This window comes from Geotrypetes seraphini, chromosome 15, assembly GCF_902459505.1.
Source record: "Geotrypetes seraphini chromosome 15, aGeoSer1.1, whole genome shotgun sequence".
NCBI classification, from domain to species: domain Eukaryota; kingdom Metazoa; phylum Chordata; class Amphibia; order Gymnophiona; family Dermophiidae; genus Geotrypetes; species Geotrypetes seraphini.
In genome coordinates this window covers 57,386,277-57,458,365 of record NC_047098.1, presented here as the reverse complement: position 1 = coordinate 57,458,365, position 72,089 = coordinate 57,386,277, and positions in this window count along the sequence as shown.

Here is a 72,089-nt window from a genome sequence, read left to right as displayed (position 1 = left end):
TGAACTAGAAGCCTTCTCTCTGACATTGCAACGGCTTCCAGATGAGGCGAAAGACGCGCGCGAGGAGCTGCTGCCCACAGCTTTGTGCAATGCAGCACTCAGGAAGCCATCCCAAAGATGCCGCGTTGATCGCACTGTGGACCGGCCCGAAGATAACATCAGGTGACAGGCCAGAAGGCAAGGCACGGCATGGAGGGAGAGAGACAACAACGGTAGGGGGAATGCTTTTATTTTTTTTATTGATTTACATCTGCTGTCTGTTCAGGAAGAAATGCATTTGTTTCTTTTCCTCTGGGGTTGTACTGCTTACAGAGTCTTGCATCTTAGGTTTTGTTGGTAAATATTAGTACTTTTCGTTTTTGGTCATGCATTTGCATGGGGTTATCTGTTTTCTGGTAGGAATGAATGTTGGAAAGCATACAGTGTGCTTTGTGTATTTTAATTTTGTGGTTAACCATTATGTGTTGTTAATACGATGACATTGTGTGTGTGTGTATGAAAAATGAATGGAAAAAATGCAGTTACAATTAGTACTATTATGGGGGCAGGGTCTGAGGCGGAGATTGGGTGGATATGGACACGACTTAGTCCAGTGTTCTTCATCTGCCGGTCCACGGACTGGTACCGGTCCACAAAATAATTATTTTATTTCTGCCAGTCCATAGCTGTCAAAAGGTTGAGGAACACTGGTTTAGATTGTAAGCTCTTTCGAGCAGGGACTGTCTTCTTTGTGATTCTATAGTATACAGCACTGCATATGTCTGGTAGTAGTAGTAGTAGTGACAAAGCCAGACACATTTCTTCCAGCCTTCCAACCAGCAAAGTAAACCTCAGCTAGTTTACATTAATGTGTAAACCTACTTGCAATAATATGCAAGCTGGAATACTTAATAATAAATGTGAACCAAATCAAGCCTGCAAATCAGAGCCAAACCCAGAAATTAGATTTCAATCTAAATTAGGTTAATACTGACACTGAAGACAAACTAAAATCTAAGACTATTCCAGTCAGAACTGGAGGTGAGGTATTGCTGATTCCAGCTTCTCTACCCATAAATTACTAATGTGGTTACATTTCTTCAGTCAGAAGTTTTGAAAGACATTTATTTTGCTTTTACGATCAGAGCATACAAGGATGTGGATTTGGATGTATGAGCAATAAATTCAGTACAATGAGTTTTTGATATGATTTTTGAAGTGACATGAAGATAACAGTAGACATTCTTTCTTTCTTTAAAGCAGCTGTCATGTGCTCCATGAGACATAGATTTCAAGGAAATGCTTCTGCTGCTGCAAAAAAAAGTTCAATATTAATTTCCTTCTGCTGGTTTTGCAAATAGTGATGGTCTAATATCCTTCTCCTGGTAGACTGATACCATTTATAGGATCAACTAACTGATTACCCGGCGTTGCCCAGATATTTATTTATCCCAATCATCTGTCATTTTCAATAATTTTTACATATTACCCCCTTCCCACCCCTACAGTATTTTTTCCCAGATAGTAAGTCATATGTACACCAAGTTTGGTTGAAATCGCTACATGCGTTCCAGAGTTATGCTGGAACATCATCTCAGCAAGGCCGAAAACTATGGGTTAGACACTAATATCTGTCATTTTCAATCATTTTTACATGTCACCCCTTACCACCCCCACAGTATTTTTCCCAGAGAGTAAGTCAAATGTATACCAAGTTTGGTTGAAATCTCTCCATGTGTTTCAGAGTTATGCTTGAAAACCATCACAGCGAGGGGTTGACAGTAATATCTGTCACCCCCTTCCCACCCCTACAGTGTTAAGAACATAAGCATCGCCTCTGCTTCAGTCAGACCATAGGTCCATCATGCCCAGCAGTCCATTCCCGCGGTGGCCCCCCAGGTCGATGACCTGTAAGTGATCTATTACTCTAAAGCATTTGTACTGTATAGTACCCCTCTAATTGTACCCTTCAATCCCCTTTTCTTTCAGAAATTTGTCCAGTCCCATTTTGAAAACCAAAATCGTGCTCTGCTTTACGACCTCCTCCGGAAGTGCGTTCCAGGTGTCCACCACCCTCTGAGTGAAGAAGAACTTTCTGGCATTTTTTCTGAATCTGTCTCCCTTCAATTTTTCTGAATGCCCTCTAGTTTTTGTTGCCCCTGCCAGTCTGAAGAATCTGTCCCTCTCTACCTTCTCTATACCCTTCATGATCTTGTAAGTTTCTATCATATCCCCTCTAAGCCTCCGCTTCTCCAGGGAAAAGAGCCCCAGCCTGTCCAGTCTCTCAGCATACGAAAGGTTCTCCATGCCCTTCATCATTTTTGTTGCTCTTCTCTGGACCCTCTCAAGTACCGCCATATCCTTCTTAAGGTACGGCGACCAGTATTGAACGCAGTACTCCAGATGCGGTCGCACCATTGCCCTATACAGTGGGAGGATAACCTCCTTGCTTCTGGTAGCGATACCTTTCTTGATAATGCCCAACATTCTGTTCACCTTTTTCGAGGCCGCAGCAAATTGTGCCGCCGGTTTCATTGTTTTATCCACCATAACCCCCAAGTCTCTTTCTGGGTTGCCTTCCCCTATAATATTCCCCCCATCGTGTAATTGTACATCGGGTTTCCTTTTCCCATGTGCATAACTTTACATTTCTCCACATTGAAGCTCATCTGCCATTTAATTGCCCACTCACTGTTCGTTCAGGTCCCTTTGGAGTTCTCTACATTCCTCAACTGTACTAACCTTACCGGAGAGTTTTGTGTCGTCCACAAATTTTATAATTTCGCACTTTGTCCCTGCTTCCAGGTCATTAATAAACTAAACTAAACCTTAAGTTTATATACCGCATCATCCCCACGGAAGTAGAGCTCGGCACGGTTTACAAAAACTTAAAATGAGAAAGGGTAGGAAAAGGTTTACATAGGTTTATAAATCGAGTGGGAAAAGAAATTACATGTTAGAGAAGAGCCAGGTTTTTAGTTGCTTGCGGAATAAATGGATGGAGCTCAGGTTCCGCAGCGGGATAGTGAGGTCATTCCAGAGACCTGTGATTTTGAAAAGAAGTGATTTTCCTAGTTTACCTGCATGGAGAATATCATGAAGGGAGGGAAAGGATAATTTTAATTTGTGGGCGGTCCTGGTGGAGTAGGGGTACGAGGAGTTAAAAGAAAGTGGGATTAGGGAAGGAAGGATGCCGTGAATAATCTTAAAAGCCAGGCAAGAGCATTTGAATTGGACTCTGGAGATCACTGGGAGCCAGTGAAGATTGGCCAGGAGTGGGGAGACGTGGTCAGATTTACGTTTTGCAAAAATCAGCTTGGCTGCCGTGTTCTGAATAAGCTGGAGTCTTTGGAGGCTTTTTTTTGTTAAGCAAAGGTAAATGGCATTACAATAGTCAAGTTTGGAGAGGATGATGGATTGGACAAGGATGGCAAAATGATGAGGTCCCTGCAGGACACCACTCGTGACCTCTTTCCAGTCAGAATAGTGACCTTTCACTCCTACTCTCTGTTTCCTGTTTGCCAGCCAGTTTCTGATCCATCTGTGTATGTCCCCTTCCACTCCGTGGTTCCATAGTTTCCTTAGTAAGCGCTCGTGAGGCACCTTATCGAAGGTTTTTTGGAAGTACAGGTACACAACGTCTATGGTGTCACCTTTGTCTAATTTTTTTTTGCTTATCCCCTCAAAGAAGTATAGTAGGTTTGTCTGGCATGATCTACCATATAGTAAGTCATATGTATACCAAGGGGCTCATAAAAAAAAAAGTTCAAAATGTGGCCTAAATCGATACTTGGATGATCAAAAAGCCAGATCGTCCAAGTACCGATAATCAAAGCTGGTTTTAGATGTATTTAAACCCAGCTTAGGCCTTTCTCCATGGACAAGCAGTCTAAGTCAGCCACACTTTGGTGACATCATCTAACGTTCCCAATTCGGAATTGCTCTCCCAGAGCTCAGGTGAGGCTTTTGGGAGCCTCATCTGAGCATGTAGCCCTATATATACCTGCAGGTAGCCCTATATATACCTGTTCTGGCCTTCTTTAATCCAGTTTAGTTCATCTGCCCTTCCCAATGGCCGGATCACAAAAATGCTCTCCAAAATCAACAAAAGAAAACTAACAAAAAGAAAAAAGAATGAGAAGAAGAATGCAGAAAAACGGGGTTTTAAAAAAATGCCGGACTGCAAGAAAAGATGAGCTCCATGGACCTACACGAGCTGTAAGTCTGTCGCCTTATGGCTGCTTACCCCAGTGCCCCAGGATCTCCCTGAGGGCCCGCAAAAACCGACCGCACACCCTGCAGAAGCCGGCAGAAGACACGAGTAAAAAAAAAATCAAAAATCGGAAGAAGTGGGAAACCATGCTACCAGCAGCAACCTCCCCCTGCTGGGACCAAACAGTACCAGAATGCACAGAATGGATGAGGCCCTCCTCGGGGAAAAAAGATCCACAACCCCAGCAACTCAGGTTTACCTGCAGCCCAGCAAATGCCGAGCAGACTTCTCCTAACACTGACCGTCACGGCACAGGCTCCCCCAACATCCAATCAGCTGATCGAGCCGACATCAGGGGTACACAGGATGCTGGGCAACAGCTGAGGGTCTCCTATCCCCTCTGCTGGCCACCTCTGAAGCACCACGGCAAGCCTACGCCAAAGTTGCATGGCGCCATGCTGCCTGAAGCCCGAATGGAACTCCTGCCTCGACCTCATCACAGGATGATGTCAGCGCGATGGGTTCCGCCCCTTAAAGGCACAGCACCAAAAAACTAGTATAGCACAGCAAGCAGCCTGCAGCTACCCCATCATAACCTCAAATTCTCTTAAAGAGCCAGGATGCCAGATCTCACAAAGGACATCATAGCCAGAGATCTACATCCAACAAAGAAGAAAGCGATACCGGGCAACATCACCCTCCTCCTCCTCTTCATCGTCATCAGCCTCGCTAGTATAGCGAAGCCGTGGAGGATCAACGGATCACGGGGCCAGGAGCAGGGGCAAACCTCGACAATCGGAGGATCACATGCATCCGACGTAGCTCCCAATATCTAGCTGCACTAAAAACTACTGAACACGGACAACTGTTTGACCTCTTCAACAAGTTCATCTCACAGCAGTGATGAAGAACAGCCCAGCGCTGAAAGCAGAATAAATACTGTAGCCACTGATAGAACAGGGGCGGGGGGGGGGGGGGCAGAGGCAGCCGCATCATGCTCACCTGCTACAGACGGCTACACTTCAGACCACAGTGAGTGTTACCAGCATAGTTATGCTTCAACAAGGAGCAGCTCATACACATCAGCACCCCTGGAGACCCCAGACACAGAGCCTGTATCTAACCCAATCAGACACGACTGTGGAAGACCTCACCTATTCAAAGCTCTTCCAGAAGGTAGCTACCATGTTAGCACTCACTCCCATACAGGAGCCAGAGGTAACAAACGAAGCACTGGAACTGCTAAAATCCCTAAATGTGCCAAAGCCACAGCAGCGCTACCGTGACAAGATCTAAAAACCCCCACTGTCAGGCCCTGCTGTGTCCAGGAGATTAGACCAAAAATCCAGATCAGTGAGGCACCAGGCTTTGACAAACCACAGCCCCCTCACCAATCCATCGTAGTAGAATCTGCCCTCAAGAAAGCTAAGAGCAACCGCCCTCATGCCAATGACCCTCCGGGCAAGAAACACAGGACCCTGGGCACCACTTCCAAAAAAAGGTCTACCATGGCTCCATGCTAAATGCAAGAATTGACACTCACCTGTTCCACCTTATCCTGTACAATGATGCCTTCGGAGGCAAGCAGAGGAAACCCTAGACATGCTACACCCAGAAGGGAAAAGCCTGCATAGCCCCCATACAACAGGATATGGAAGAGTGCGGAAAACATATGATAAAAGCAATCATTGATACATTTGAAACATCTGCCCGCACTGCTGGAGTGGCCATAACAACCAGATGCTTGGCATGGCTATGGGAAGACACCCATGAACACATTGCAGATGCACCTTGCTCAGGGGGAAAACTTATTTGGAGACAAAGATAAGCAGTAGACACAATGAAAGAACATTGGGGACATGATAGAAACCTTCAAAATCCTTAAGGGCATAGAGAGAGTAAATAAGGACAGATTCTTCAAACTGAGGGGAGCCACAAGCACTAGGGGTCACTCGGAGAAATTGAAAGGGGACAAGTTTAGAACAAATGCTAGAAAATTCTTTTTTACGCAGAGGGTGGTGGACACATGGAACGCGCTTCCGGAGGAAGTGATAGGCCAGAACTCTGTACAGGGGTTCAAGAAGGGTTTGGATAGGTTCCTGGAGGATAAAGGGATAGAGGGGTACAGATAGAACTTGAGGTAGGTTATAAAAGTGGTCAGAAACCACTTCACAGGTCGCAGACCTGATGGGCCGCCGCGGGAGCGGACCGCTGGGCGAGATGGACCTCGGTCTGACCCAGTGGAGGCAACTTCTTATGTTCTTATGTTCTTAACTCTCCAGACCCTCTCCTCAGATGTAAAAGCCCCAGCATCAAGACGGCATAGCACCAACCAGTATCGTCGACACAATAACGCTATAAGGCGATATGACAACCATACAAGATGGCCGTCCCACTGACAAAGCACAACCCTACAGCGCCACTTACCAGCATAGGCAGCGCTAGAGGGCGCGAAAACAACAAAAGCCAACTACTTCCACCACCGCTAAAGCTGATCCTAGTTTTTGACTCCTCAACAATGCCCCCCATCCCAGTCGGGGACCCCCTCACTGTGTTCCATAAAGCCTGGAAAAATATAACTGTGGAAAAATGGGTGCTGCAAATCACAAAAAAGGGATACCGCATCAGATTCCACACAATCCCGCCACCCAACCCACCAAAAGGAAATTCCAGGGAACCACAGCCAGAATACCCAAAAAAACAGGAATAGTTCAGAACACAGCATTCTGCTTGATATTTGGTTTGAAAAAAAGTGACCATGTCAGCCCCTATTACAGACTACTGCACTGGCTGCCAGTCGAAGCATGAATAATATTCAAATTCTCTTGCATATGCATAGTATGGGGACTAGCCCCTACATACTTGTTATTACACTTTGTATTATACAGTCTCACAAGGCAAACCAGAAATTGTAATCTATTCGCATATCCAAACATTACCGGCTGTAAATACAAAACCTTCCTGGATAGAACTTTTATGTACCAAGCAAACAAACAACAACACTGGCTGGACAACTACATAAATGGAGCTAGACTGACCTATGTCACCTTTAGAAAAACCATAAAAACTGTCTTATTCGACAGATATGTCACCTAAGTTTCAACTACACCAAACACTATTTCCAATTCTATTTTCCTAATATGTCCCCCCCTGATAAATTCTAAACAAACTGTATTATGTAATTTTGCCACTCTATCTAAAAGGACCCCTCAGAAATTCTAAACACTGTATATTGTAATTGCTGCATTTTAAGATTCTGTATACTGTAATTTCACTAACTATCTGCATATTGTAACTCGCTGATTGTCCAGCTCTCTTCAATTGTAAACCGCCTAGAAGTCACGCGATTATGGCGGTATAGAAGAATAAAGTTATTATTAATAAAGCTCTAGCCGCGCATGCGCACTCCCACCTGCGTCTCTTGTAGGTAGGAGTGCGCATGCGCGACTAGCTGTGCCAGTGGCTTGCCTACTCTCCACCTTGCGCAGTCTGGAGCCACGCCCGCCCCGTGATTTTTGTATTCGCCCCGCCCCCGTGAAGAAAACCACCTCTGCAGCGACTGTGAAGCGTGCCGGGCACCTGGTAGCGGGGACGGCTGGGCTTACCTCCTCAAAGGGGGGGGGTGGCGCCGCCTCACACTTACCCACGGTTTCCCTTGAGCGAGCGTCTCCTGAAGCTCTTCGTTCCGCGTGGGAATTCCAGGCGCCCCCGAGCAACAGCTGTGTCCAGCGCGAGCCTTTAACCGCCGCGGCCAGCACAGGGGAGGCACGAGCACAGACCCGCCCACCCCAGTGCCGCAAAGGACCTTTCGCCCCTCTGTTCGCGCTGCGTGATGTGATGGACGGCGTGGCTTTCGGGCTCAGGTAACTGGAACGCGAATGGGGGGGATGGTCTCTTGATGCCTGATCCACGGTGGGGCCCTCGGGCTAGGCCAGATATCTTTCAAGGATGCCATTTCTTCTGGGTTGCTGCATTGGCTCTGGCTCAGGGTACGAAGGACTCGGAGATCCGATTGTTGTTGTTTGTTTTTTTTATTACATTAGCAATAATGACAAGTTAAATACACAGGGCTTGCTTTTCCAAGAAAAAAATAAGACCGAAGGCATCAGATCAAAAGGAAAATACATGAATGAAATACAAGTTCTTCAAGCAGACCACAATAAACGTAGGGGAGGAGAATAAAAAAAGATGAGCGGGGGTCTGATTTTTTTTTTTTTGTTCGTATATATTTGTAAACAGTTGTTTTATTGTAAATTACCTTGAAACTATGGTGGAAGACAGTATATTAAATTATCATATCCCACAGAAAACTTAATTGGGGTCTACACAAGGCCAGGCATAAGGTGCTACTCATGGACCCAGCACCTGGAAAGCTGTCACTCCTTGGCTACTACTGTACAGGAAAGTGGAGAGGGGGAGATAAATGCTGCATAGGGGGCAGGAAGAGAGACAGATAGAAAGAAAGATATAATAGTAGGAGGGAGAGAGAACGAAAGAAAAGAAGAAAGACACAATGGCAGGGAGAGAGACAGAAAGAAAGACAGACAGACATATATTCTAGCACCTGTTAATGTAACGGGCTTAAAGACTAGTACTTTAATAAAATATGTTCAATATAAAATCATAACTATTTGAGGCTTGTGCGGATGGGATCAGATGGTTTGTGGGACTGAGCTCGCGGGGATGGGGCGGCGATGGTTTTAAAAAAAATTTCAGTCTTAGTAGTTTGTCAGTTCACAAAATAATTATTTTATTTCCGCCGGTCCATAGGTGTCCCTGTTCTGCCTCCCTGTCTTTCTTTATGTCTCCCCTTTACTTCTCCCCCAGCTCCCAGCACTCCACCCAGACACTCCTTGAACTCCCAGCACCCCAACCCTACATCAACCCCATACCTTCAATGACAATCCAGGTGGAGGGATGCCCACTCCCTCCTGCTGGCAGGCCTGCCTTCATAATGGCAACCTGCCTCCTTCCTGGTGCATTCTGAGTTTGAACCCACAACTTCAGGATGCTGAGGCTGTAGCTTTGACCACTGTTCCACACTCTTCCCATTCTCTTCTTGGCTGGGCTGAGAACCATTGTATTGCCCTTTCTATTGTGATGTCATAATGCCTCATTCCACCAGTGCCTAAGAGCCAACCTCATTGGTGATGTCATAGTGGCTTGGTTTTCCTATACTTGTGCCCATGTACTAGATGCAGTTGCCTCATTGAGGTGAAAAATGTCAAGAAAAGTGTGAAACAACTTGTAAGCTTCATGGCTTCACATCATATCTATTTATTTATTCATTTTTCTCATGCTGTTCTCATGCATTTTTCTTTGTCTGTCCTGGTGGGTTCGCACTCTATCTAATGTACCTGGGGCAATGGGGGATTAGGTGACTTGTCCAGTGTCACAAGGAGCAGCATGGGATTTGGACCCACACTTCAAGGTGTTGAGGCTGCAGCTCTTAACCACTGCACCCTTCTGTTTTAGGAATAAGAATACCTATGAACAGATATATACAATGACATTTGCTACAAGTCAGAAGGCCATACAACAGTAAGAAATCCTGCATTGGCCATTAAACAAAGTGCTTAGCTCTATTGCGAACAACCACTGAGGGGTTTCTTGCAGTGGCTGATGCATGAATTCACACAGCTGTCTAGAGTTCTTAAGTAGACCACACTGTGCCTAAAGCGTGCAGGAATGGAGATCATTGGTTCTTTCAGACCGCCATTAGGAAATCCAATGCTAACAACTGTTTTCACTGCACTTCTGATTTAAAGATTTTGATAGCCATAGATTCTTTGGCTTTGTCTTTGATGTATTATTGAGCAAGGCATTTGTTATCTTCTAAAAGAGTATGCATATAGCTTAGTGAATCTATTTCTAGGCTGTCTTTCAAGATAGATTGTACAGGAATTGGTTTCAAGGCATCAATTTATCTGATCTGAGAAACCAGGCTTCTGACAAATGCAAAGGCCTCCGAGCTCTGCTATTATCTGCAGGATAAAAATTCTGCTTGGTTTGCTTTGTTTCCATATGTGATAAAAGTGTTATCTAAACCCCATGCCTTGCTAAATAACATACACTTCTAGCAGTTAGAACAGACAGGGCATGTTTAATGTAGTCAAGTGAGGATTAGGGATCTTAAATTGACTGCTACTAAAATGCTGTTCTTTTTGTGCATGCAAAACAAAAAGTAACATTGCAATATTGCATTATAAGAGGTGGGAAAAAGACCCGTGATATAATCAAAGTTTGGATACTGTAAATCCAGTTCTTTAAATTCACACATCTGTAAACTGCTGAAAAGATGAAAAGCCTACAAAGGAAAAAACTTGCTAGAAATAGATGCTCAAGGCCTTACATGGTAATGCTATTATGTCAGGGAATTTAATTCAGTGTCACATTCTTCAGAGGGCTTATAGAACCTGGTTGCACCTCACCTCCAAAATGTTAGCAATAGCACAGGCTAATTGTTATGCTAAAGTGAAATATGTGCAATCAAATCATTCTTGGCAGTGAGGCTTTTTCACTAAATGGGTTACTCAAAGGGTTCAATGAAAACAAACTCAACTTGATTTCAATTGCAAAATATGTCTTATAGTTCGCCCTCTTCTATTGAACTGTGCTAGCAGTTTTTAGCACAGTGAGCCGTGCTGAATGACCTGTGCTGCTCCCAACGCTCGTAGAGTTCCTATGAGAGGCGGGAGCAGCGCGGGCCATTCATCATGGCTCTCTGCGCTACAAACTGCTAGCACAGTTAATAGAAGAGGGGGTAAGTCATTCACCGCCCTCCTAAATCAGTGGAATGTTCCATCTGTTTTTACAAGTCTAGTAAAAAAAAAAAAAATTAAATTAGACTTTAGGTTCCCTTTACAAAACAGTAGTCAAATTGATGGCCAATTGTGCACACCAATTGGAGAAAAATGAACTGTGGAGAATTATGCACTTTGCAGCAAAATGACCCTTTTTTTTAAAATAAAAGAACTTATTAAAAGGAATTGAGAACATTTATGCTTCAGAGAAACAATGGTGGATATAATTGGACAATAATAGACTGGCGGACATTTAAATATGAAACTGGCTGTAACTGGAGATCTTGGGAAATAAAAACATCTCCTTAGTCAATTTACTCCCTCCCCTTTCTGCTGAGCACTACATTCTAAGGCAGGGATGTCAAAGTCCCTCCTCGAGGGCCGGAATTCAGTCGGGTTTTCTGGATTTCCCCAATGAATATGCATTGAAAGCAGTGCATGCAAATAGATCTCATGCAGATTCATTGGGGAAATCCTGAAAACCCGACTGGATTCTGGCCCTCGAGGACCGACTTTGACACCTGTGTTCTAAGGCAACTTGCTCTGCTGAATGGTCACAGTTCTCTCACAATCTCTTCATCATAGTCTCTTAACTACGAGAGGGTGCTAAAAAGTTCTCAGTCCAACCAACCAACTTCCTAAATGCTGAGCGTTCTTTTGCCACTGTAGCTGAAGAGTGTTATCTTATTTTGTGAAGTACCAATTTGCAGAAAGCACAGTTACTTACCGTAACAGGGGTTATCCAGGGACAGCAGGCATATATTCTCACATGTGGGTGACGTCATCTACGGAGCCCCGATGTGGACAGCTTTTCAAGCAAACTTGATTGAAGATTTAAGTTTGCTCTGCTGCACCATGCATGCGTGCCTTCCTGCTCCACTAGAGGGCGCATCCCCTCCTCGTGGTCTCCAATTCACATATCCAGCAAAGAAGCCAACCTCGGGGAGGCGGGTGGGTTGTGAGAATATATGCCTGCTGTCCCTGGATAACACCTGTTACGGTAAGTAACTGTGCTTTATCCCAGGACAAGCAGGCATGATATTCTCACATGTGGGTGACCTCCAAGCTAATGAAAAAAGGGGATGGAGGGAAGTTGGCAATTTAAGCAAACAGATTACGCAAAACCGATTGGCCAAAACGGCCATCGCTTCTGGACAGTTTGTCCAGACAGTAGTGGGAGGTGAAAATATGAACCGAAGACCACGTGGCAGCCTTGCAGATTTCCTCAATGGGCGTGGACCTGAGGAAAGCTACCGAAGCTGCCATCGCTCGGACTTTATGCCCCGTAACTCGACCGTGCAGCGCGAGACCAGCCTGAGCGTAGCAAAAGAAAATACAAGCAGCCAACCAGTTGGACAAGGTGCGCTTGGAAACTGGGTGTCCCAACCGATTGGGGTCTAATGACAAAAACAATTGTGGAACTTTCCGATGAGACTGAGTGCGTTGGAGGTAGAAAGCCAACGCTCTCTTGCAGTCTAGAGTGTGGAGCGCCACCTCTCCCGGATGAGAGTGGGGCTTGGGAAAAAATACAGGCAAGATAATGGTCTGATTGAGATGAAAATCAGAAACCACCTTGGGCAAAAACTTAGGATGGGTGCGGAGAACCACCTTGTCGTGATGGATACAGTGAAAGGTGGGTCCGACACCAGAGCCTGCAGTTCACTCACTCTCCGAGCTGATGTGAGGGCAAGCAGAAAGATCACCTTCTAAGTGAGGAACTTAAGAAGACATTTATCCAGAGGCTCAAACGGAGGTTTCATAAGTTGAGCCAGAACCACATTAAGATCCCAAACCACTGGGGGAGGTTTGAGAGGAGGATGGACATTCAAAAGACCCTTCATGAAGTGGGAAACTAAGGGATGAAGGGAGAGAGACTTGCCATTGAGGGGCTGATGGAAGGCGGTGATCGCACTAAGATGTACACGAATGGAATTGGTCTTCAGGCCAGAATGAGACAAATGAAGTAAATAGTCCAAAACCGAAGACACAGGGACTGACACAGGGTCCTGCCGATGAGAGGAGCACCAGGACGAAAATCTAGTCCACTTCTGAGAATAGCAGAGTCTAGTCGAGGCCTTCCGCGAAGCCTCCAATATCTCCCTGACTGACTGAGACACCGGAAGAGAAGTCAGGGGGAAAGAAACCAAGCAGTCAGATGAAGAGACTGAAGATTGGGATGTAACAGCGAACCCTGACTCTGAGATAGCAGAGAGGGAAACAGAGGCAGAAGCAGAGGATCCCTGACACTGAATTGAAGTAGAAGGGAAAACCAAGGCTGGCGCGGCCACCGAGGAGCAATCAAGATCAGAGTGGCTCGCACCGATTTGAGATGGACCAGCGTCCGCAGAATCGGAGGAAAAGGCGGAAACGCGTACAGAAACCTTCCCTCCCAATCCAGGAGGAAGGCGTGGCAATGTACTATGTAAACAAGCAAGGCGGGACGGGGTCTTGGTCCCTCTGTCAGGAAGCTCTGCGCCTCTGGAAGTGGGCGGTTTCCAACAACATCTTCCTTCAAGCGGTGTACATACAAGGAGAGCGGAATTGTCTGGCGGACAGACTCAGCCGCCTCCTCCAGCCGCACGAGTGGTCTCTGCATTCTCAGGCCTTGCGACAGGTGTTCGACAGGTGGGGAACTCCTCAGATAGATCTGTTCGCTTCCCCCCTCAATCATAAACTGCCTCACTTCTGTTCCCGGATGTACTCCCCGGACCGTCTCTGTATTTTGAATAAGCATGGCAGCCACAGATTCATAGCACATTTTGAGAGTGTGCACCAGCAACAGCACTAGCAATAAAATGTAATGATATACTGTAAGTGGAAAATCTTCGGAAGAGAGAATTAAGCACACTCTCAGCATGATGTCTGGTGTCCCTGAGTAGCTGCAAAGAAACATAATCACTGGAATTAGGAATATTACGTGGTAGAATAATTGGAGTGATTCCAGATGCTAATGTTAAAGACATTAATATTGTTGCCTGGTGCATGATGCTTCATTAACATATCTAATTATCATAAATTTAAGTCTAAGAACCCTGAAATATTGCAAATTTTTTAAAAATGTAATTGGCTGTGAGAAATCTTGGTGTTAATATAGTGGACCACAGCCACAATTAAGCAAACAAAATAAGAAAGCACTTTTACTACAGAAATATTTATCTCAAATATAATTTTTATTTTTTTATGGCTTTAAAAAGTATTCATAAGAACATACGAATTGCCATACTGGAAGAGATTGAAGGTCCATCAAGCCCAGTATCCTGTTTCCAACAGTGGCCAACCCAGGTCCCAAGTACCTGGCAGAAACCCAAAGAGTAGCAACATTCCAAAGCTGAGATTGTGATGTCATAATGCCTCATTCCACCAATGCCTAAGAGCCAACCTCATCTTCATCAGTGATGTCACAAAGGCTTGATTGTCCTATACTTGGCTCACATGAGAACTGCCATACTGTGACAGACCAAAGGTCCATCAAGCCCAGTATCCTGTTTCCAACAGTGGCCAACCCAGGTCCCAAGTACCTGGCAGAAACCCAAAGAGTAGCAACATTCCAGAGCTGAGATTGTGATGTCTTAATGCCTCATTTCACCAGTGCCTAAGAGACAACCTCATCAGTGATGTCACAATGGCTTGATTGTCCTATACTTGGCTCACAAAAGGGCTGCCATACTGGGACAGACCCAAGGTCCATCAAACCCAGTATCCTGTTTCCAACAGTGGCCAACCCAGGTCCCAAGTACCTAGCTAGAACCCATATAAGAAAACAGATTTTTATGCTGTTTCTAGTCCTCAAGTGTTGCATGACAGTTTAGTTTTCAGGAAATGCACAATTTTTCATCAAATATAATTAGCATATGCCAGGTCTAACAATTGGCTTGTTTGGCTTATTTTGGATACTCTGAAACTTATATCACAGACATGGCCTTTGAAGAACCTCAGTGAACAAATTCACATTAAACCCTGTGAAAACACAATAGTGTCAATGATTACCATGGGATTCAAATCATGAAGTCATAATATGAGCGCCTCAATGGAAAAGCTTTTTGGAGACTGACTATACCCCCTGGATCTGGGGAATGGTTTGACATGTCCAGAAAAAAATGATAAATATGATGGAGTACTGAGAAGTTCTCATCCCAACCAACCAACCAACTTCCTAAATTGTGAGCATTGTTTTGCCACTGCAACTGAAAACATGAAAATGTTACAATGCCCTTCTATCACTCTATGGTATGGCCGCACCTTGAATACTGTGTGCAGTTTTGGTGCACTGGTGTTTGATTTTATTTTTTTTTTTTTTTAAAGAAATACAAGCGGAAATAAAGAAGTAAATAAGAAAACAGATAAATGGGGATGGGACATGGACGGGGTAGAGGTGGGGCATGGGCAGAGTGGGGCGGGGCATGGCCAGGGGGGGCTCAGTGTACTTGTGTGCCTAGGGGCCCTCAAAGAATTAATCCTGCCCTGCATATAAGGCATCTTTTACAAAGCTGCGGTAGCGATGCTGCTGCGGTAAATGCACCAAAGCCCATAGGAATTGAAAAGGCTTTAATGCATTTACTTTGACAGCATCACTACCATGGCTTTATAAAAGAGACCCATAGTCTGCAATGACTCTTAGATCCTATTCTTGGGTGGTGGTTCTTATCACAGAACCCAACTTTAGCATGATAATTCCGGATTCTTGGGATACTCATAAAGAGAGTTTTATTACAGGAGCAAATCTGCAAATATTCACATTCAAACTGAGTCAAAGAGATCATAATTCTTGTTGACCACAGAACATTCAAGATCAATGCCATCTAGGGCTTTCATATTCTGCAAAGCATGATCATGCCTAATGTGACCATTTATATTTTTCATCAAAATGGGACATCAGTCCCGCCCCCCAATCCCACCCCCAATTTCTTCCATTCATTTTTCATGTACACATAATATCTTATTAATTCATAATGGTAACCATAAAATTAAAAAAACAAACAAACACAAAGCACACTATATAGAGAGAAAATGTTAATTTTTTTTGGGGGGGGGTTTCAAAGATGTCAAAGCAGATGACTTTAAAATATGCAATGTCACCTCAGTAACTATAGAAAAATAGACAAATATACTACAAAATATAGACAGCAGATATAAATTCTCAAAACTGACACATTTTGATCACTAAATTGAAAATAAAATTATTTTTCCTAACTTTTTCTGTCTGGTGTTTTCATGAGTCTCTGGTTGCGTTTCCTTGTGACTGTGCATCCTTTCTTTCATTTCTTTCTTTCTGCACTCAGGCCCAACAATTGTCCCTTTCTAATCCCTCCCTCCTTCCTTCCTATGTCCTTAGTGCCCCCAGTGCCTCCTTCCTATTTCCTTAGTGCTCCTTCTCATGTCCTTAGTGCCCCCAGTGCCTCCTTCCTATGTCCTTAGTACCCCTTCCCATGTCCTTAGTGCCCCAAGTGCCTCCTTCCTATGTCCTTAGTGCCTCCTTCCTATGTCCTTAGTGCCCCTTCCCATGCCCTTAATGCTCCCAGTGCCTCCTTCCTATGTCCTTGGTGCCCCTTTCCATGTCCTTAGTGCCCTTAATGCCACCTTCCTATGTCCTTAGTAGAGAGTTGCGCGGGGACAGAAATCCCACCCGATCCCACCCATCCCTGCCAAAATTCCACTGTCCCCACCCGTCCCCGCGAGGAATCCCCTCCGTCCCTGTCCATCCCTATAAACTTCAGAAATAGTTATTTCATTTAATTATGCTACTGAATTAAAGGCTCTGGTAGAGACCCATTTACAAATAAGCAAAGGCACTTTATTAATTTGGAAATATTATTTGGAAAGAATACATACTTTGTAAACGGGTTTCTACCTGAGCCTCTAATGTAAATATAAAATAGAAATACTCAGCTGATGAGAGGACCCCGAAGCTTTCAGCTGAGGACTTCCTCTGCAATTGGCCGCAATTCCTGTACCTAGGAAGTGATGTCAGATGAAGAGCTGACGCTGGCGCGACAACAGCTTGAGGGTTGCTGCTCATGTCACAAACGTTAGAGGCATGCTTTTGCCAGAGGTAGGTCAGATGTATCTAATTAATTTTTTTGACTGTATGACAAAAGAATACTGAGTTAGAAGCTTCTCCTGCCCACTTAATTTGCTTTCAATATCGGGGGGGGGGGGAGGAGGGGGGGAAGGGGGTTGGTGTTTCTAATAAATGTGTATTTAAACTTTCAATTCAGTTCCAAACTTCTGATTCTAGTTCCAAACTTTTCTAATCATATAAATATATGAATGCTGGCTATAAAGACTGTTCCCAGTTCATAACTTTTCTAATTACAGTCAAACCTTGGATAGCGAGTAACGTGGTTTACAAGTGTTTTGCAAGATGAGTAAAACATTTTCTTACATTTTAACTTAATAAATGAGCGTTGTCTTGCAGTACGAGCACATAAACGTGCGTCATGTTAAAAACGCACAATATATGCGCGCCACATCACTGATCGCTTCTGAACGTAATACGTGCACCCACAGTTAAAGCGCACACAACATACACACATCTCACGCTGAGCACGGCTGAACATAATAAAACATCATGACCAATTCACCCACAGTGTAGTGACGGTTCGAAACGAGTGAGATCTTGCAATACAAGTACGTACAGTAATGTATTTTCTATTAAAGTTTTTGGGATGTGGAACGAATCATCCGAGTTTTCATTATTTCCTATGGGGAAATTCGCTTTGATTTATGAGTGCTTTGGATTACGAGCATGCTTCTGGAACAAATTATGCTCACAAACCAAGGTACCACTGTATATCAATATTAAATGCAAAAACAGTTGACATGGAGCTTGAAAAACTTAATTTTAGACCCAACGAGGCCACTGTTTCACTTGAAAGCATTCAAGCTGCTTCAGAGTATAAGCCCAACTCCTTTGTTTTCTTGAAAATTTTTCATGCAAGCAGTACATTTTCTATGCAAAAAATCTCCTGGAATTTGCATCTTCTTTATATCATATATATAATTTAAAAACAACTTACCTGTTCCCAGAAACTAGTTTTTTTCACAAGGAGTCAAAGTGAGAATTAAACACAGTTCCCTTCATTCTCAGCCCACTACTCTAACCATTAGGCTACTCATCTGTTCTGAAATAATGATGCAGCGGATCAAGATGATAGACTTAGGAGTAATCTACGGAAATATTTCTTTATGGAAAGGATGGTGGAGACAGGGACTGAAGCTAATAAAGTATGGGATAATTAAAAGGGTCTTCTGAGTAAGAGGATGAGATTTTGAAGCTTAATAGTTGGTATGGATAGGTAGGCTGGATATAGGGTTACCAGACATCCAGATTTCCCTGGACATGTCCTCCTTTTGAGGGCATGTCCGAGGGTCCGAACGGCTTTTCAAAAGCCGGCTCTCTGTCCGGGTTTTGAAAAGCTTCCCCCAAATTGTGTCGGGCAAGAACAAGCAGCAGGGCGGGATTATGGGCAGGACAGGGGCGTAATGGGGTGGGGATGGGCGGGTCTAGGGGTTAGGATTTTATGAATGTAAAATCTGGCAATCCTAGACTGGAGAGGCCATATGGTCTTTATCTGTCATCACTTTCTGCATTTCTGTCTATAACACAATTTGGATAAACTTAAGAGCAAATGAAAAAGCTTTCTTTTAAAGGATGCATTTGATAATTAGAAAGCCTGACTAGGAGTCTCATTTCAATGCCATTCTATAACTTCTCTGTAACACATTGCTCTCTCCCTTCCTATTGTTTTTTTCCATAATTGTCTTATCTACTATCAACAATTTGCATTTCTTTTCCCATTCTTTCCTCTAGTTTTAAATGTTTGTAAGGTTAGTCTTTAATATGTTCTGCAAGGTTTAGTTTTTCGTTTGTTTTGTTACTCCCTAAAATTTTGTAATTTTATTGATGTGTACATCGCTTAGAATTTTGAATAAGCGATTAATCAAATTTATAATAAACTTAAACTTGAACTTTAACTTCATTAATAGGCCATTTCAGGCCTGGTCCTCTTATGCTTGATTTATATTAGGCCCATTTTCATGTCATCTTACCAAATTTTGCAAATAAACTACAATCACCAAAATTAACGAGACTGTTTTCCAAATCATCTTACCCTGCCATTGCCATTGGCCATATACATTCAGGTTTGAACCAAGGTTAATCTTAGTAAAATACCCCAATCTTTCTGAAAGTAGGAGGGAGGCCCAAAACCTAGAAATCATACTTAACATCCATGCTTATCTGAAGTCACTCAGATCAGGCCATTAAATAGAGGCTAATGAGATAAAAGCTGACCTTGTAGGAGGTGGCTTCCTAATTTTTGGTTTAGTCAGCTAAAAAGTGACGCCTTCTGAGCTGCAGTAAGGAGCACCAGCTGTCTTCCGTTTATGTTGCTAATTTATTACAGCCCATTATTATTTATCCTTCTTTGAAACTGCTGCAGTCCTGTTCAACAATAATGTTCTAGGATTTGCTGACAATACCAATTATATTGTTTTCTGTCAGTACCCAAGAGACATTTCTAACTGGAGAATTTACACTGTTATTGAATTAGGAACAACTACACACTTAAAGGAAATCTCAATTAATTAGCAAGTGTTTGTAAGCCACCCCCCCCCCTTTGTTGGGAGTAATTTGTTTACAAGAGTGGCTCAACCTTTTAATTATGGGTGAAATAGGAGGCCACATCCCATTACAGTGATTTTTTTGGTAAGGTACAGGAAGCCATTACATCAAGGCAAAATTGTGTCACTAATTTCATCTTAATGAGCTGCGATGACCCGGCAGGCTGTCGTGTGGCCTTAACCATAAACTCGTGCCCAAGTGTTAAGTGAGAAAGAAACTCCAGCTGTTTCTGGCTGGGTCATTAGCCTTGTAATTAATATCAGCAAGGCAAAGCTATAGATTAAATTGCATCTTTCAGTTGTCTATAAATTGATGACTATCTATATTACTTAAAATAAAGTCTACGTTCTATTTCCATATGCATCTGCAATTGTATCTGGATGACTAACTGAATATTCAGTGAATTTAACTGAATACGTAAGTCCTTCTGCCAAATATAACTTACCGGTAGTTAAATTACCAGGATAAACTTATCTGAATAATTTTAGGTTAGATGTTCACGGTACTGCGCATGACACTATTCAGGATAATACCCCTAGATATTTGGCCCAGAAATTAATGCCCTACACTACGAAATGTAATCTGCCTTCTAGCCATCATTGCAAATCTTGGGGTGCGTTCGAAAGAGGTCTAGAGCATTCTTCACAGCAGTGTCATATTGTGGAATAAAATGTCTCCTGAATTATACCTGCTGGACCATTATGGGTCTCTTCAAAAAGCACAAAAAAATGTGACTTTACTTATTATTCACAATCCAATTCAATAAATAGTATAAGTACTCAATAACCTAAATGAAGGCCAACAGTAGAAAGAAAGGAACAGCTTGCTCACTCTCAAAGACGAAGACTATTAATCTCAAGTGCCCAAAGCCTTCATGTCCTCACTGACGATCACCCCTAGGTCACGTTCTGCTTCAGTTCTTGTTAGGATCTCGCCATTTAGGGTGTAAGTCTTGCATGGATTTTGGCTGCCCAGGTGCATAACTTTGCATTTTTTGGCATTGAAGCTGAGTTGCCAGGACCTAGACCAGCGCTCCAGTAGGAGTAGGTCGTGCATCATGTTGTCGGGCATTGAAACATCATCTATTGTGCATTTGCCCACTACATTACTTAGTTTGGCGTCATCGGCGAATAATGTTATTTTACCCCTAAGCCCTTCTGCCAAGTCCCTTATAAAGATGTTGAATAGGATTGGGCCCAAGACCGAGCCCTGTGGCACTCCACTGATCACCTCCGTCATTTCAGAGGGTGTGCCGTTCACCACAACCCTTTGAAGCCTACCTCCAAGCCAGTTCCCAACCCATTTCGTCAATGTGTCACCTAATCCTATAGAACTCATCTTGCTCAGCAACCTGCGGTGTGGTACGCTATCAAATGCTTTGCTAAAGTTCAGGTACACGATGTCCAGGGACTCCCCAATATCTAGCTTCCCCGTCACCCAGTCAAAGAAGCTGATCAAGTTGGATTGGCACGATCTCCCTTTTGTAAATCCATGTTGACGGGGATCCCGTAGATTCTCCTCATCCAGGATCTTATCCAATTGGTGTTTTATTAGAGTTTCCATTAGTTTGCTTACTATCGATGTTAGACTCACTAGTCTGTAGTTTGCTGTCTCCATCTTGGAGCCTTTCTTGTGGAGTGGAATAACGTTAGCCGTCCTCCAGTCCGACGGAACGCTGTCTTTGCTAAGGGAGAGGTTGAAGAGCTTGGACAGTGGCTCCCCCAGGACATCACACAGCTCCCTTAGCACCCTGGGGTGTAGGTTGTCAGGCCCCATTGCCTTGTTAACCTTGAGCCTTGATAGCTCACTGTAGACACTGCTGGGCGTAAACTCGAAGTTACTGAACGGATCAACTGAGTCAACCCTTGTCTGTAGCTGAGGGCCAAGCCCTGGCGCTTCTCGGGTGAAGACTGAGCTGAAGTATTCATTTAATAGTTGGGCTTTTTCCGAATCCTTTTCCACATAGTCTCCGTCTGGTTTCCTAAGACGTACAATCCCGCCTGAGTTTTTACTTCTGTCACTGATATACCTAAAGAAGGATTTATCTCCCTTCTTGATGTTTTTTGCCAGAGACTCCTCCATGTGAAACTTAGCCTCTCTGACTGCCGTTTTGACGGCTTTTGATTTGGTCAAGTAGTCTGCTCTAGAGACCTGTTTCCCTGATTGTTTGTAAGAGATGAATGCTTTTTTCTTCTCCTTGATAAGGGCCGAGATCTCTGTAGTGAACCACTTCGGCTTATTGTTCCTTCGTTGTTTACTTACTAATTTAACATAGCGGTTTGTCGCTTCCTGTATGGTGGTTTTCAAAGTCGACCACATTTCTTCCACGCTATTGGTTTCTGCTTGTTCTTGTAGCACCTGGTGAACGAAGTCTCCCATTTCTTTGAAGTTTGTGTCCTTGAATTTGAGGATCTTGGTCAGTGTGGTAGATTTAGTGAAACCTTTCCTAAGATTGAACCATACCATGTTGTGGTCACTGGAGGCCAATGTGTCGCCCACCGAGACCTCTGTGACACTTTCTCCATTGGTAAGTAATAGGTCCAGTATTGCCTGATCCCTTGTTGGGTCCAACACCAGTTGCTTGAGACCAGCTCCCTTCATAGGTATTTTCTTTGATGTTAAATAAAGACAATAAAAAATCTGTTTTACTTTTTGGGATCTTGCCAGGTACTTGTGATGTGGATTGGACATTTGTTGGAAACGGGAAATATTGAAAGCAATGAAAGCAAAACCCGGATGTCCAATCCATCCACCTTTTTCTGGAGCCATGTGGTAAGCTTAAGAATACAGATTGATCAGTTGATCACCTTCTAGTTACGCTAAACCAAAATGAATCCTATTCTGAAGCTTTTATTTGCTAATTTGTTCCTAATTTTCCCCCACACCGCTGGCAGCTGATGTTCTCAGCCAGACTACCATGTGGCTAAAGGTTTCATTGTGACTGCTCTCTTTCTGAGCTCTGTATTGTGCTGGCACAGCAGTGCGCTAATGAATCCTTTCCCACTTCTCCTGACACCCTAGAGGGAGGTTACGCTCCGAAAGCCTGTCATGGTGAGATCCACAACGTCTGGTATTGCTTTTCAATTTATTGTCATCTCTGTAGCAACAGAAACATTCAACTTTTCTGTCTGAAACAATAGGTCTCCCTTAAAGGGACATAAGCCTGCTACAGTTCTGGAGCTGTTCCACCTCCAGCTTCCAAGGTCATCTTGATTGGAAAAGGAAATTGTATAAATCTGAAAACCAAGGGTTCCAGTTGTATTACAGTGAACCTACGATTTTGCAGACTGATCAGGGGTAGGGGTGTCCGCTATATGCGAGTGTCCATAAAATCTAAATGCATGCTAAATAGACGCAAAAAAGACACAATAAACTATGACAAAGACAATATATGTTTCAAAAGTATACTTTTATTTATAAACAAATAAAAAAATCAATATCACTGTATTGCAGCACACAATGAGTCAGATTTAGCCATTTATTCTCATATGGGCCGAAAAAAGTTTCGAATGTCACTTGCCTTTTGGAAATGAGAATAATATTGTTGCAACTCAGGTTCTGACGATGAGTCAATAAATGAAACTAAGTCATCTAGATAACGTCTTACTTGACTCAGTTTCATTCTTTTTATTGTAGGCTCTTCTTCATCACTCTCGTCATCAGTCATTTTTTGTTTCATAACTTCTTCAGCTATCTCACTCTCCAACATAATTTGATAACCAGGATCACCCTCGTCTTCTTCCAGCCATTATAGTAGAGCTTCTTCTGTTGTATTATTTTCTCCTGCATTTTTCATTGTGTAAAAATCTTCAATTTCAAATCCATTGAACTGCATTTCGCTCTCGATGTTATTTAGAAGTTTATTCCACCCATTCGCTAATGTTTCACACTTCACCACCTTCCAAGCAGCTGAAAAATTATTTATAGCCGATTAAGATTTTGCAAAGTGTGTTCCCCATCTTCCAACACCACTATAATTTCTTGCAAAAATTTTTTCTTGTATATCCTCTTGGTTGCCAAAATAATTCCCTGATCCATAGACTGGAGAATAGATGTTGTATTTTTTGGAAGAAATATGCATTTAGTTTTCCCATCCTGACCACACAAAATTTTTTCAGATGGATGTGCTGGTGCTTTGATGTTTTCTGCTGGTATGGATAATTTTTCCATTTGGAACATCTTAACTTCTGACACAAAATGTTCAAAAAAACCATGTCATAAAAATACTTGATGTAAACCAAGCTTTTATAGAATTGTAGTAAATTGCGGGTAATTTATTCATGCAATCTTTAGGTTCAAATAATTTTTTATTGATGCAAACAACATCAAATATAACACAAGGACACTCCAAGGTGCAGAGTACAATAATGATGCATCAAATACAATAATATAATAAACATTTACAAATAAAACATAACAGCAAATTAACTCTCCCCCCTTCTACACTACATATGGTTAACAAGGGAGAGAAGGCACCCCAGGCCCTTGACTCTTATGAACTTAGATAATGCTATTCAACCCCCCTCCCCACCAAACCCACTTAATCTATACATGACTATATGTTCGAACCTTTCAATACCCTCTACCTCCCCTCCCCAATCCCCCCCTTCCCCTCCCCTCCCAATGGTACTCTCTACCATACACCATTACAATCTCAGTCCAACTAAATGAGATCCCAATTAGGACACCCATCTTAAGACTGCACTACGGCCTTTGGGATGTAAGACTTGCAAATATGGATCCCAGATTTGCATAAACAACATCTTTCTCTTCCTAGCCCCTCCAGCATCTCTCACTTCCCAGTTGGCCAACTGGTTGGACAACTGGTTCCGCCAATGCCAAAACTTTGGAGGGTCTGGGATCGTCCAATATTGAAGAATACATTTTTTGGCCAATAGACTCATCTTCCTACAGAGCGCCCTATGCCCCCTAGGCAAGTGACCAAAAGCCTCTGGCAAATCCAAACCCTACTGGAGCCTGTTCTAGATGAAACTAATCGGGACAATAGTTTCTCCCCCCCCCCCCCTTTATTCCCATGTCTATAAAGCTGGTATTTTTAATATGCAAGGGATTTATGTGCCCGCTGATGTAGAAGGGAATTGATTGTTACTTGATATTCCATCAACTCCTGTCTATACATGGTGTCACCAGATTGGCCATATTTCCTCCTAGCCTTTACGATGTCCCTCTCCAAATGCAAAATTTCCCTATCCCAAGCTTTTTTAATATGAAAACTATAACTTATAGTGTCCCCCCCTAACACCGGCTTCGCCACTTCCCAGAATAAAATAGGATCCCCTTCCGCGTGAGCACTATGCCGTTTATAATATTTCCACGTGCCCAAAAGTCGTTCTCTGGGTCCCTATACAATGCTATCAGAAACACCCATCACCACTTCCCCTGAGGCCCCCTTCCTTCCTGCCACCTCACTTGTACCCATGCGTGATCAGAAATTGTATAAGGACCTATATCCGCCCGCGCCAGCTGACGAAACACCGGTTCCTTTACCCAAATATAGTCTAAGCGAGATTGTGTACCATGTGCTCAAGACACATGGATATAATCCCTCTCAGAACCATGTAGTACCCTCCATGGGTCTATTAATTCCAGATTTTCACAAAATTTTTGAAGCTCCCTCTCCCCTACCCGACGCAGCGTACCCCCCGGCCCCATACAATCCAAACTAGAATCACGAACAGCATTAAAGCCTCCCCCAACAATTAGTGATACCTGAGCAAAAGGTAACAACAAACGGGTCAATTTTGCATAAAATGTTGGGTCACTTTCATTAGGAGCATAGACACAGCAAAATAAAAAAAACCCGTTGTGCTATCACCCCTCGACAGAGCACATATCGTCCCTCTCCATCCTTAGTCAAAATTTGTAAATTGTCCAGAAGATCCTTGCAAAACAGAATTGCTACTCCCCTGTGTTTTCCTTGTGCAGAAGCCGCCACACATTCCCCCACCCACCATTGCTTTAATTTCGTATGTTCAAGATCAGTCAAATGAGTCTCTTGAAGAAAGGCTACATCCACCTTATGATGCTGTAATTGTTGCAAAATTTTGGAACGTTTAATGGGGGAACTGATCCCCCCCACACATTCCAAGTTACAAAATTAACCAGGATCCATTTCCATTAACCATTCCACATACTCCACCATCAGTACCCATGTATCCCGGCCACCCCAGCACCTTACCAGGCCCCACCAGAACATCAGCTGACCATCCAGTACCAAAGTTAGATAGAGAGTACCATCTTCCCTCTCCCACACCCCTATTCCCAACCTTCCCCCACTACCCAACTTTTCCCCCTTTATTATCTCCCTCCCCCTGAACCAAAGCCAAAACTGTATCTCAAGACCTTCCATACAGATCTCAAGATCTCTGAGAAAGAAGTAATTCCATCACCCCAGCCACCCCAATACACTCCCCTAACACCCCAAGATATACTCCTATTATATGATTTCCGAACAATCACTGGTTCTAATTTATAAGAAACATCAGCATTCACACAAAGTAGGGTGGAGATTCGTTCTTTGCTTAATTTGCTGCCGGACACAGTTCTTTCTGTTTTTGAACATAAGAAGTTGCCTCCGCTGAGTCAGACCAGAGGTCCATCCTGCCCTGCGGTCCGCTCTCGCGGCAGCCCATCATGCCTAATTGCCTGAACAGTGTCCCTGACTAATTTTGTAACTGCCTCTAATCCTCTACCTATTACCTACCTCTACTCCTATCTGTACCCCTCAATCCCTTTGTCCTCCAGGTACCTGTCCAGACCCTCTTTGAAGCCCTGTAGCGTGCTCCTGCTTATCACATCCTCCGGTAGCGCGTTCCATGTATCCACCACCCTCTGAGTGAAAAAGAACTTCCTGGCGTTTGTTCTAAACCTTTCCCCTTTCAATTTCTCTGAGTGCCCCCTTGTACTTGTGTTTCCCCGTAATTTGAAAAATCTGTCCCTGTCTACTCTTTCTATGCCCTTCATGATCTTGAAGGTTTCTATCATGTCTCCTCTAAGTCTCCGCTTTTCCAGGGAGAAAAGCCCCAGCTTCTTCAGTCTGTCAGTATATGAGAGGTCTTCCATACCCTTTATTAGCTTAGTTGCTCTTTTCTGGACTCTCTCAAGTACCGCCATGTCCTTCGGTACTTGGGTATATTCTGACAGTGAACACCAGAACAAACCGGTCTCATCCATATTATAAAGCTGATATTTCAATAAATTTTATCTACTATTAGATTGGATAATTTCTTACAAAATGGTTCAGTCTCTTCTGTTAGTGCACTCAATGCTTCGCTGTAAGTCCATTTGTTCATGATTCCATGTCTCTTGCGAACTCTCCACAAACACCCATCACTAATTTTTATTTCAATGTTCATGTGTTTAGCTAATGTCTTTACTGCAGATTGCAATTCAACTCCCTGCACACACCACAGGAACGTTGCTGAACTTACCATTTTATTAAAGCCTCTTCCAGCGAAGATTCTTGTGCCATTTTAAGATTTTTTTTCTCAGCCAAGTGTTAGAATCCACATCGCAGAGCTCAAATTTGTGTTGGTCTTGCTCTGCTCAACCTGGCACACTAGATCATATATTATTTCATTGTGCTCTGTTACAGCCATTTTGGAATGAAATCTGGTCTACTGTTTGTCAAATATTACCGATTACTGAACCACTTTCTCTTAACATCATAATTTTGGGTGGCCCAGTATTGACCTCAAAATTGAATAAACATGATAATAAACTATTGAGGGCCCTCCTTAGGATAGTGGTAAAACTAATTCTTTCTCACTGGAAGGATTTCACTGCCTTATCTTATGACGAATGGTGGAATACTGTCTCTCTTTATTCCAAATATGAAAAATCTGTAGCTCTGTCCTTGTACTATTTCTTCTTATGATAAGACTTGGAGTAAAGTATTAGAATATTGTGTAAATCAGCATTTATGGTATAGTATGATTGTGTTGATTGTTATTTACATTTAACCTGATATATTATTTGCCTTTTGCGTTTTTGCTCAGTACTCCTTCATACCCATGTACTTACATTTCAATTATTGCAAGAAAGTGTATGTTGTTCTTTGCTCGTTGATTTTTGTTGGTCATAATGGTGAACAACTAGAGGTATGGGGAAGGAAAGAGGGCATGTGGTGAGGGGAGGAGTGAGAAGAGGCAGGTGACAGAGAAGTAGAGGGGTGCTGGTGCCCCCACCATCATGGCGCCTGGGGCAGACTGCCTCTGCCCCCCTTACTAAGTCACTGGGCATTAATGGGGAGACCCTTTCCAATCCCTCCAGTGAAGTGCTACTCAGTAGCAACAGTTTCCCAAGCCCTAAATATGCTTGGTAGGAGCTGTAACTCTCGACATTGATCCTGAAAAAGAAACTAAACATCTATGAACTAGGCACACCCAGGTTCTGTTTCTTTGCCGTTTGCACTTGCATATCACAGCTTTATAAAATGTGGACTTAAACATGTATGCATGATTAGGGTTACCTTTTGAGGACATGTCCAGGAGTCCAAATGGCTTTTCAAAATCTGGCACTTTATCCAGGTTTTGAAAAGATTTGAAGAAATCAGTGTCAGGCAGGAGGACATCCGTGCATGTGTGGATGTCCTCCTGCCCAAGAAGAGCAGGGATGGGGTGGGGCTAGGGTGGGGTTGGGGCATTACAAGGTGGGGATGTGTGGAACTGGGCAGGGCCTGGGGGTAGGTCTAGGAGGTCTGGATTTTCCGATAGGAAAATCTGGCAACCCTATGCAAAATAAAAGCTTGAATGTCAGTTTATACATGTCTCAAATGGGAACAGGCCTTTTAAAATGAGGGCCATTATGGAATGAGTAGCATATGAAGTGTTAATAAACTATAAACTTCAACTATAGATATTTCTTGCACCTAATTACATCTCATCTTGAGCTCAGATTTGCCAAAGCAAGTAATTAAATTTAACAAAATAATCCAAAAATATTCACCAGATCAACATAAAAGGGACAAGAGGAAGAGGGAAATGACAAACATACCAGAAGAGGGAAATGCACTGGGAAAGGCATAGGCATGTGTGGACACCTTTGAAAAGCTAATGAAGGAGTTTACTGCAACTCAGACACAGAAATCACATTAAAGGACAGCCAAATGTTTGGACTAGATTTTCTTCCCATTATGTGGAGAAAATATGTTTTAAAACACATGGAAAACACATTATTTGTGATTACATGGACCTTGAAATGAGAGTGGGCACATAAATCCTGATATGAAGAGCCTAATATTGGATGCTTGCCTTACTGCTTGACTTCAATAACTTATCTCAATAAATCCCCAGCGGACAGCATCTTATGCTCTTCAAGTTCTGAAAAAGATGAGACATGAATACAGGAGGAATTACAGGATAGAGGGGCTTTATTAGGAAAGTGAACAAGCTGAAAATTACAAGGTAATGGAATCTCAGCAGGAGCTGGGTTTTATATACTGCCATTAACTAACTCCAGCAAGGACTGCTGCTGAAGTCTCTTGGGTGTATGAGTACAATGTTTTTTACACTCAGTATCTCTAAGCAGAAAGATGAGGTAATTGCAAAGGGGGGATATCTGCACTATTAGGATATACAATAAGGGATTATGCTTACATCTAGAAACAACACTGATTGTAATAGTACTCAAGTTGTCTATGTTATAGTTTGTCCATGTGATATGATCTATGTAGGGAGAAATAGAAAACAGATACAGATTAGACTCAATGATCATACGTCCCGGGTTATGACCAATTCCATGCAGGCACCAGTTGTAGCACATTGGATAGAGATGAAACATACAGTATGGGATTTAAGATGGCAGGTGACTGATCAGATTAAAGTCAGGTGGGGGCGGAGCTTGGCTGCCTAACGGTATGGACGCATGATTACACAGCTCCTCTCCTACCCTGTATTATCAATCTTTTTTTTTTTTTCAAAATCCTGAGCATATTTCTCACTTGTGTTGGATAATTACATTATTTAAAAGTTTGCTATGGCATCTGGGAGGCAAACTAGGCTGGAAACTGCTTTTGCAGCAGCAGGAATGGCTAAGATGCCTAAGCCGGATTCCCTGACACCGTCGAAGGTGCCCCTCCCGAAAGACTCAGGCTCCCGAAAATTCCAATCAGATAGCAGATTTGTTGGAGCAAATGATGGCAAAGCTGCACACAATAAAAGAAATACTTCAGGACAATACGATGAAGCTTAATTCTGTTCAAACAGAGGTCTCCAGTTTATCTCAGCAATTGGCAGTGTGTAATACGCATACAGAGCAGTTGGAACACCTGTGTCTGGCATTGAAGACATTTTGAATCAGTTGCCACTCAGACCACAAAACTATTGCACGCTTAACCAAAGACTGGGCCAGAACTTCCTCTCCAACGTCAGAATTGACGTCGGGGAGAGGAATGTTGGTCGGCCCGATGCAGGGAAGCAGGGAGAGCTTCGGGCGGCGGCGGCGGCTTTGGGGCCTGTTTCCCGATGGCAGCGGCAGTGGCTTGGGGGAGAGCAGGGAGAAAGAAAGAAAGGGGGCGGGCAGGGAGACAAAAGGAAAGAAGGGAAACAGAAAAAAAGAAAGGGGGCATAAAAAGAGAAAAAAAAGAAAGGGAGGCAGGGAGAAAGAAAGGGCAGGGAGAGAGGAAGAAAAAGTTGGGGGAGGGAATGAGGTCTGGAGGAGAGGAAGCATAAAGGCTGAAAGAAGGGAAGAAAGATTGGATGCACAGTCAGAAGAAGAAATTGCAACCAGAGACTCATGAAATCATCAGACAACAAAGGTAAGAAAAATGATTTTATTTAAATTTAGTGATCAAAATGTGTCTGAATTTATATCTGCTGTCTAAATTTTACACTATGGCCCCTTTTACTAAACCGCAATAGCGTTTTTTAGCGCAGGGAGCCTATGAGCGTCAAGAGCAGCGCTGGGCATTCAGTGCACCTCCCTGCACTAAAAACTGCTATCGTGGTTTAGTAAAAAGGGAGGGGGTATTTGTCTATTTTTGTATGGTTGTTACTGAGGTGACAGTGTCGTGACCTCTGAAAAAACCCCGGAATAAGAATGATAATTAACATTTTCTATGCGTACATTGTGCTTTGTGTTTTTCTTTTAATTTTATTGTTGGTAGATCATTTTGACTTGGTTATTTTTAAAGTAGCTCACAAGCCCAAAAAGTGTGGGCACCCCTGCATTAAAACATTCAAGAGACAGTCCATGCTCGGTTGAATTTACAATCTAATCAAACAGACAAATGGGACAAATAGGAGATTAGGGAGTTTCTCAGGTGAGAGAGTGCTTTTAGTCTGGATTTGAATACTGCCAGGGATGGAGCTTTATGCACTGTTTCAGGCAGTCTGTTCTAGGCGTATGATGCAGCAAGAGAGAAGGAACTTAGTCATAAGAACATAAGAATAACCTTACTGGGTCAGACCAATGGTTCACCTTACCTAGTAGCCTGTGCTCATGGTGGCCAATCCAGGTCACTAGTACCTGGCAAAACCCTCAAAAGTAGCAATATTCCATGCTACCAATCCAGGACATACAGTGGCTTTCTCCCGTGTCTTTCTCAATAACAGACTATGGACTTTTCCTCAAGGAACTTGTCCAAACCTTTTTTTAAACCAGCTATATTAACCGCTCTTACCACAATCTTTGGCAATGCATTCCAGGGCTTAATTATTCTCTGAGAGAAAAATATTTCCTTTCATTGGTTTTAAAGTATTTCCCTGTAACTTCATAGTGTCCCCTAGTCTTTTTAATTTTGGACTGAGAAAAATCGATCCACATGTACCCATTCAACACAACTAAGAATTTTGTAAACTTCAGTCATACCTCCCCTCAGCTGTCTCTTTTCCAAACTAAAGAGCCCTAACCTTTTTAGTCTTTCCTCATAAGAAAGGAGTTCCATCCCCTTTATCATCTTGGTCACTTTTTGAACCTTTTCTAGTTCTGCTGTATCTTTCTTGAGTTAAGGCAACCAGAATTGAAAACAATACTGAGGTCACACCATGGAGCAATACAGAGGCTTTATAACATTCTTATTCTTATTAACAATACCTTTTAAAATAATTTCTTGCATCTTGTTTGCTTTTTTGGACCCCGCAGGTTTCATCCTATTGTCTACAATGATACCCAGATCTTTTTCTTGGGCGCTAACCCCCCAAGGTAAGGTGGACCCTAACATCTGGTTACTGTGATTTGGGCTATTCTTCCTAATGTGCATCACTTTGCATTTGTCTACATTAAATTTCATCTGCCATTTGGACACCCAGTCTTCCAATTTCCTATGCCCTGCCTGCAATTTTTCACAATATGCAAGTATTTTAACAACTTTGAACAGTTTAGTGTCATCTGCAAATTTAATCACCTCACTCGTCATTCCAATTTCCAGATAATTTATAAATCAGTTAAATAGCACTGGTCCGAGTTCAGATCTCTGTGGCACTCCACTATTTACCCTCCTCCACTGAGAAAAATTACCATTTAACCCTACCCGCTGTTTTCTGTCCGATAACCAATTCCTAATCCACAACTGAACATTGCCCATAATTGAACATATCCCAAGACTTTTTAATTTTCTCAGGAGCCTCTCATAAGGAACCTTGCCAAAAGCTTTCTGAAAATCTAGATATACTATGGGCTCCATTTATGAAAGTGCACTAGCGGTAATAGCGCGCACTTAGTGCTCGCTACAATGCCGCATGCGTTAGACACTAACACATCCATAGAGCTGGCATTAGTATTTTCCGTGTAGCATGGGGTTAGTGCATGCGGCAGTGCAGTTCACACTAAAAACGCTAGCACACCTTTGTAAAAGGAGCCCTATTACATTACATTACATTAGGGATTTCTATTCCGCCATTACCTTGCAGTTCAAGGCTGATTACAAATGGATTGTCAGGACATTAGAAGTATTTAGGAAGTAGTTTGTACATTTCTTTGAGTTGCTAAGGACTACATCTGAGCTGTCATGATATTGGAGGTACATATGTAGTAGTTGCAGGTGATGCTTGGGACATTTCTGATTGTGTTAGTTCGGTTTTATGTGTTTTATGAATAGAAGGGTTTTTATTTATTTTTTGAAGGTTTTGTAGTCTGTGATTATGGTCAATAGGTTCTAGAGTTGTGGGTCAAGTTTTGCAGCTCGAGTGGCTAGGAGGTTGTCGTACAGTTTTTTTCTGTTGATGTTTTTGGTTGGAGAGTGTGTGAATGGTGCGTGGGTTCTAGGTCTGGTTGAGGTGGATTGAATAGTCGATTGTTCCAATAGACTGGGCTGTCTCCATTTATTCTACTCCATGCTGATAAAATGATATCCTTTCATCCTAAATTCTAAATCAATATGCTTTTCCTTCCAGCTCAAGCTACAGATTTTCAGTCTTCCCCCTCCCCCTATCCAGTAGCTTTTATAGCCCTCTTCATAACATTACCGTTTTGTCCAACTTTGGCTACATATGTGCATTCTCTCTTAATTTGATTAGCGACAGATGCTATTATCTGAGGAAATCTAAATTGCTTCTTCCTATGCTAATGAACTAATATGCATGTGGGGATTTCAGAACAAGATGGATTTATTAATGAGCTGCTAATTAAAGAGGCACAGTTGCAATGTTCCTGCTCGTTCAGAAAAAAAAAACAGAGGGTCAGGAGAGTGTCAGAAGTGCTGACTCGTTTTCCAAAATATGTGATTTTAAATACCTCTATGGATTATTCAGAGATACCACATTATTTACAATATCAGTGAAGTACTGATCTGTTCTAGTGAATTTTATAACACTGGCTGATAAAAATTTCCTGATGTCTGCTTCTCTTTGAATATAATTCTCTGTATTTTTGTCCAGTTTTCTTTTCTTTTTTTTTCTGCCCTTCTAACGATATTTTCTCCAATTTTTCATGGCATCCCCAGAAAGGGCCACTCAGGTACCTTCACTGATGGCTAGGGGGAGGTCTTCTTTAATATATAACACAGGCTCGAAGTACAATCATAACATTATAAATGCAGCATCATACAGTAATCCAATCCCAAAAGATAAGGGATTGGAACTAGTATATCACCGTTTTGTAGTTGTACAACCACACTCAAAGCAATTTACTTACAGGTATTTCAAGCATGTTCCCTATCTGTCCCGGTGGGCTCATAGTCTATCTAATATACTTGGAGCAATGGAGGATTAGCGGCCGGCTAACAAGGAGCAGCACAAGGTTTGAACCCAGAATCTAAGAATGCTGAAGCTGTACCTCTAATATATAATAATATATATTAACACTTGATACCAAACAATAATACCACACATACAGAGGTATACAAATGGTCTGTCTGACCCCTGTCATAAGCACTCCTCAGAGCGGAGTGGTATCGTGACAAAATCTATGCTCTTGCGTGTCCCCTACCACCAGGGGTATCTTCAGGTCTTTGACTGGGCCTTAGGCTGACCTTGGTGGTCAAAAGAACAAAGCATACAGGCCACACATGTATCACTCCACAAAAAAAACAGTTTTCAATAATAAAGGGGGAAAAAAGAACACTCAAACAGCTTTGTCCCACCTGAGACCATTCATTCTGGTTCAGTAAAGAGACTAGGCTCATATTTCAGAAAAACAAAACTTTTCTCTTGTAGCAGTGGTTTGAGACATGCAGGAGATTTCCACAGCAGGTACATGAAGTCCTATCACATCTTATAACACCAGGCAATTCATGTTCTCCTTAGGCAACTAACAAGACCATTTTCTAAGGCTGCTGAGTGCTTCAGTTATTTCTCAATAGGCAGCACAGCTGAGAGAGAGGTTCTGTAATTACTAGTGCTGTCCGATTCAAGGAAAAAAAATTCGATTCAATTCAGCCTATTGAATTGGTTTTTCAATTCGATTTTCCTTCCCAATTGGGTGTTTTTTGTTTTTTTTTTCCAAACATCCTGGTGGGTTTATTTTATAGCCTCTTCACCCCCTTTGCCTTCTCCTAACCACACTGGCGCTGTGATGTAAACAAAATCAACAAACAAAAAAGACTTTTCCTCTCTCTGTTAAATCCTAGCTCACATTTGTGGTCTAACACCAGCTCTGGCAGGATACACATTTCAAATCTGACAAATTGCAATCACAAAACAGAAAATAAAATTACTTTTCCTACCTTTTGCTGTCTGGTCATTATTCAAATCTTGTTGGTCCAAGGCTCTGGTTGTCTCCTGACAACTTGCTTGCCAGGGTCTTCTTCTTTCTTCTTTATCCTTGCTAACCATCCATCTGCCATCTCTGTCCTCTGGCATCTTTCCTTTTTTTCATCTCCCTCCACAGATCCACCTTTTCTTAACTACCTTTTCATCCAGCATCTCTCCTTCCTTCCCAACCACCCCAGGGTGCACCATCTCTCCCTTTCTTTTCTCAACTACCCTCCTATCCAGTATCTCTACCCCCCCTCCACACCATCCCTTTTGTCCAACTTCTCTCCTTTTCTGTTCCTCCCAGCCATTGAAACCCTCTCCAGCCCATCCTCCCCCAAACTGCCATATACAGACCATGCAAGTCTGCCCAGTACTGGCCTTTTTTCAATATTTAATATTATTTTCTGATTCTAGATCCTCTGTGTTCATCCCACGCTTCTTTGAACATATGGGTTACAGCTGGTTGATGTAGAGTGAGGCAGTTGAGAGGCGTTGTAAACTTGGTTATTAATATAGACATATTTTGGATAGTATTACTGCTTTACAAATATTTGAACAGTTTTATATATGCATGTAAAGGGTGGGAAGGGAAGGAAGGGGGATTTGTTCAGAGATGTTTGGGGGTTGCATAGAAGAAAAACTGTGCACTGGTATGCTAATCTTTGTTTAGAATTTAAAAAAAAAAAAAGAAATACAAGTGGAAATAAAGAAGTAAATAAGAAAACAGATAAATGGGGGCGGGACAGGGGCGGGGCATAGGCAGGGTGAGGGGTGGGACATGGACAGGGTATGGGCGAGTAAGGGTGGGGCATGGGTGGGGCAGGGCCAGGGGGCCCAGCGTACTTGGGTGCCTAGGGGCCCTCGAAGAATTAATCCTGTCCATTTTTTTCTCCTCTTCTCTCGTTTCATTTCCTTCTTATGCCTGTCTCTAACGTATTGATTTTTCCCTTTCAGCTTTCTTAACTTTTTGTTTTCTGCCTCTGTCTACTCAAATCTTGCCTTCTTTCTCACCCTTCTTCTTTTTAAATGTTCAGCTACCTCTCAATTCTCCATCGTCTCTCAGTCTCTAGCTCTCCCATTTCCCATCTCACTCCTTTCCCAGCCTCCTAGTTCCATCACCACATTTCTACCACTGTACTCACTGCTCTCTCACTCATCTTGTCATCTCCATTTTGACCTCATCCACATGGCTCACCACTTTCAGAATCCCCCTCCCTCTCTCCACTTGGCAGGCTATAACTCCCTGTCCCTTTCTTTCCATCTCCTAGCATCATCTTAACCCAGCTCTCTTCCCTACTGCCCTTCCATGGTTCCATCTCTCCTCCTCTATCTCCATGGTCCAATATTTTGCTCCCTCTCTTTTCTGTTTTTCTTCTTCCCTTCCCCCTTGATGCTGAACAATGAAATAGAGAAAAAAAGAGAGATGCTGCATCTCTCTGCCTTCCATTCACAGGCCTAATATTTCTCCCTCCCTCCCATCCCCAGATCCAACTTCTCTCCCTTTATCTTCCCAACTGCCCCCATCCCATCTCTCCCCCTGCCTGCCTGCCTCCCTTCCCCAGGTCCACCATTTCTGTCTTTCTCTTCCCAACAGTTCTCCCTTCAAGTATCTCTTTCCCTCTTCCTCCACACCACTCCAGGTCCAACTTCTCTCTCTTCAGACCATTTCCCATCATCTCTCTCTGTCTACTGTTTCTGGTCCCATAAGCTCTCCTCCATGCCCAATCTGGCACTTCTTTTAATATCCTCCCCCCCTCAAAAAAAAGGTCCAGGAGGCTTCCTCAGCTCAGCATATTCTCCCCCTTCTCTCTGCACCCATGCATCTCTACCTCACTCCTCTCCCACCACCATGTCCAATAATTCTCTCTCTGTCCCTCCTCTCTCTGCCCAACAGTTCTCCTCTATCTTTATCGCCCCAATTGCACCATCTCTTTCCCTCTCTCAGACACCCAAATCTCCCTCACCTCTGCATCTCTTTTCTTCACTCCCTCCATTCTTCCATCTTATGGCTCATGCTCACCTCTGTTTCCTTTCATTCTGTGTCCTAAGTTCATGCCCCTCCCTCCTTCCTTCCATCATTTTTCCTAAATTTGTGCTTCCTACCTCTCAATTCTCATGCTCTTCTCCCTCCCTCCCTTCTGTGCCCCGAGTGTTTATCTTCAGGCCGACTCCCTCCTCATTGCTACTCTTTTTTTTTTTTTTTTTTGCAGAAAGCCATGGGCAGAACCTCCCTCTCAAGTCCCAACACACCGTTCTCCCTCCCTCCCTTCTGTGCTGTGGGTATTTACCGTCTTGCCTGCTCCCGCCTCCATCTTGCTGCAGTGTTTACTCAAAGCTGAAGGCTGCGGCTTCCACAAACCTCCTGCAACTGATCTGGAAGCGTTCCCTCTTACATCGTGACATCAGAGGGAACACTTCCAGGTCAGCTGCAAGAGGCACATAGGATCCACTGCTCACGGCTTTGAGCAAACGCTGCAGCAAGACAGAGGAGGGAGCTAGCAAAACGGTAAACACCCAGGGGCGGCAGAGGAAGACATCACATCACCCTCGAGCGCAAGTTGGGCCGCACAAAATACTTCATAGGACCGCATGCGGCCCGTGGGCTGTGGGTTGGACACCCCTGCTCTACAGTAAAATAAACATAATTCGATTTATAGACCTCATAACCAAAGAGTTCTATGCGATTCACAAAAGATTAATCAAATAAACATAACGGAAATAGAAAAGCAAAAAAATGATTCTAATTACCTAAGAACTTTAAGAAAAGATGAGTCTTTAATTGTCTTCTGAAAATTTGGATGTCATCCATAAATAGATGTTTATGCCAGAGTGTTTTATTTTAAATTGTATTTCCTTTTTATAAGTTTGCAAATAACTCACCAAGTTTAATTTGGACAAGAATAAGTAATGAGCAAATAAAGAGGACCAAAACAAGTAAAGGTAATGCCAAACAGCCTAATATCTAGTCCAATTAAGTCCACCACTAATGAGAGATGCAAGAGAAGAAAACACATGAAAATTTGTCAAAACAATTACAAAGATTGAACAGCCATCCACATGTACAATCTTAGCCCAAAAATAGATGTCCATTATGTTGAGGTATGGGGGGGAGGAGGTCAGTCATAGAAATTATAGTCAGCCTCCAACTAGCAACTAAAATGGATAATTGAGAATGAACAAAAAAGGCAAACTTAATATCCCTAATTATAAATTTACAGGGAAATTTAAGATAGAACAAGCTCCTAATTGCAATGCTGCAGGCTTTAATAAGAGAAATTGTTTGAAAATATCCATAAACATCCTAATAAACCCTGCATAAACATTATCTGGAGCAACCAGTCTCGGTCTACCTTCCAAAGCTAATTGAACTAACAGTGTCCCAGGAGCCAAACCCTCAGAATCTGATTTTTCAAATAGCATCCAAACATCTAAAGTATCCATCACCCAATCACCAAGAATTTCAGTATCAATGTGCACATCATTTTACCAGAAGGCAGATAATAATAAAGATTTGCAAAGGAGGCAATAACTGTTGAGGAACTTTCATAGCTTCCACAAAATACTTAATTAAACAAATCTTTAATATTAAAGTTCAAGTTTCAAGCTTCAATTTTATTTGATATACTACCTAACTATAGAGCCAAAGGTAAATATTGAAGCATGGTGGCAATATTACTGATCCCTGAGGTACATTAAACCATAATTCATTGAGATGAGATAAATCCTAGTTTCATGTTCACCCTCCGATTTTTCTTAACCAGAAATGAAGCAAACCATCGCAACACCTTCCAGTGGAAACTGGAGGTATTGAAATGTTCCAGCAGGGTGTTTTGGTCCATTGTATCAAAAATAGATAAAAGATCAAAGAATAGAACCAAAGGGTCATAACTTTTATCCAGATTCATTTTTAAATCATCAATCAGATCCAGTAATGCTGTCTCAACATGCTAGCCCTCCTGGTTCACTCTTCACACAGGGAAAGATTATAACAAAAGTCAGTCAAAATATGTATGATAACCAAAAATAAGAACTGACTATACTGAAAACTAGTGCACAGAGAGTGAGAAAGATTTATAAAGTATGCTCAGAAAAGTGAAACTCTGAAGAGGGGTTGAAAACCCTCTCTTAGGGTAAGAGTTTACCGTCCAGTCATTGCATAATTGATTCAAAAAATCACTCTCTGAGAACTAGTAAAAATCATAAATACTTGTTGTTGTCTTGATATTTTTAAACTCAGTCCAGGTTCAAAGGTTCTAAAATGTAATATATCTCGCTGGATTTTTGGTACACTTATCTTATGAAGATAAACTTGTTCTAGGGGTCTCGGGTCTCAACGTGGCCCCGTTTCGTGGTCTGCTTCAGGAGACCCAAAAAGCAATCTTTAAACACTGTAAGTTGTAATGCATATCCATGGCAATCTTTAAACCCTGAAATGCATATCCATAAGATGATCGTTTGCAGAAGAAATTCAAATGCTTTTTGGGTCTCCTGAAGCAGACCACGAAACGGGGCCACGTTGAGACCCGAGACCCCTAGAACAAGTTTATCTTCATAAGATAAGTGTACCAAAAATCCAGCGAGATTTATTACATTTTAGAACCTTTGAACCTGGACTGAGTTTAAAAATATCAAGACAACAACAAGTATTTATGATTTTTACTAGTTCTCAGAGAGTGATTTTTTGAATCAATTATGCAATGACTGGACGGTAAACTCTTACCCTAAGAGAGGGTTTTCAACCCCTCTTCAGAGTTTCACTTTTCTGAGCATACTTTATAAATCCTTCTCACTCTCTGTGCACTAGTTTTCAGTATAGTCAGTTCTTATTTTTGGTTAGCCCTCCTGGTTCAGCACTTGCGACTTTGATTATTCATGGTTTTCATCTTGCTGACCCTTCCCCCCCAAATGACATCATCCTGGACTGCTGAGAAAAAAGTTCAGTGCTTTCTGTCAGCGTGGTCAGGTAAATGGGCATACATCGCCTTGATTAGCAATTATATTCTATCTACTTTAGTTTCACTGTTGTTAACATTACTCATCATAGCTTAAAGAACTTGAAATAAATACCGTATCTCTCAAATTTAATTTTTTGTTGATTTTGCAATTTTATACTTTCAATTATGATGTGATGTGAAAAACATTTGCTCCGTTTAGTGTGCCGGAGCTAAAAAAGTTTGAGAGACACTGGTCTAAATGGTCAGTCTGGACCTATGGTTATAAGGTCCCAATGGGAGACAGGCTACATGAGCCCCTAGGCCAGCAGGCTCACTGCAATAACCTAACTGAGTATGATCAGTAGAGAAGGGGGGGAATCCCAGTTTGGTTTCTACAGAGTTGGAGAACTGCCAAGTCAAAAAAATAACTTCTTTAAAAAATGAAAAGGAAAGCATTAGCACATCATTTTAAGAGCAATGTACTGCTCGGGGATCCAAGATGGCCGTGGATGCCTGACTGCTACTGAATGCTCCTGATTACCTCGCAGTCTTTTCTTCATTAAATGACTTGGAAACTTAGGCGGATGCTGAAGAGACATAAGAACATAAGAATTGCCGCTGCTGGGTCAGCAGCGGCATTTCCGGTGCCTATCTTTCACAGAGGTGTGATTGTCTTTAGGGCACCTTCACATGATTGACACGAGATTGGCAGACACTTTTTAGGCGGCTGCCAATATCAGTACCCTATAGAGCAGTGGTCTGAAACCCAAACCCTTTGCAGAGCCACATTTTGGATTTGTAGGTACGTGGAGGGCCTCAGAAAAAAATAGTTAATGTCTTATTAAAGAAACTAGTGTTTCAACCCGTTAGATTAACGGGTGCTAGAATATATGTGCAGACTTAAGATTTAAAACAATTTAATGAAAACTTACCATGAGAAATTTAATATCCATTGTATGGTTTATTTATTATAAGTTGTTCTATTTTTCCTATTTGTTGTTGCATGTTGTGGGCTTAAGAAATTTTCTGATTTCCCATTTTTTTCCGCAGATCTGTTTGACACCTGGAGTTAGTTTTTTATTATTATTATATTATATTTTTATTGTAAACTGCCTAAGTCTACATTGGCTTAGCAGCATATGAAGTTTTAATATACTGTAAACTAGCGTATAAGCACCTATCTTTGGGTGCCATTCACAGAATCCAGCCCACAATGTCTGCTTCTCGGGAAGTTTTAAAAAAAGATATGGAATCATATATTTAACAAGTTAATCATAAGACTCATCTATTATCCATACACTAATATCCACAATGTAGACTTTTTTTAAACCTAACCTAATAAAAGCAAAACACACACAAAAACAATTTCGCTTCATCTGATGATAACCATCTATAGGAAAAAGCTCATTTTATTGCGGTAGAAAGGTTATACAGTAATTGATCCATCATTAACTGAAGATAAAGTAGCCAACAAAGCATGCATTAGTGACTCCATACAGCATCATTAACCTAACTGCATATTAAGAGGACTAAAGATCTATGTAATTATCATTTGCTTTGTTCCAGTCTTCTAAGCACTGGCATTTTAACCAGAAATATGGAAGTCTTCTCTGCTTTCACCGCTGCTCTCTGAGAAAAATACAGTGGCATAATATATCTAATCTAATCTAATCCTTAGGTTTGTACACCGCATCATCTCCACGTTCGTAGAGCTCGACGCGGTTTACAGTAGGAGAAATAGGAAGGAACTACAACAGAGGGTTAGAAGTGTGAAGAAAATTTAGAGGACTTGGGATGCCAAGATATAAGAGTTTCCTTGATTCCTAAGTTGGAGGGAGACTTGCATTTTTTGAGAAAAGCCAGGTTTTCAGATGTTTGCGGTACCAGCAGTTTTTCTAGTCATGACATAAAATATTGCAAGGTATTTTATAGGTATAATATGCATTTGATTTGATCTGAATAGTGCTCAAAATACATTATTCATATTTGTCTTAACAGTGATTTAAATTCAAATATGAATTATCTGGGCCCTGGGGCTCTACTGGGCTAAATCCTACTGAAATAAACAGTTGATCTTTGATGTCATGCTGCTTCTTTTTATGTGTTATTATTGTTCATATTTGATTTTTGTATTCATATTACCCCTGTATTAAAAAATTTACACTGGCTGCTGATTGAACAGAGGATTCGTTACAAAGTCTTATCATTGGTTCATCAAACTTTGTACCTTATGGTGCCCTATTGGTTCTAGTGCCTCTGGGAGATATATAGACCCAGTGAAGCTCTATGATCAGTTAGCACTATGAGGTTAGTATGCCAATCATCTAAGAACATAAATTACGTGTCTACAAGAATGAAAATGTTTATGATTGCTGGGATGTCTTTATGGCATATGTTATCCGGTCAAATAGATTATGTGCGGAATATTACACCTTTACAAAACTGTTTAAGACTAAGCTATTTGTTGACGCTTATTTCTAATATGACATGATATTTTTTCTCTGAAAATGTCTCCCTTTTCCTGAACTTAAGGAAGATGAATACTTGTTGCAAATATTGTAAAGGGTATTTTTTATGCTTTATGTATGATGATTTTGGACTGTCATGCTTTAGCGTGTGTGTATTTTTATGTTTTTATTTATATTATCATGGAAACCGCTGAGATTTTGGGCGGTATAGAATCTTTTTAAATAGTATAATACGAGTTTGCTGTTTGGTACAACTCTAGTTAGAGAATGACAGGGGGACAAATTTGTCCCCTCTCTGTGGGATGTATCTCCATCCCCGCCCCTGTCAGCTCTGTCCTCCTCTGCACAAGCCTCAAATACTTAAATGAACCCTTGAAAACTTAAGTGTTCGCGGCTTGTGCAGAGGAGGACAGAGTTTGCAGGGATGGGGCAGGGACAGAACTCGTGGAATGGGTGTGGAGGTAGATCCTGCAAAGACAGGGACAAATTTGTCCCCATGTCATTCAATCCCTTGCCTTTCTAACCCACAAATCAAAGCAAATTATATTTAGGTAAACTCTGCAGAAGACCACAAAAGCTGAATAATAAAGAGAAAGAACAGAAGTGACCAAATTATGTTGGTAAACCAACTCTGAAAGCACACAAGAAGGAAAAAGGACACCATTAGGACTGAAAGAGTCTTGGAAGAAAATATGCGACTATGATGGTAATGTTAGCTCTCTGCCTATGATTTCCTGTTGCGATTTTTGTGCTTTTTGCTAAAAGGTTATTTAAAATAAATATTTCAGTTCAAAAAGCAAATTCTGGCCTAGACAGAATTTCTGAATGCCAGTGGAAAGGAGAGACTGTGGATTGTGCCACCCACCAACCAAACTTAACACATCCTGTGTAAATCAACCCTCATAGGACAGATCTGGCAAGAAGGGTTACTTTAGTATTTCTGAGATATCAAACTTTGGAGCACTGTCTGAGTGAGCTGATCAGTCAGCTTTCGAATCTCATTGGCTGACAAGCTGAAATATTTGGTATTACTGGGTAGCTCAGCAACGTGACGAGCATCGCACGGAATTTCAGTGGATTCAGCTGCAGCATAAGTTAAAGAAAACGGAAGACATTTCTTACTACACTAGTGTTTAAGCCCGTTAGATTAACGGGTGCTAGAATAGATGTGCAATCTTAATAGTTTAAAAAAAATTACTGAAAACTTAATGTGAGAGCTTTAATATCCATTGTATGGTTGATTTATTAAAAGTTTTTATATTTTTCCTATTTGTTGCATGCCTGTCTCCTTGGGTGCTGTATGTTTCTATTTTTTTTCTTTCTGTCTCCGTAGCCGTTGTCTGTCTGTCTCTTGGCTGCTGTATGATTGTTTGTGGGGTTTTTACTGTATGTCTCCTTGGTCGTTGTCTTTCTGTATGTCTCATTGGCTACTGTATGTTTCTCTGTTTTTTTAATTGGCTACTGTATGTCTGCCTTTTTTTTCCGTCTATCTCCTTGGTTGTTGCTGTCTGTCTGTGTCATTGGCAGCTGTATATCTGTATGTCTTTTTTTACAGTCTAATTCCTTGGCCACTGTATGTTTGTATGCCTTTTTTCCATTATTTATCCTTGGCCACTGTATGTTTTTTTTTTGTTTGTTTTTTTTTACTGTCTCTCTGTCTTTTTAATTGGCTACTGTAAGTGTGCTTTTTTCCCATCTATCTCCTTGGCTGTTTTTTGTCCATCTTTAAAAATTATTGGCACACGTCGCACCTCCATTTTTTCTGTGACAGCCCCTATGATCTGGAATGTTCTTCCTTTATACTTAAAAATGGAAAAAAAACTTAAAAAATTTTAAAAGCAATTTGAAGTGCTTTCTTTTTAAAGATGCTTTTAATTGATCTATTGTATTTTAGAGATTAACCTATTCTTGTTTTTTTTACATTTACTTTCCCAGTCCCATTTGTGTTTACCTTAAATGTTTCTCACATTTTCTATATCAATTGTATTTCCCCCCCTCTCCCTATTTGTGTCCAGGGGCCTGTTGGTCCATATTTACCTAGTTAATAATTGCTGTCAGTCTTGTAGTTTTCATAGAAAAGTATGTTTTAATTGTTATATTTTTGTTTAAATGTTATTTTAAACCTTGTACAACGCTTTGTAGTTTCGAAAAAGCGTTTAATCAAAAAACTGAATAAACAATAAACAATAAGTAAAGGCTGCTTTGTTTACCTCATTGGAATAACTATGAGATGGCATTATATCTTCCAAAACAGACAATATTTGTTTATTGTTAGTATAAAAACTTACAAAATTACAGCAGCAAAGGCATAGCAGAAAAATGTATTGTCAGTTCAGAATATGCAATGGAGAGAAGAACTTGCACCCATATGCTTAGCAGGGGGCTAGCAGTTCCCCGTAGCATAAGTAAGTGAATCTCTCTGGTCCTATCTGTGATGCACATGTTTTTTTATACAGAGCAATTCTTCCTTTGTTCCAAAAAGTCCATCCCCGAATTTTGGTCATGTGACTCCCTATTGGTACATTAAAAAAAATGTATACCTAACTATTCCTCCTCTCAGTCCATGCCTCTCTCACTCCCCCCCCCCCAATGGGATGGGGGCCTTAGAATTCTTGGTGAACTTTCTTCCTCCAGCACTGAGATCCTTATCACTTTGCAGATGCTAATTAGTGGTTTTACAATTCTGTGCATCTTCAGGATGGCGTCCTTGTATGCTGAAAGTTGGCAAAGGTGACCTTTCAACAATCCAGCTGCTTGTTTCCCATAACTCGGTTCAGAGAATGTTTTGGTACCAAGTTCTCTCATCTTGCTACACCCATATCGTCCTGCAGGGATCCTTGCTCATTATAAATGTTTTATGGGCTTTACAGGGTGCCTGGCATATGAAGTCATACAGCACTGATAACAGTTCAGCAGAACCTTGGAGAAATATCCTCCCAGCAGGGAATGGAGACAGGAACTTTGCAGCACAAAGGCCAGCTGGGTTAGCATTTCAAAGGATACATGTGTTCACAGACAGCAAGGTACAGGCTGGGCCTGGCTATGGGAAAATATAGGTCTGTAGTGTCCAGCATACATGAGTGAGGCCAGTATGTCCAGTTGATCCATCTGTATGTCCAGGTTATCCATGTCAGTATATTTTTGTTCTCTGTCTCCTTGCTCACTGTCAGTCTCTTTTTTTGCTGTCTGTCTCCTTAACCATTGTCTGTCTGTCTATCTCCTTGGTCGCTGTGTTTGTTTGTGTTTTTTTGCTGATTGTCTACTTGGTCGCTGTCTGTCTGTCTGTCTCATTGGCTGCTGTATGTCTGCATGTCTTTTTTGCAGTCTAACTCCTTGGCCACTGTATGTCTGTATGTCTTTTTTTTCCTGATTGTTTGTAAGAGATGAATGCTTTTTTCTTCTCCTTGATGAGGTCTGAAATCTCCGCAGAGAACCACTGTGGCTTTTTGTTCCTTTGCCGTTTACTTACTGATTTAACATAGCGGTTTGTTGCTTCTTGCATGGTGGCTTTCAAAGTCGACCACATTTCTTCCACGTTATCGGTTTCTACTTGGCTTTGTAGCGCCTGGTGAACAAAGTATCCCATTTCTTTGAAGTTTGTGTCCTTGAATTTGAGGACCTTGGTCAGTGTGGTAGATTTAGTGAAACCTTTCCTGAGATTGAACCATACCATGTTGTGGTCACTGGAGGCCAATGTGTCGCCCACCGAGACCTCTGTGACACTTTCTCCATTGGTAAGTATCAGGTCAAGTATTGCCTGATCCCTTGTTGGTTCCAACACCAGTTGCCTGAGTCTTGCTCCCTTCATAGAGTTTAATAGTCTCCTGCTGCTGCTGGAAGCAGAGGAAAGCGTGTCCCAATCCACATCAGGCATGTTGAAGTCACCTAACAATACTGTGTCTAAGGTGATATTCTCTATATCTCCGATTAATTCCATATCTAGGTCATCCTGTTTTCTTGGGGGTCTGTATATTACGCCAAGATACAGGCATTTGTCCTTCCCTCTGGCCAAATTTACCCAAAGGGATTTCCCAGTGTAGTGGACATCTGTGATTCTGGTGACCTTATTGTCATCTTTAGTATATAATGCTACACCTCCCCCCATTTTGCCCTCCCTGTCCCGGCGAAGCAAGTTGTAACCCGGTATGACCATGTCCCACCCGTGGGAGTCCGTGAGCCAGGTCTCAGATATCGCCACCACATCCAGGTCGGAATTCCTCATTTCTGTTTCTAATTCCAGGATCTTGTTTCCCAGACTGTGGAACAAGTTTACGTACATAGCCCTCCATGTTGTATGTTTGTTACGTCTCAGTGGGGATGTTCCCACTTGAGCTACTTGGACACCTTTAGCACTATTTGCATGTTTTGTACTTTCCCTAGACCCAGAGTTACAACGTGCACCTATCCCAGACTCCCCAGACCCAGAACTACAGTGTGTTCCTATCCCAGACTCGGAAATGTGTGTACCCTGTGGGGGTATTCCCGCTTGGGCTACTTGAACTCCTTTAGTACAATTTGCAATGTCTGTTCTCTCGCTGGACCCAGAATTACAATGTGTACTCCCTCTAGACCCAGAGTTACAATGTGTACTTCCCCTAGACCCAGAATTACAATGTGTACTCCCCTTAGACCCAGAATTACAATGTGACCCAGAATTATAATGTGAGCCAACCCCAGACTCGAAAGTGTGTATACTCTCCCCTGACCCAGATTGGTGTATACTTACCTTAGTCTCAAAAAAAGTATTGGCAGCTTAGCTCGCCAGGTAGGTTGTTTGTGCCCCTACCCTCCCCCAACTTACCTGGTTTAAAGCCCTGTGTAGTAGGCGGGCTAGACGGTGTCCAAGGACGTTCTTCCCACTTCTGGTCAGGTGTAACCCTTCTGGTCCCTGTAGTCCTTGCAATGGTGCAAGAACCCAAAGTTCATCTCCTTGCACCATCCCTGCAGCCAGTCATTTGCCCTCTGGATGTGATACTCCCTGGCACTGTCCTTGCCCCTTACTAGGAGGATTGAAGAGAAGATCACCTGCGCATCCATCCTCCTCAGCTTCTCACCCAGGGCTCTGAAGTCTTCAAGTATGCTCTCCGGGGTGCTCCTGGCGGTGTCGTTGGTTCCGACGTGGATGAGAATCATGGGGAAGTGGTCACAGGGCTTGATGAGTCTGTCCAGGCAAGCAATTACATCCCGGATCCTGGTCCCTGGCAAACAGCAGACCTCTCTTGATTGTAGGTCTGATCTACAAATTGGACCCTCGGTGCCCCTCAGCAGCGAATCCCCGATGACCACCACTCTGCGCTTCTTAGGGGTGGGCCGATCTGTTGACTCCGGAACTGGAACCGTCTGCTGAACAACTTCCTGTTCCTCGTTGTCAGGACCTTCCTGTAGCAGCTGGTATCTGTTCCTCAGGGTGATTTGTGGTGTCGATGTAGAGCCGCCCTGTATGTGAGAGACAGAGACAGAATAAGGTCTTCTGCGTTTTCCTGTGGAGGAAGTCACCAGCTGCCAGGAATCAGCATCCCCTGCCACTTCCTGTATTCCGACGGTTGGTCTCAAGTTTGCAGGTTTGGATGCGTCATTGGTTTGGCTTTAAACTGAGGAAGAGGGGAAAGCCGACAGTCGATCTGACACATCGGACAAAAGTATCAAGTAAGGATACTTGTAAAAGAAGGCTGGGGACCGAGTGGGAACTTTTGGGAAAAGGACCTAAGGATACAACACAGGGGCCCAGGGCCATGGACATAGAGCAAGGACATTGTAAAAAAGGGATCGGGACTGAGAGGGAACTTTTGGAAAAAGAACCTAAGGACGCAATGCAGGGGACCCGGGCCAAAGATATTGAGCAAGGACACTGTAAAAGAGGGCTCAGGTCTGAGTGGGAACTTTTTGAAAAAGGACCTAAGGGAGAATTGCAAGTGTCTAGTGCACGAACAAAACTGGCAAGCAGCACTAATAGAGAACAACGGAATCCGGAGGGACAACCAAAAACAGGGGAACAGGCTGTGGACGAAACAGACACACCACAGGAGGAGGATGACCGAGACGAGGCTTGGGGTCTGGCAACTCACGAGGGGGCCAGGAGCGCCAAACCACGAGGAAAAAACAGCAAAAAAGGCGAACAAACGGGACTTACTGTGCCTATACACTAATGCTAGGAGCCTAAGGGCTAAAATGGGAGAGCTGGAAATCCTAGCTAGCGAAAAGGGCCTAGACATAATTGGAGTCACAGAAACGTGGTGGACTGATGACAATGAATGGGATGTGGCTTTACCAGGATTCAAACTCTACAGGAGAGATAGGTCACACAAAAAGGGTGGAGGAATAGCGCTATATATAAAAGATTCCATACCTTCAACCAGGATGGAAACAACAGTAAGGGTGGACGACTTGGAATCACTATGGGTTAAGCTACCAGGAGGAACTGGAGCAGACATAAAATTGGGTCTGTACTATCGCCCACCTGGACAAACGGAAGAAATCGACCAGGATCTGGAGGCTGAACTGAGGGAAATACAGGGAATTCCATATGCAGGTCGAGATTGTAAGGTTTTGGTCTAGGCAGATGATATTTTGCTTAATTTGAAGAATCCTGAATCTATCATCCAGCATTTACTGGAATTGATTGATTTGGCAAATTTTCTGGTTACAAAATAAAATTGGAGCAAATCAGAGGTTCTTCCATTGAATGTGCATTGTGTGAAAGATTTATTTGACCCATTCCCATTCCTTTGGAATGAAGAGGGTATAAGATATTTGGGTATCATGATTAAAAAATCATTGAAAGATACAATGACAGTAAATGAAAAATCCTTATTATTGAAAGTCAAAGAGATGTGTAAGCATTGGAATCCGCTACATATTTCTTGGTGGGGGAGAGTCCAAACCATGATTTTGCCTGTGGTTTGTTACCAAATGAGTATGTTGCCAGTTTATTTTCAAAGTTCCTTTTATAAGAAATTAAATGGGATAAATCACATTTTCTAAATTTTTATACGTATCGTCATTTTGAACTCATGGATAATCTACTGGATTGGCTGATATTAGAGAGTCATTTCATGTCCCAATTATGTCTTAACCATATTTTGAGTATCCAGCTGCCTAGAATAAATAAGGACAATAGTATTCTTTTTTCCACCTGGAATACATTAAAATTTATTAATAATTTAACACCTACTCCAATACAACAATCCACGTGTCAATCTCTATGGTTAAACTCCAAGATACAAATCGGCAAGTCTAAAATCCTCTGGCAACATTGGTTGCAGGCAGGCATACGAACTTTAGATGATGTGTTTCAGAATGGGAAAATGGTAAACTTACTATTACAATAATAATAATAATAATAATAACAGTTTATATACCGCAGGACTGTGAAGTTCTATGCGGTTTACAAAAGATTAAAAGATGGTACAAATTGATTGAACTTAACAGAGGTGAGAGAAAGTGGTTAATAGGTCAAGAGAACCGATTGAGGAGAAAGAGTTATACGGATCAGTTGTCAAGATACTTCAGGAACAGATATGTTTTTAGGCGCTTCCTGAATTCCTCATAAGTAGTGGGCGAAAGCAATTGTTCTAGATCTTTACCCCATAATGCTGCCTGATGTGAGAGAAGGTGTTGATGGTGTTATTTGGCATATCAAAGTCTCAAGCTTATAAAAGGTTATGGTTGAAACAGGCTATTCAAAAAGGGTTCCCTGAATGGCGAATTTTTAAAAATCAGTATAGTTTGCTTCCAGACAATTTTAAGGGCACCAGGCCGCCAAGTGGTACAAATTACTATCTGAATATTTGAATGAAAAACCAAAAACAAGCCTAGAAAGCATTTCGAGCATTGAGATAAAGCAGCAGATTTCTGCTACTCAATGGCCACGGATTTGGACTTGGAGGATGGACCCCAGTTCGTTTGCAAAAGTTGGATAGTTCAAAGTCTAATAGATGTTGGCATTGTCATCTTGAAGTAAGTAGGGACCCTAGTTCATTTGCAAAAGTTGGATAGTTCAAAGTCTAATAGATGTTGGCATTGTCATCTTGAAGTAAGTAGGGACACTGGATCATTTGTTGTTTTATTGTCCCTTGATACTCAATTTTTGGAAATCAATATGGGGACAAATTAATATGATACTGGAAACATCAATTCCATTGTCCTACGATGTGATCATATGTGGGACATTGTTGAAAGTTAAAAATCCATTAGACAGATATAAAAGCAGACTTCTTATAATTATGACAGGGGTTGCCATGCAAATGGTCACTAGGAATTTGGAAAACTGGGACAGGGAAACTTTGTGTCAATGTTATAGATATGAAAAATTAATTCAGAAATATTGGGACATAATAAAATATTTAAAGCAACATGGGGTCTATTAACGGAATTTGTTAAATCTGATTAATTGTATAAGCCCTTAATTTCTACTTGACTCTCACACTCATCCAGGGAGGGTGGGAGGTAGGGGGAGGGAAATATATGTTGTATTATTATTTGATTGGATGTAAGTGGTGTTCAATATATTATTGTTTGTAAAATTTTTGCACTTTGTACTCAAATTGAAAATCAATAAAGAATTACAAAAAAAAAAATCAGATGCAGTTTTTGGGTTACCATATTTAGTAACACAAAAACCTGGACTATTTATCCTTTTTCATTGAGAATATTGACCCTTTAAACCTACTCTCTGTTTTCTGTCTTTCAACCAGTTCTTAATCCATAATATGACATTATCTCCCATCTCATGACTCTTTAATTTCCACAGAAGTCTTTCATGCGGTACTTTGTTAAATGCCTTTTGAAAATCTAAATAAAAGGTATCAGTCGACTCACCTTTATTCATATGTTCAATCACCCTTTCAAAGAAATGCAGTAGATTGGTAAGGCTTTTCTCTCATTAACCCATGTTTTGTCATTTTGTTCTTTATAATAGTCTCTACCATTTTGTCCAGCAACAACATCACTCACCGGTATATAATTTCCCAGATCACCTGTGGGAACCCTTTTTAAAAATTGGCGTTGTGTGGGCCACCCTCCAGTCTTCCGGTACTATGTTGGATTTTAGAGAAAAATTAAAAAATTACTAACATTAGTGGGCGCGGCTTAACTGCTGATGAGAGCAGACGTGCGAGTCGTTGCTCTCTCCTTCCGACACTTTTGTAACTTGTTAAAGTAAGGATTTAGGCAGGATTTTTACCCAATTCAGCCTAATTGCTGTTTACTCTCAAGATTACTAATATGGCTTCAAGGAAGCAAACGAAACTGGAATCTGCTTTTGCAGCCAGGGCAGTAGCTAAACGTTCAAAGCAGGACCCAGTGACTCTGTCAAAAGTTCCTCTGCCGGTAGAGCAAAATGAAAATGAAACAGCTGATTCTGTGATGGTAGAATTGAAAAAGATTCAAGAAATACTGATGGAAAACACAGGACAATTATCTTCGATTAAGGCAGAGGTTTTGAATTTATCACAAAAACTGTCACTCTGCTGTTCCCGCACTGATCATCTGGAGGAGAGAATGTCAGCAGTTGAAGATCAAATAAACAAATACACAGCTGACAGAAAAGTGATCTCCCAGCTAATGAAAGATCTGGAGGTGACGGAGAATTATAGTAGACGGAATAATTTCCGTTTGTTAGGTCTTTTGGAAGGAGTGGAGGGAAATAACCTGACTCATTTCCTAACTGAATTACTGCCAAAAATTTTGCCATTGAAATCAGCCTTACCTCTGGAAATAGAGAAGGCATATTGAGTGCCTGCACAAAGATCTGCTAATTATTCAGGTCCAAGGCCAGTCCTTGTTAGACTCCTGAGATTTCAACAAACAACTGACATTTTGTCAGCAGCAAAACAACAAAGATCTCTTAAGTGGCAAGATAGCAAGATTTCTCTATAGAAACATAGAAATAGATGGCAGATAAGGGCCCATGGCCCATCTAGTCTGCCCACCTTAATGTCCCTCCCCTACCTTTGCCCTGTGAATAGATCCCATGTGCCGATCCCATTTGGCCTTAAAATCAGGCACGCTGCTGGTCTCAATCACCTGTAGTGGAAGACTATTCCAGCAATCAACCACTCTTTCAGTGAAAAAGAATTTCCTGGTGTCACCTCGTAGTTTCCCGCCCCTGATTTTCAACGGATGCCCTCTTGTTGTCGTGGGACCCTTGAAAAAGAAGATATCTTCCTCCGCCTTGATGCGGCCCGTAAGATACTTGAACGTCTCGATCATGTCCCCCCCTCTCTCTGCGCTCCTCGAGCGAGTATAGCTGTAATTTGTCAAGCCGTTTTTCGTATGGTAGATCCCGATTTTGCCAGGCACACAGGCATCAGTGAGAAAGGAATTCCTGCAGCTGTGTCCACAACTCAGGCAATTAGGAGCAAAGTTTGGACTATTATATCCTTCCATTATGAGAGTGACAGTTAATAATATAACCACTAATTATGAGGATCCTAAACTGTTACATGAATTCATTTCCAAACAAGAAGAATAGATGGAATGATTTAGAAGGATTTTGTGAAATCTGCATTTACCTTTTGAATATGTGAAAATAGATTTGATTTGTTTAATGACGCTGGAGAGATAGTTGAATTGAAATTTGCATTAAATATATCAATTTATCAATAAATAGGTGATAGGTATATAAAGTGTCAGTTGGTAATAGAATCTTCAAGACAAGAAACAGACTTTTTTTATCTGCCTGGAGTTTGCTTGCCTGGTTGCTACAGTGATGAGTACACTGAATTCTGATTGGCACCAGTTATAGTTCTAAAGGAACTCTATGACTATATTTTTTTCAAGTTATGGGAAATTTTTTCAGAATATAAACATTGCAAGTGGAAGAGCAATTTACTTTCTGATTGGGAAATTGGATCCATGTTAACCATATAGCAATGTACCATTAGCTAGAATTCGGATGGCTCCTCCCCAGTGTCATGTCAACATATTCATCATATTTATTTATTGGAGAGAGGCAGAAGGTGGACAGAGTATGGTGCCTGCCTGAAGATGGTGTATTCATGGATTCTGATGATGTGTGGAGCAGAAACTATGGGGACTAATGAAAAAGGTTTGAAGTGATGACTGTTGTGAGTGTGTCATGGCTGCAATTGCGGGGTTGAATGCAGAAATGAACTGGAGTTTAGAAGAAGGTGGGGTGGATTCCTTGTTGCCTAGTTCTTGAATTGTGAATCATTTGGTATCTTTGATTGTAACAAAATGTAAAGATTTTGGGGTATGGCACAGTTTACAGTTCATTATGCAGCCAAAGTAAAAATAAGGATTTAATGCTATAATTTTAATACTTCATGATATCAAATGTGGTAATTTAATTGTTAATAAATAAAAGATAGTTAATACAATGGAACCTTGGTTTACGAGCATAATTCGTTCCAGAAGCATGCTCGTAAACCAAATTGCTTTTATATCAAAGCAAGTTTCCCCATAGGAAGTAAGGGAAACTCGCTTTATTGGTTCCACCCCCCTCCCTCCACAAGGCCACAGGTGCTTTTCCACCCCCCCCCCCGCTTGAAACCGGCATCGCCCCCCCCCCCCCCCGCAAATGTCCCCCCCTGAGAACCTGCATCACATCCCCCCCGCTCGAATCAGCATCGCTCCCACCTGCTCCCGCTCCCCCTCGAGAACTGGCATCATATCCCCATGCTGGAAGCAGCATCTCCCGCCCGCCCAAACAAGCCCCTTACCCCATCTGGCACCGGCCCGCAACACCAACCCACAGGATGTGCCAGTGCCAGTCAACAAAGATCCCGCCTCATGCTCACGGCCCTTCTTGCCTCTCGTTGCTCTTAGGATGAGAACGTGGAAAACTCATACAGAAAGAGATGATGCTGTCTGAGGAATTAGGTGCCAGATTCAGGATGTGTTGTTCTGAGTACCATACAGAGGCAGATTGTCATGTACAAAACCGCTGGTATATTAATTAATGCTCAGGCAGGGTTTGGCTTTAACAGTGACTGATGACACTGTGATGTACTGTGCTGCACCCTGTAGGAACGTCTAGTGAAACTGCTGTGTTAAAAAGGCTTAAAAAAATCATTGTTTATAGACTTTGCGACCAAAAAAAGACAGTTAACTACACAGCAAGACTGTGAGAGCTCAGCAAATACTATAAAAACTTCTTTGAACTTTCACTTCTTAACTTATTACTATCCTTAATGCCTTAAGTGATATGTTGTTGCTAATATCTGTCAGATATACAGGATATCTAGCATTAAAATTCCCACCATACTATACACATCCATAAATCAGTCTGGATCGTTAACAGTGTCTGCTAGCTTCTTACTGTGTGCTACTGCCCTCATGTGTGAGAAAAGTGCAAAAAGCAGCTTAAGAACTGGAAAATATAGTACATTTTTAAAAGAGAGGGAAAAGGCTACAGCAGTCCTGCATTTACCCCCTCTTTTACAAAAGTGTGGAGGAGGTTTTTAGTGCTAGCTGGTGCACTGAATGCTCTGCGCTGCTCCAACAGTCATGTTTTTATAAAAGGGGGGAGGGTAGGGTTTAAACATTCAAAGGGGTCATTTTATGAAGCATTTTCCGTGTGTAGAGTTTTTATTAAAGTTTTTATTAAAAAATGAAAAACACAGTTATCGACAGGTCTAACGTTTTTCCCAGTCGGACTTACTGACCTGATTCTGGCAACGATCGGATGCCAGGTGTTAATATCAATGACCTCATTTGCATGTCAGAATTGGAGAATGTAGGACTGCATGGAAAACCATGAGGTGAGCCATGAGGAAAACTATGAGGGCATCAGGTTGGCAAATACAACTGGTCGTTAAACCAGTCAAACCGGTTTAGTGATCATCGTTAAGACGATTGGACACTTTAGTGCATCTAGCTCTCAGTTTCTAGAATCCTAACTAAAAGCAGTAGCACATGTTGGGGAAGAACCTGAAAGCCAACTACAGGACAAAAAAGACGCACCACAAGGAGAGGAGGATCAAAGCAAATTTCAGGGGATGGCAGCCCGTGAGGGGGACAGCAAGAAAAACAAATCACAAGAAAAAGTAACAGGAGTAAAAAAGAACCGGGACTTAAATTGCCTATACGCCAATGCAAGGAGCCTAAGGACCAAAATGGGAGAACTGGAGATCATGACCAAAAGAGAAGACCTAGACATAATTGGAATCACAGAAACATGGTGGACAGAGGACAACAAATGGGACGTGGTACTGCCAGGATACAAACTCTACAGGAGAGACAGGACTTGCAAGAAGGGTGGAGGAATAGCACTATATGTAAGGGACTCTATCCACTCGGCCAGGATGGATACGGCAGCAAAGGCTGACAGGTCAAGAGAGACAAGGAGAACAGATTTTTGATGATCATGATAATAATGTATAGTTGAGACTAAGCCTAGCAGTGACAGTTCGGTGGAATGTGAAGAACGGAAGCCAGTTTGACACGGATGTAAGGCATGGGTATTATCGATGAATTCTGTAAGTTGATTATGAATGATTTTTTTCCGTTAGTTTAGAGATTAAAGGAAGGTTAGCAATAGAGCGAAAATTTGCTGGTAGAGAGGGATCTGAGTTGTGATTTTACAATTTTGGGATAACAAGGGCTGTTTTCCAAACTGTAGGAACAAGGCTGACGGAAAGGGACTTGGATATCATTTCCCGGATGAATGGGCCAAAGAAGGAAAATAATTTTTTAAGGAGCGAGGTGGGGATACTCTCCATGAGATTGTTGGGAGTATTTAAGGATTGTAGGATTAAAAGGAGATTTGCTAGTGAGGGTAGTTTGAAGTTTGAGCAGGTGCTGAATGGTAAATGAGTAGAGTCATCGGGGATGTGTGGAGAAGAGGGAGGAAGAGAAGGTCCGAGGTGAGATCTGATATCCTTGATTTTTGTGTCAAAGAAAAGTGCCAGCTCGGTGGCAGACGGCTGCGTAGTTAGAGGTAAGGGTTTCTTTTTAGAGTATGAAGAAAGTGATTGAACTAGATTGAAAAGAGCAGAGGAATTACGGGTGGAGGTGATATATTTAGAGTAGTATTCTTTCTTAGTTTGTTGAATGATAGTTTTGTAGTAGGAGGCTTTTTCCTTAAAAAGGGTAAGAAGATTATTACAGCGTGTTTTACGCCATTTTTGTTCTACTGAACGAAGTTGTCAGCGAAGAAGGGCAAGTTTATCGTTATACCAAGGTTTTTTGTTATTTTTTGCGTCTGACTTGAGGAGGGTTTTTTCCTGTTGGGGGGCCAGAGAATCTATTAAAGATTTTGTGGAGGTTTCCCAGAGAGAGAATTGTTCATCGATAGAGAGAGAGAGGAGAAAGTCTTCAAGTTTTATGTTAAAGGAGTTCTGAATAGCAGAGAGGGTTATTTCATTAGTATATTTTGGAGTGTGTAAGTTTTTTTTTGTTGAGTATAACATGAGTGCACAGGGGTCTAGTCCTTTACCATCAATGTAGAATCCCATTTGGTTTTTAGCATATCGGACCTGGGCATTGGCATTCCCAGGTGTGAGGGTTAGTGATAGTGGAAAACCATGGGATTACAGTGGCTTGCAGTACACGTGGGACCGGGGTTAGGGGCCTACTGCAAGAGTAGCAGAAGGGGGTATTGGCTGGGTATTTATGAGGGTTCTTGTAGATGACCCACGAGACACATTCCCACTCAGAACAGGCTCCACCATTAGTGAAGGTTTCCCTCATAGGGGCATTTCTTAAAGGGCATTACGTTGTACAGACACGCATACATAGCACATGAAGTGTAATAGCGCTGCCAAGCTAGGGAGCCACATGGGACTGTATTAGGGGCAATACCATGACCCTGGGCAACATCAAATAACACACATGCATCAAAATACAAAGACACCGGGCGAGTGGGATCTACAATATGAGTCTGGTTGATAAGTGGACCCTCAATATTATCAATGCGGATCTCCGCCCACTTTTCAACGTCATCACCAGTAGGCTGGAAACAGATAATACTCTCTGATGTTTGACACTTTCTGTACTTAACTCCGTCATGCAAACAAACATCAGGCAAAAGGGCTGAGGGGCACTTAAATTGGGTACGGTATAGGAGGGCTATTTCTTCCTTATCTCCATTACGGACCTGAGAAAGACACAGTTTACAGGGGGTAAGGGATTGTGACTGATCCCCTAGGTCCTAGGACAATAGGGAAGAAGTACAGAAGAAAGAAACATAAGACAGTGAGGGCAAAACAAAAGTCAGATAAATAACACAAGAGGCGCTGACAATGCTGGCACAAGAAGCTCATTTTGTCAGGAACAACTTAGAAAACCTAAAACAGTTATACTCAAGGCATTTGCTAGAGGCAGTGGTGAACCACAGGCATTCAATTAAACTCAAACACTTGTGAAAAGATTATATTTCAGAAAACCTGCTAAGTACAGTGGTAAATGTTCAAAGCAATTTTGAGGTTTTAGAGATCTTCAGCTGGAGGTCTGTTTTGCCTGGGGTGGCTTGCCACACAGCAGCTGGCTTGACTCTACTGTAGTGAAACCAGGTTTTGTTTCAGGAGGTCTGACTTCCAAGTTTTCAGCCATACTGTATCCCCAGGGATGTATCCATGGACTTGTGTGGCTATTGGTAGTGGGGCCCTTTCTAGGATCCCTTTGTGGAGCTCTTGAAGGGCCTTAGCTAAGGATTGGACCTAACTCTGGAGGATATCCGATCCCAGAGTAGCAAAGGAACCAGGATCTGGGTTCACAATGGGTGGTGGCTGGCCGAACATGAGCTCAAATGGGGACAATCTAGTGGGTTTGGATGGGGTGCATCTAATCTGAAATAGGACAGAGGGCAGTAGGACAGGCCAGGACAAATTGGTTTCTTCAATTTGTTTCGTGAGAAGGGTCTTAAGAGTTCTGTTCATTCTTTTAACTGGTCAGGTTAAAAGAATGAATAGAACTCTTAAGACCCTTCTCACGAAACAAATTGAAGAAACCAATTTCTCTGATCTCTGATCTCAGGATGGCAAGCAGCATGTAACTTCCATTCAATTTGGAGGGCCTGAGCAGTTTGTTGGACAACATCAGCAATGAAAGCGGGGCCATTGTTGCTGCCTATGGAAATGTGGAGACCAAAGCACGGAATTATGTCATTCAGGAGGTGTTTGGTTACTTCCCTGGTGCGTTCAGTGCGAATAGGGAAGGCTTTGACCCATCTACTCAGGGTGTCTGTGAAGACTAGGAGGTGACTGAGGGAACGGGAAGTGGGCATGTGGGTGAAGTCTACAGGCAGAACCTGCATCGGATATGTTCCAATGGGTTGGTGTCCAGGAGGTGGCAGTCATCTGGTCGGAGGATTTGTTCTAGAACAGACAACACACTGCTGGACCGTAATCTGGACTAGCTGGTCAAGAAGATTGATAAAGAAATGTCTCTTGAGGGTCATTTTCATAGCGGGTTCTCCAGAGTGCGCAAGGTCATGGCATCTTTTGACAATTATGAGGGCCAGATTTTGAGGAATGAATATGAGGGTACCCACTGTGCTGGTCTGGATTGGCACTTGAAGTTTCAGTGTGTTGGTCTGGATTGGCACTTGAATTTGTGTATATTTGTATCCACCCCCCTTTCAGGACAGACTGGCCCGAAAGAGTACAGGCTCAAGTCTGTTCCTGAGAAGTGTACTGGGGTAAAAGGGTGTCCAGAAAAGGAATGATTGTGTACAGAGGAGCCAAAGGAGGGGGGCAGAGGCTGGCAGCTCGGGCTATGCGGTTGGCAAGGGCATTGACACAGGAAACAAGATCAGTGACATGACGGTGGGCTCGACAGTGCATAACCACGACACGGGAGGGCAATTTGATGGCCTCGAGGAGGTCAAGAATGAGGGGAGCATGATGGATTAGGCGGCTGGTGGCTGTAATGAAACCTCGAAATTTCCAGATGGCCTCATGGGCATGCAAGGTAAGGAAATTATATTTGGAGTCAGTGTATATGTTGCAAGACTGAGAGGCAGAGTGGCGCAGGGCAGAAGTGAGGGTTGTCACAACCCACGAGCTCCTGACCACTGCAGCGAGCTGTGTTCCCAGTGACCTTAACTGCTCCCAGCGTGTTCCCTTCCTTCAGGCCTTCTAGGCAACCGCCTAGGGTGAAAACAATAAGATCAATGTTCACGGCAAGTTCAGTCAAGGGAAAAGAAAACCACACACACTCCAGAATATCAGAAAAAAAATAAAAATGTATTTTACTTTTATGCTTCCGGTTAATTTGCCCAGGTATGGACAGCAAATTGCAGTACTTACAATATGTAGAAAACATAGAGCTCCAGGCCAACCAGCCCACCCTGGCTTCACAAATTCCAGCCTGTCTCTAATTCAAAAATATCCAATCAAAGAAAACTCTGGGCTGGACTCTAGTCCTAATACCTCAGTCCTTTTCACCAGCCCTCTATGTTAAGAATAGTTCCCGCAATAATTCCTTCACTAGGAAAGAGCAGGAGAGAGGAGCAAACCACACTCCTGCAGTAGGGAAAATAAGTTTTGCAAACAAAGAAAAAACCAAAAGAAACTGCTAAAGTTGTAGCCCTCCCAAAGAGTGCCTGCAGATAAGGAACTCTTTCCAAAAGGAGCTCCACTGTGCCTTACGTTCTTTCATTAACTTATCTTCCCCTAATTAGCCTCCAGCTGAGCTGTGAGGAGAAAACCCAAAGCTCCCTTAGTTTGGCCACTGTTATACAGTCTAAGGCAACAGTTCATGGTATTGCAGTGCTTCAGAGACTAGCTTTAATAAGCTCACACAGTTCAGCATACAACATCCTTTTGACTCAAAACTATTAAGCAAAGAAAAGGTAAGGCATGAAAATTAGCAAGCACTTCCAACCTTTGCTCAGTTGGTGTCCATTGCATCCAAACCCTCATTAGGCAAAGTTGGTTCACCAATGTCTATTAGTTCACAGCTTTGCAGTTGCTTCTCAACTGTAGTCTCATGCACCTCTGACATGTCCACCATGTCCCAATCATGGCTCAGCTCCTCAGGATTCAGTTGAGGAGCAGTGTGCTCCATCTCGAGCTCACCCTGAAGGCTCCTCCTCCTTGTCTCTCAGCTGCCCTGTTTTAACAGTCTTCAACTCGCCCCTCCCTGCCCTGAAGAGGGGGAAGGGAGAAAACTCTCTCTGCAGCTGTGTCTGCCTCTGTGACTAATTTCCTGTTCTGACTCTGGCCTTCTGGGAGCTGTAGTTTCTTAGCTCCTGAGTTCATTGGAGCCCTATTAGCAGGTTCTGGAGAGTAATCTGACACAGGACTGAACTCCCCTTTGTAGTCCCTGTCTGGCTTCTCAAGGTAAGTCAAGGTCTGGCTTCTCAAGGTAAGGGAAGTCAGAGCTTTCATAATCAGCAAGGCCAACCTGGTCAGCTCTCCTGCATAGGGGTTTAATGAATAGTTTTTTGCCTACAGTGTTTCCTTTCAAAGCTAAACTTCCTATGCAGTTTTACTTTGCATATTGCAAGGTTGAGCTGCTTTTGGGGCTAATATGAATTTTTTTGCTCAGAAAAAGAACCCTCATTGAAATTTTTCCAACCACACTTATAGTTTTGATTTGTTAAAAATATATGTGCCTCTCAATATATGAGCCAATGCAATCCCACGAAAGTCTCCTCTGTCCCACATGTGTTTGGTACAGGATGAATAATAAAAGTAATTTTTTAAATCCCATTTTACTCCTGAAAAGGATTTATATTACTGTACTAACCTTGACCTTGAGTATTGTGCACAGTTCTGGTTTTGCTGTATCTCAAAAAATGATACAGTGGAATTACAAACGGTTTAAAGAAAGTACAACCAAAATGATAAAGGGATGGAACTCCTCTCGTATAAAGGAGAGACTAAAGAGGTTGGGGCAAGTCAGCTTGGAAAAAAGACAGTTACGGGGGGATATGAATGAGCTCTAGAAAATCCTGACTACAAAAAACAGGGTACACTCAATGAAGTTACATGGAAATCTTTTAAAACAAATAGGAGGAAATATCTTTTACTCAAAGAATAGTTAAACTCTAGAACTTGTTGCCAGAGGATGTGGTTGCAGCTGTTGGTATAACTAGGATTAAGAGAGGTTTGGACAAGTTCATGGAGGAAAGGCCCATAGTCTGATATTGAGACAGATAGGGAAAGCCAGTGCTCGCCCTGGGTTGGTAGCAAGGAATATTGCTACTACAGTGGTACCTTGGATTACGAGCATAATCCGTTCCAGGAGCATGCTCGTAATCCAAAATGCTCGTTTCTCAAAGCGAGTTTCCCCATAGGAAATAATGGAAACTCGCTTTGATACGTTCCCCCTCCCAACCCCCCCCGAGGCCAGGGCGCTGCTCCCCCCTGCTCGTCCCCCCCCTGCGTGATCTGGCACCCTCCCCCCCCCCCCCGTGAGAACAGGCGAGATTCTCGGCGAGAGGGAGAATTAGAAGGGCTTCAGCATGCACAGATGCATGCTCAAAGCCAGCAGAGACTGGGAAGAAGAAGATCTTCAAGCGGCACCGGCACTTGTGGGCTGCGTGGCCGGTGCCAAAGGGGGAGTGAGTTAAAGTTGGTCGGGCGGGGGGTTCCTGTTCTCACGGGGGGGGGTGCCAATTCGAGCGGGAGGGGGCCCTTTACGAGCAGGGGGGGAGCGAAGCCGGTTATCGGGGGGTGCTCACAAATCGAGTCAACACTCGGTTTGCGAGACACGTTTTGCGAGAATGTTTTGCTCGTCTTGCAAAACACTCGCAAACCGGGTTACTCGCAAACCGAGGTTTGACTGTATTTGGTTTTCTGCCAGGTAGTGAGACCTGGATTGGCCACTGTTAGAAACAGGAAACTGAGCTAGATGGACTATTGGTCTGACCCAATATGGCTGTTCTCTTTTGTTCTTACTCTTTATGTATGAATTCCATTTTTGGAGTATGCTTATAGTAGAATGTCCAACAAATATTCCATTAGCCCTGAATTTTATTATTAGAATGCAGTATTAAAATATGCATGACAAAGTATAAAAAAATTATACAAATTCTCTGCACTAAAGAAACAGATTTTTAAGCATAAAAAGTCATTTACCAAATTTTCTAAGCCATCTGGTTATCAAAGTCTACCTTCCTTCTTGTGTTACCACAGGCTGTCTCTCTGTTTTAAACAACATCCGGTGGGATTTCACACACCTCATTATGCAAAATCTCTGCTTATGCATTCACTCTGGTGCTTGTCTAATCTGTACTCGTAATACCTTCTATGAAAGATGGCAGCCTGCCCCCCTCCTTCAGAAGCTTCAGGATAAAAAACAATAGCAGTGATCATCATAGCAAAAACCCTCATGTTATACAGGTCAAACCTGAGATTCAACCCATAACTGTTAAAAAAAATTATTTCCAATTTGCACTATGTAAGGTTTATGAGCAACACTTCAGTTTAATGGTTTGAAATTCATGCTGTAAAACCTTTTCAGAACTGTTTGTAAAAGAAATGCATGTTACACCAGACTATTAATGATATAACAGCTCCTGAAGCATATCTCTAAATAATCCAGACCATAAACCTTCTATGTCATAACTTCTATATTAAAGCATTACCTTTCATCCTCTGGAAATTCAAAGAAAAATACAGGGTTTAAAAAAAAAAAATTTAAATACACTTCTCCCTCCATATTCGCAGTTTTGGAACTTGCGGTTTTGCTTATTCGTGATTTTTTGCATGCTGACTCTGCCCCCCAAAATTACATCATGAATAAAGTTCCTTTCCTTTTACTGTACCGATAAAAAAGTTTAGCGCTTACCAGTGGCGCACCAAGAGGGGGGGGCCGGGGGGGGGGGGGCGGTCCGCCCTGGATGCACAGCCGGCCCGGTCCCTATCACGCTTTTTCCCTCCTTACTGCCAACCGGAAGTTGCATCAGAAATGACCTTTTCAGCAGCCATATGCAACTACAACACTGTGGCTGCCATAAGAAGACAGTTTAGACCACCGGCCACAGGGCAGGGAGGTTTGTCAGTCCGGGCCTGTTGTGGGGGGGTGAAAGTGCTACAAAGGTAAGGGGCAAGGAGGGAGAAAGGGAGGAAAGGTGGGGCACACAAGCAACAGTAATGTAAGGTAGAGCAAAGACAGCACACACAAGAGAGAAGGCAGGAGCAGGCGCAGAAGGAAGCAGGCGCTGAAGGAAGCAGGCACACAAGCAACAGTAAGGTAAGGTAGAGCAAAGGACAGCACACACAAGAAGAAGGCAGAAAGCAGGCAACAGAAGGAACACGTAATCTTAACTGTTATCTTAAAGTAGGAACGACAATGGAAGCAGAGGGAAACCAGATGAGCTTTCCAGTGTTCTGCACAGGACTGTCATATGTATGACTACCTTCCCCTCGGGGAGACAGTCATATGTATGCGGTCGGTGTCAGGAGCTGAAAAGCTTGAAGAAGGAAGTCAAGCGACTAGAGGACAAGATACAGGAACTAGAAGGACTCTACACCACGGAAGACCCAATCAAGACAAATGAAGACTTCATGAGTGAGAGACACATCGAGGAGGAAGTCAGGGAACTCGAGAAATTCATTGAGGAAGCATACAGGAGGAGGGTGGAAGAGAATGAACTTCAGATGAGAGATGAAGTTATACCAACACCAACATGGAAGGGAGAACAAGAAGCAGATGACCTCAAAGAAAACACCCACAGAGGAATACCATACGAGGGGGAGGAATTGGCTAGTCGATGCCCAGAAGAAGAAAGAGCGAAGCACACCGAGGACATTGACCTGAGACCGAAGTGAACATTGAAGAAGGGAAAGTCAGCGATCCTAGTGGGAGACTCGATCCTGAGGCATGTGGACAGCCACATAGCAGCAGGAAGAGAAGATCAGTTGGTGACCTGCCTCCCAGGAGCGAGGACCAAGGACATTGTGGACAAATTGGAAAGATCCTGGAAGGAGCGGAGACAGAAGAGACCGCAATAATGATCCACATCGGGACGAATGATGTCAGCAAGAGAGACTACAGAAGAAGCACAATGATAGAACAGTTCAAGACTCTGGGAAGGAAGCTGAAGATGAGGACCCAGAAGAAAGCGTTCTCAGAGATCCTACCAGTACCAAGGGCAGATGTGAAGAGGCAGGAGGAACTACAATCAATAAATGTGTGGATGAGGAAATGTTGTGAGGAAGAAGGATTCCACTTCGTGAGGAACTGGACAACGTTCTGGGGCAAGAGCAAGCTCTACAGGAGGGATGGACTGCACCTGAGCATGGCAGGAACTAGACTTCTAGCAAACAACGTCAAGAGAGGAATAGATCAGGCTTTAAACTAAGAGGAAGGGGAAAGCCGACAGTCGACCAAGCATCGACGATTTGGAAGAAGGTATCCCTTGAAGATACTAAGGGGAAACAGGGCTGGGAAGAAACAAGAGACAAACTACTATTTAACTCTGTACCAATTACTGTTCTGCTGCTAACAACCCTTCTCCAGAGCAGCTATTCATGTGTTCAACAGCAAGCTGAGCCAGACATAATAAAGACATTTAAAAAGTTTAGTTGGAGTACAGTTAAAGAGAATCTCTCTCATTAGGCTGAAACTTCAGAAAATAAAGCAAGTTCACCTAGGAGCAAAAAGGATGATCAAAAACTCAGCACATCTTTTACAGTGCTGTTTAGTGCTATGTAGCAGCATATGCTACATGCTTGCAAAATTAGGGGTTAATTGGAAATATGCTTTAATCTTTTTTTCTGTCACCTCTTGAGATTTGAACTCAAAGGCCTGGCTTGGGCACCAGATTGAGTCTGGCAGTGAAATTGGAACATAGACCCCTTGGTGCATGTTTACATGACAAAATCATTATGTAGCTTGGCACTGTTGGTAAGCTCAGTTTAGGAGACGCCCAGACTGGAACAGCAGGGACATATGCAATACCATTAATAAAACTCAGATTCTAAAAAAGTCCACTCTTTTATAAGAACATAAGAATTGCCACTGCTGGGTAAGACCAGTGGTCCATCCTGCCCAGCACTCCGATCATGCGGTGGCCCTTAGGTCAAAGACCAGTGCTCTAAATGAGTCCAGCCTCAATTGCGTACATTCCAGTTTAGCAGGAACCTGCCCAACTTTGTCTTGAATCCCTGGAGGGTGTTTTCCCCTATAACAGACTCCAGAAGAGCGTTCCAGTTGTCTACCACTCTCTGGGTGAAGAAGAACTTCCTTACTATTTGTACAGAATCTATCCCCCTTTCAGCTTTAGAGAGAGGTGAACAATTTTGATAGGTTGCAATATCTTTCAAAGGCCAACAAAACAATGTTGGAATACATGACTTTTTAAGACCATATATGTCTCTTTCTTAAGATGGCATGTACTAGATATGAAAACTTTTTTTTTTTTGGAAATGTCCATATCACCTGTCTCATTCCACCCACATCTTAAAAATCAAAAGCCTTATTTTCAAGACACAACCACCTATAACATAATGTTTTAAAAAATACATTTCCTTAGCAACAGCAGCAGATGAATCCAGAGACCAATGGGATAGCACACATCTACCAGCAGGCGGAGATAGAGAAACTGATTAACAGTATGTGAGTATGTATGTGGGGTTTTTTTTTACTGTTGTTTGAACTTCAGGTTCTGTTTGGGAGTCTTAGTACTGTGGGTTCGGTCAACATACGTTTAAGGAATGGATATTTTATTGAGGCTAAGTTTTATGACTAGAAATCCATTGAGGGAGCCGGGACTTTCCCGCCCTTTGCATGCACGCGCTTGGTTTCCTTGTTGGTTACAGCATGGCAGTAGCGGTGCGATTTCATGCTCGCACTTGTTCTCCTCGTTGGGTTTCAGTGCAGCAGTAGTGGTCCCGTTTATTCTGAAGCTCTCTTTCATAGGTGTTTGTCACGGCCATGTGCAGCTGATTGTGCAGGTTCCGGTTTATAGCAGCGCGCATGAGATGGGACATGTTTTTTCCGGCGCTGTGGGAAGCACCGCACCATTCTTCTGGTTATTCCCTGAGTCTGATTTTCTTTCTATGCAGGCCGCGGCAAGATAAATTTTGCGGTGCTTGAATCTGACTTTGTTTCTAGGAGCGTTGATGCAGCGGCCACGTGTCAGCGAGAATCAGGTGTGCGCTTGGGTCTCCGGTGATGGCGGGAGTGCTGCAGTGTTCCGGTAGTTTATTTACAGCTGACTTTGGTCAGGGTATGCCACGGCTTCTCTCCTTTCTGGTTCAGACAAGTTGTACGTATTTCACCAGCTTTGGGACAAGCTTGAGCAGATTTATATGTCTATGTCTGTGTTCCTGCTGTATTCCTTTGAAGGAAGCTTCTAGTTTAATTGGACTCTGGGGTTAGCACTCAAGGGGATTACCAGACAGACTCTGACCTGTGCTAGGTCACCCAGTCTCGGTTTGTCTCCAGACTGAGCCAACATACGACAACTCACGGCACAGTGAGATCAGCAGTAAGATAGTGCCCTGTATTTCACACGGGTATCTCATTGTCTCTCTTGGGGTCCCTGTAGATTGAGCCTTTATCTGTTGGTAACTGTCCTTCTTATTTGGGCCTCTGTGCTGTGCTGCATGTGTCTAGTAGTGGCATAGGATATATATGCCTAAAGGTAGTACTAACAGTTTCCAAGTTCGGGCTGTCTTTATGGGCATAATGACACTTCGCATCTTCCTGCAGCCAGGACTCTCTTTCTCTATTTCTGAGAGGGCCTGCAGGGACTTCAGATTTCCATGCTTATCACGCTGGTTTCTCCTGTCGCCATCTTCTCATGGCACATGCTAGATGGACCCCCCGACCAGACAGAAAGGGCTGTGCAGCTCCTTCTAACCAGGAGCCAGTTACCTATTCTATCAAACCCGCGGAGGAGCGTGCGCTATGTGGCAGTTAGCCTCATCCCTGAAGCTCTCATTAGCGATGTGAGCTTTGTCTGATACCTGTTAGGATGCTGTTGTTTTCCACAGGGCAGTAGATGCAGTATCTTGATTGCGTCTAGTACGTATTCACTTTAAAGGACATACATATTTCGCTCATGTTGCACGAAGTTAGTACTGTTTTCATGGTTCCAGTATACTCCTATTTACATTGCGAAACTTGATTTTTCCTAGGAGAATTTCTTTCTTCTTACAGATCCTACAGTTCTCATCCTGCCATTCCCTGACCTTCTGCACTTCATTCTGAGGGGATCTTGACTTCTTCCAATGACTCTTCAGGCTTTCTCATGAGGGAGAAGACGCTATAATGTCAGGTCAGGGGGCTGTGAACATTTTTCAGGATGCTTGCAACTTTGCTTCCTTCTCAGGTTTCCGGTTCGTTCTTGGAGTCTCTATGTTTTGTGTTTCCCTTTTAAGTGTTACTGGTCCTCAGGGCAGTTCTTGTAGTTCTTCAAGAACTAAGGGACATTGTTCCACTTACTGCATGGTGACCAAGACGGGGGCATTGGGCAGGCTGGATCCCATTCTGCTGAATTAGTTTCTCAGGGTTACACATTTCTGCAGAAAAACTGGGAGATATTTAAATTTTCACTATGGACTCTGAATCGGCACTAGGTTTGCTTGCCTCTCTTTGAGCAGGGCGTTCGGTTTTGGCACATGCCATTTCACCTACCCAAGGCTGCAAGAACATTTTAGAAAATGTGGGCAGTGGTACCCTTTTGGCGCTACCAGGTGATTCACCTAATTTCTTCTTGACTGACTGCTTGATTCGGACGTCTTCCAGTCGGGCCATTTGACTGACACGAAAAGGGTGGTTTCTTTTCCTCAGTTCTTTGGATGTGAATCTTCGAATTTGCACAGCGCTCTTTTCTCCTGTACTATTTATAGCTATATCGGGGAGATGTTTTTATTCATATAGGAGAGAAATGTGTTTCTTCCCAGAGACTAGAGCAATGGGTCACAATCTCAGGTTTGCATTCTTCTTCAGTCACCATGACCACGAGTATGGGATTCTGTACAGGTTCTAGGATCCATATTGCTGACTCCACTGGGAACTTCGGCTTGCTTTCCCATTATAACGCTACAGCAGTCGCTTTTGTTCCGGTGGTTCCCGGTATCTCAGGCCTCCAATTATTTGGTAGGCTCCTCAAACTTTGCTTTGTATGATTTGGTGGCTCGGCGAGATTTCTCTTTTCAAAGGCATGCCTCGGTCTTTGCTGGATTAGCTTATAGCCACCAATAATCCCGGGCTGTTGAGTTGGGGGGCTCGGTGCCTTCCATCCTCAGCTCTAGGAGTCTGATCTTAAGAGGCGACTCAGTACTTGTTCATTCTTCTACTCCGGAGCATGGTCAGGCTACTGTTTCTGGAGCTTCAGGCCATTCTTCCGGAATGACGGTGAAGGTCTTTTCAGTCAGTATTATGATGGGGGTATTTCTCTACAGCCTGGGAAGTAGGTGATGTACTCAGTTGGCGGGTAAAGTTGTGGTTCTATTTCAATGGGTGGACCCTCATCTTCCTCTTCTGTTGGCAGATCATTTTATGGGTCAGGAAAAGAATTTGGATAGACTTTCTCTCTGCGAAATCTGTGCATGGCCCATTTATTGTATGTTACAGTGTACAGCACTGTATACGCTCTAGAAAGTGTAAAGGTTAGTACTAGTGAAATCTTCTACATCCTGGATATTGAGAATTTTGGCTCAGGCATTCCAGCTCTTTTTATGGAAGTGAGATCTCCTGGAACTAGACCTCATGGCCTCGTCTCAAAATTCTAAGCTTCCTAGCTTCTTCGGCAGGCACAGTGAGTGGGAGTCAGAGGGGGTAGCAGCATGGCTTCTTTTTCGCCTCTGGTTTCTCTTTTTCAGTGTTTTCCCCTGGCTGATGATGGCTTGGATTTGCCATCTCAAGCTCGATTTCAGGGCACAGTATTTGTAGAATCTCTGGATTGGCTGTGCCATCCTTGCTATGCGGATCTGATGAGTCTTTTGACAGCCGGACTGTTGAGTTTCCTAGTATCTCTGGATTTGCTCACCTGGGGTCCGATCAACATGGATATTTGTACTACTTTGGTATTGCGACCTAGCTTTTGAAAAGTCATGGCTGACGTGTAAGGGTTATACGAAGCAGGTTGTTTCTTCTCTTATCCAGGCGATACAGACGTCTTCACCTGTGGCTTCTGCTTCCTTTTGGAGGTTTTTCCTTTCTTGGGTACTTCTCAATATTTGCACCCTTCCAGAGTTCTTTTGTGGTACAAGTGTATTGCCAAGGGCTTAGCGTTCAATTCCCTTCAGCTTCAAGTGCCATTCTTAGCTTGTTACAAGGGCTAGGTATATTGCTCTTCGATTACTTCTCAGCTTCATATAGTTCATTTCCTAAATGTACACCTCTTAGAAAGCCCTGTCCGGAGTACAGTCTTAAGGTATTTCTTCGCAGTTTACCAAAGGCCCACATTTCATCCTTGTCTTTTGAGACTCTAAAGGGCTGTGCCGTTGAACAAGGGGTTTCTTGTGGCCATGGCTTCAGCTCGGCGGTTTTCTGAGTTGCAGGCCTTGTTTGGTGGGGATTCCTATTTCTGATTTACAAAATCTGGGATGTCAGTTTGGACGGTACCACATATTCTTTCTAAGGAGGTGTCATCCTTTGTTTTATGACGCTTTCACTTTTCCTTTCTTCTTCCTAGGAGGAGAAATGGGGAGATGTGCTTTTATTCACTGCATTTTTTGAAAGTGTGTAGCGTTCTCCGCGAGCTAGGTTTCTAACAACTTTTAGTTGTTTAGATCACCTTTTTGTATTCTTCACGGAATGCCTCAAATGTATGGTGGCGTCCAAAGCCTCCATCGCTCAATGGGTCCAGGAGGACATTCTTTACGCTTGCTTGAAGCAGTTGGCGAAAGAACTTAATGACCATTCCGCCAGAACGATGGCTACTTCTTGGACTCGGTCCAGAGGTTTTTTCCTTGGAGGAGTTTTGTCTCGTGGCTACTTGGTCTTCTGAGAGTGCTTTCTCTCAGCATTACTGGTTGGATGTGGGGGGCGCATGTGGTAGAGGCGTTTAGTGCTTCGGTTGTTGCGAGGTGGCGTTTGCTTCCCACCCAGATTGAGGATTGCTTTGCTACATCCCATTGGTCTCTGGATTCATCTGCTGCTGTTGCTAAGGAAGGAAAAATTATATTCTTACCTGTTAATTTTCTTTCCTTTAGATGCAGCAGATGAATCCAGAGCCCCACCCTTTCTGTATATTGTCTGTCGTTTTTTTCTTTTGCAGCTTTCGATGTTTGTTAGTATTGATGGTTGTATTCTGTATTATATTGCCTTTTGAGATTTGTTATGGGAAAAAAGTTTTTTACGTGCTATGCCTATTGATGGTTATGGATGCTTGGGCAAGGAGCTATACTGAAGATATAGGAGGAGTGCCAGCCAATAGGACCACCTGTTAATCAGTTTCTCTATCTCCGCCTGATGGTAGATGTGTGCTATCCCATTGGTCTCTGGATTCATCTGCTGCGACTAAAGGAAAGAAAATTAACAGGTTAGAATATAATTTTTCCATCTGACTCAAAAAAGCCTTGGTCCCACTGAGAGTGGCCAGCGTTTCTCTGTATTGCTGCTTCAGGGTAACAGGACCACATTCTTAAATGGCAACTCTCCATGCTCACCAGTTAAGTACCACTGAATATCCCTTGTTAAGCCACAGGCAAATATCGGGCCCATTAATTTTCAACATTTAAGGGGCAATTCATCAAAGGGCACTACCATATTAGCATGTGCTAATCGCATTAATGTGTGCTAACTTTTAGCATGTGCTAAACGCTAAAGACGTCATTATATTCCTATGGGTGTCTTTAGCGTTTAGCGTACACTACATAGTAGCCTATGAAACAGTTCAAATCACTGAAAAATCTAAAGCAGAGGACCTAAGTATTGTCCTTTCCAAAGTGCTGCTTGGTTTTAGAATTGCCCACTAAGTGAACCGAAGCTTAGCTCCATAGTTACTCACCTTTCAAAGTCCACTCCTGAATGCAGGACTTTCCAATAATTGTCCTCAGCAGAGACCTCATGTAATCTTGGTAGTGCTCAGCAATAATGGTTAGAAATGTGTTCTGTGGAGAAGGCCAAAATAAGTCTCGAGACGTTCAAAATACTGAAAGGCATCGATAAAATAGAGCAGGAAAATAAATTATTTACATTGTCCAACACGTCACGGACAAGAGGACATGGTTTGAAGCGAAGGGGGGACAAGTCCAGGACAAATGTCAGGAAGTTCTGCTTCATGCAGCGAGTGGTAGACGCCTGGAATGCTCTCCCAAAGGAGGTTATTAAGGAATCCACTGTGTTAGGATTCAAAGGCAAATTAGATGCGCATCTCCTTACGAGAGGCATAGAGGGTTATGGGTGACTAAAACTACATCAGGTATATACCTGATAGGGCCTCCACGTGTGCGGATCGCCAGACTAGATGGACCATGGGTCTGATCCGAAGATGGCAGTTCTTATGTTCTTATGTCTCTTGTGTCAAGATTAACAGGCACCATGGTGTGCGATTTGTGCCTTTTTCTTCAGCACCTAAAATAAAAGAGGATAAATAATTAGAAAACAAAATGGTATAAATTAAGGAACTAAGGCCGGTATTGGACAGATTTGTTTGGTTTGTGTCCCATATATGGTGATTCGGGCTGGGGCTGGGGAGGGCACTGATTGGAACTCCAATAACTTGGAACATGAGGACGTTACTGGCCAGACTTTACAGTAGATATCCTGCAAACGGGATGGTTGGAAAGGCTGGAGTGAGCTTAGATGGCAACTTCAGCAGTTGGAACCTAGGACTTTAGGTGGACTTTTAGTCTATGGGCAGACTGGATGGACCATTCAGGTCCTTTATCTGCCATCATTTATTATGTTACTGCGTAAATAGAAAAGATAATTTTTGCCCCAATCTCAAAAGTACTCTTAGACCTGAAATTTCCTTTGGGAACTTTATAATATGGACTTTTGCAAGAGCAGTTTGCCTATCTACCCAACTTCAGAACTATTGACTGGCTAAACATAGTTTCCTACTTTTACCATGCCACTATATTTATGATATAAGTTGGTCAGT